The 61,431-nt window shown below is 31.0% G+C and overlaps 2 protein-coding genes across 2 annotated transcripts; one reads left to right on the top strand and one right to left on the bottom strand.

The window, feature by feature from the left end:
• Window positions 1–12,658: 12,658 nt before the first annotated feature.
• Window positions 12,659–13,933, bottom strand: LOC123711143 (centrosomal protein 20). Its single transcript, XM_045663571.1, has 2 exons — window positions 13,787–13,933; window positions 12,659–13,101 (listed from the first exon to the last, which is right to left on the bottom strand). The coding sequence occupies exons 1-2, from the start codon at window positions 13,880–13,882 to the stop codon at window positions 12,763–12,765; spliced, it is 435 nt and encodes a 144-aa protein (XP_045519527.1). The 5' UTR covers window positions 13,883–13,933; the 3' UTR covers window positions 12,659–12,762.
• A 3,881-nt stretch (window positions 13,934–17,814) lies between these two features.
• Window positions 17,815–60,502, top strand: LOC123710941 (acid sphingomyelinase-like phosphodiesterase 3a). Its single transcript, XM_045663282.1, has 10 exons — window positions 17,815–17,951; window positions 34,972–35,074; window positions 47,028–47,096; window positions 47,502–47,661; window positions 48,615–48,817; window positions 49,376–49,533; window positions 55,194–55,362; window positions 56,226–56,338; window positions 57,942–58,129; window positions 58,284–60,502. The coding sequence occupies exons 2-10, from the start codon at window positions 35,005–35,007 to the stop codon at window positions 58,504–58,506; spliced, it is 1,353 nt and encodes a 450-aa protein (XP_045519238.1). The 5' UTR covers window positions 17,815–17,951; window positions 34,972–35,004; the 3' UTR covers window positions 58,507–60,502.
• Window positions 60,503–61,431: the final 929 nt, after the last annotated feature.

Here is a 61,431-nt window from a genome sequence, read left to right as displayed (position 1 = left end):
TGTATGTATTAGTACAACAACATGATTACAAACATATGGGTAATAGCGCACTACCGCGTCTTGGCCGTCGGGTCGCGGCTAAAAATGCAGCTACAAATACAGCGTGCTTCAAAATGGACGTTAAGGAAATAACATTTGTTGTGTACCTCTTTTGTAAGAAGTGAAAAAACAAAAGGATATAATATTGGGTTCAAACTTTGCTTCGTGAAAGATTTCCAAAGCATTTATTTCATACATCTTTCACTGACCTTAAGCAATATTATGATAGGTTATTTAAAAATTTGCGCATAGGCAGATCTTCGTGTGAAGAACTGTTAAGAAATTTTTTAATCTCAGTGGCCGCAGCAGCCAGCGACCAACCCCACAGTTACGTCGCTTCATACTGTGGCAGCCAACGCCACGGCTCGATAGGGCGATTTTATAATAATGTATCAATCTCGCTGGCCGCTGGTGCGCTATTGCCCTATGTCATGAAGCATTATAAAGTAAGCGTATTGTCAATGGTCGCACTGAATTTCCTCGTAATCAATAGCCTTGGCGATTAAAAATAATGACTGGTTTTTCTTGCCTGTCCTTCTCACCCGCTCTACGCCTTGGATTTAGGTACTCAATGTTAATTAATACCTTCCATTTTAATTAAATAAATTTTGGTTGACTTATTTTAATGTGTCGTGTGTGTTGCGACACAGCAAACAAAGAATAAATTCAATGAATGTCAATAGTAAAACTCAAACACTGCGTAATTCCAACGAACTTCTAGTAAACGATCAACAGCTCACGCAATAAATTAGCCAATTTGTGGTCAGTGCGAGCGAATGTGTTCCGTCCGTCCACTCTAATTAATTATCCGCCACTCCCACTGTACTTAATCAAGCATCGGACTCGAACTTTTGATTGTATGCTTGTTTAATTAATGTTTGTATAACTTTGTTTATGAGTAGGCATATCAGTTAACTTGACATGGATATTAGTATTGTCTTTTGTTAGCATATCTTTTACACACTGAAAGAAAACCACCTTTTAACCGTATTGAAGCTATGTTTTATTATTATAAACTAATAATAATTATGTTATTTACATAATTTTAAATTTAAATATTTTTCCGACGTTTCGCGTGCTTTACAGCGTGCGTCGTTACGGTGACTGAAGACAAGAGGCGTTGAATGTCAAAAGTATCACAGCTATTGACATGGATATGTTTTATCAGGGAAATTATCTTGAAAGCTTAGGAAATAAATATTTACCCCATTCATAAGAACGAAGTCAAGAACTTGTTTAAACTATGTTAATCTAGTCATTCTATTAAATTGTGTTCTGGCTACAATACATTGTAAGGAAGGAAAACAAAAGACTGGTGGACATAATTTAGATCTTTTATAACACTTTTAGAATGTAAAAAACTCTAAACACAAAATACGTACGCTAATATCATGTTTAAGCATTTATCTCCAACGTTAATGATGAACAACTTAACATCTTTACAATTCAAACTATCTTCATATTTATTACATTTGCATTCATTGTGTATACAATTATACAATATGTGGTATATTTTAGACCTTATTTGTCACTTTAACTGTGTGTGTTTGTTGAGATATAATTATTGCTATAAATTGTTTTACTTACATTTAAAGTGAGGCCTTCCTGGCAGGCCGAAAATATGTTTTACAAAAACAGATTTTTTTAAATTAGGTAAGTTTTATGTACGATTTTTTTCACATCTATCTATCTATTTATATAATCTAAAAGTGTACTTTAAATATTTATTATACACAATATTAATTAATTTGGTCACGTCTAACTTAACAAATGTAAGAGATACTAGGATACCATAAAGGGAGGGAGTTAAATCTACGAACAGAATAAAAGGTACTTCACTCGATAGGTCTGGGCTGTTGTCTATCGAAACATATTATGCGTCGTGGAGGTTTATTTTAAATTGTGAATATTTTTAGCTAGGGCAGTTCCCTTTTGCATAAAAAAATATTGTGCTATTATATACATTAACAAAAATAATGACAGTCTATTAGGTAAGAACAAACCTATAACAAATAATGCGGATGTGTTTTCTACAATATTTTATAAAAGATTTCTTTAAAATATATACAACTGGCTGGTAAGGATTTTTCATGATGGATATGAGTATGAAAAACAAAAGACGAAATGATCCTACAAACAGGATGCTTTTATTGCTTTTATTGTCATGTTTGAGGCATTTCTGATTCAATCATAGACGCGACACAATCCGTCGTGCAGTTCCGTCTTTCATATTTTCTGCACAGTCTACCAACTCAGTCAGTTTTCACGGTTTCAAGTACAAAACAATGAAACACATTCAAAAGAAAAAAATGCGTAAGCATAGCTAATTATTGGTGTTCAGGGTTATTAAGTATGTCAACTAAATGGCGTGCATGTGAGTATAATTAATTGGACATCAGTAGCACGTGGGGTCGCCAATTTTCTTATTTATCGGCTCCAATTCTCGTCCATTAAGCGTTTGCCCCGGGTTATTAGGGCCAGTGACAAATTGATGCTATTTAATAATGTTTCATTGTACGCGATTTTGGACAACCAACTATATGAAGATGTATTATTTGGTTATTCAAGCAAAATTATAAAAAAATGTGTGCGTGTACTAATATACACACTTAAGAAGTGACACTTCTATATCACCTTATTCGGAAAAATTTCTAATTTATGCAACTTTACAGATATTGATGAAATAAAATTACATTAGATAAAGTTTAACAAAAGGCTTTAATTATCATAGACATGAATACAAATAATACAATTATTTAATTTTAATCTATTGCTACTAAGATTATTACAGAATTTCATTAATTGTAATAGAATGATTACTATCATTGTTATCGTTATTATATATTTTTGTTATTAATGGCTTCAAATCTCTTCGAATAAACCGTGATAAGGACATTAAAACGATGGGGCGTAACGGAAAAATATGACGCGTAACCGAAAAATGTGACGGTAATTTTTTTCCAACGCCGATAAAGAAGTTTGACTTTAATAATGAAGCGACCTTCGCGGAAAGATGATCCTTAATAAGATGAAGTATCAGTTTTAGAAGTTATTAATTCAATATAAAAATGTTATTTGGTCACCAATACTATTAGGTTTTTAACTAGATTATGAAATTTATGTCGTCTAAGATATTATCTTTGCATCAAAACAAAAGCAAAACTAAGTAGTTTCTTTACTAAGTGAAGGTTTTTTCTTCATAAACAAATATTTCATGCAGATATTGACTAAAAATAGAGAAGGCTTTCATTTGTTAAATGTTTTCAATATCGTTTTACACTACTGTGAAAACTACTCCAAGTGTACTTAATCTTCGTTTATACTAACATCTTCACAGAACATTTGCTATCATAACAAACCCATACAAAAATCCAAGATGAAGAGGCCCGCCCGCATTTAATTTAATAAATTGATCTTAAAGCCTTCTCGAAGCGCGATATAAGTTGGAAATGTTCCAAAGAAGCCTTGAAATGCTGAGATCAAACCGGGCGATTTATACTTTACATGTCCGTTTGGGATTTTACTTCAAATTACTTATGGAAACGGATTTTTTTAGTAATATTTTCTTTAATTTATTTGATAATGTCCAAGACTGGTTAAGTGCCCAGAACTAGATGCTAAGAATTGCGAGAAACAACATTAACAGGAAAAATAAGTTTTTTGGGATAAATGCTTGTAATTTAGTTACTACCAATAACGACCGTGACGTTTTTGAATGCAACTTCGATTTAGTAACTACACCACAGTACAAAAACTCGACACTGAATTCGGGACCGCAATTGCTATCGCTATTGGGAGTTACAGGGTGGCATCGCAGATTTGGTAAGATTTCAATGGTAGTCTCTATCTTGGTGGGGCAGCTGTCCATTTTACTATATGAAAATGTTATGATATACCTGTATTCCCAGTAAAATTTTGATAAATTTATGTTGAAAATAATTCCAATATATTAAGATTAGGATTTTTTTTGTGTTATACCTATGTTATTAATATTAAAAATCTCATAATTAGATCACAATGCAATTTAACGTTAAGATAGAAAACGTTATTTAACGGTCATAAATCTAATAACGAAAAAAATATCTAACAGAGCTGATTGGAAAAACATAACTCACGCACTCTATCGCAGCCCGTCTATTCTGCCATAATAGCAGCATATTTTATATTATATCTAGGCTTACATTCGCGCTGAAACGGCTGATGTTAAAATATTGAACGTGTTACTTTTCTGTTTTTTACTTTACTACAAATTATTGTAATGTGTTGTACAATAAAATAAAGCGCTAATCTAACAGCAATAGTTCAATATCTGAGTAGAATTGTATTTGTATATTGTATAGCAGTGAGAATGCATTAATTTTCTGAATAGAACTACAATTGTGAAAAAAATATGAAAGTAAACATAACCTATTAATATAAGTTACAATATTTGATTTGTAATTCTTTTAAATAACATATTTATTCAATTCAATTTATATATCACTGACAAAATTCATAATTATTTATAATCATTAAAGAAGCTTCTTATAACCTACTTAGTTGTAGTAACTTAATATTTGCATCAAAAATGTATTTATTTTAATGAGAATTGTTGCTGAATTGTCGTTCTTTAGCACTATTTCATTAGAATATTGATTAAAAGTTAAATTGTAAAAATTACTGTAAAAATATACCTGCTATTTTAATTTTTGTATTTTAAAAACGTTGAATATATTCATGACTCAGAGCGATCATTGCCCACAATGACGGTCCAGCCATTTATCTTGTAAAATCTGTCCATTGAATGGTCAAAGCCTTTTATGGCCGAGCCAGATTACAGCAGGTAATGGAAACGAAATATCACCTCCGAATGGAGTGCTTATTGTGTATTGTTATGTATTATTGGTAAGTTGAATCGTTTTTGAATAATATTCGAACAAGTAAGGTACGAAGAATTTTTCTTTTAAATCTACATGTCGTATACTTGGTATATTGTTAAGATTAATGTTAAGAATAATATATAGTATATTGTTAAGAATAATTCAAGGCAGCATTAAACACTAAACACATGCTACAAGCTACGCGTATGCTACGGACTAGCTACGCATATGCTACGGACTAGCCATGTGCTAGGTATACACTACGGACCAGCTACGCATTTGCTATGTATTGTTCGTTTTTGTCCCGAGAAACAGTTACATATCTATCTGTAGCATTTATTATTTTGGCAAGTACAAGGTTCACTATTCACGTATTCACCCAAGTATTTACGTGGGACACTATTGGAAGCAAATATTATTTTAGGGGAAGCCTAAATCTTGTAGATCGGTTTACACGCTATGATAAATATTTAACCATGGGGGTAATCTTTGATTGAATAAGTTATTAAATCATTTAGCTAGCTTATGAAAAGAGTTTTATTTCAAAGTAAATGTAACATAACGTGACAAAAATAAACGTAATTTAGTGATATCCATGTGAAACAATCGCGGTATTTTCAAATAAAATATAGTGAGTACAAATGTACAAAAATAATAGTAAGTATGGCTTAAACGGACATAATATTCAAATCTCAATTTTAAATTTTTATTTAATCCATATTCTTACCAACGTCTTCTAAAGTCTGATTTGTAATGTGAAAATTATTCTATTTCCGTTTCCGATTTGATTTCACTCAGCTTTAAGCTCAAATTGTTAGATCGTTAAAAAGTACTTAACGAAATTGAACTTATATTAAAGATCTATTAGGTGCGTTATAGGATTGCTTTTACTGCAGTTAATTCTTCTTAATATTATTTTTAATCATTTTAGATCACAAATATTAAGCTTAAACATAGTTTTAACCTAAATAAATGATTTTTTGTGTCTATTAACTCCGAATTAAACACATACTGCAATTATGATATGCCGATAGAATCGTTCGTCATATTATTAACTGACTAACTTGGAACTTCACTATATATCAACATTATCTTACTTTGATTTTTAGCAAGACAATAATAAATATTTTCTTAATATAGAAAAGCTTGTTTTAAGCATGGCACACTCTATAATATTTTAGTTTTCACACAAAAGCATTAGGACCGATTATTTTCTAAAATTCCTTCACCATTAGAAAGTTGCATCTTCACTCAGTGACATGGGCTATATTACATTTAAATAAATAGGGTAAAAATGCAATAATATAAACCGAGGTGTGACATAATTATAATTCGAAAAATCTGTCATCGCGTGCGCTGTGGAAACTAGTGATGATAGAAGAAAAATCAATATCTACAAAAATAATGTTTTAGCCATGGGCAATTTTATGTTGACCTATCCCGAAACCGAACTCCAAATCATGAGATTATTTTGCTGCCACAAAACAAAACTACGTCAAAGTTGTGTATGCAAGTTCTAAGACACTGAAGTTCTACAAATAAATCTCTTCTCTAATATTATAGTAGAAAGTTTTGAATTTTGAATTTTTGCTTGTATTTATAACAATTCATAATCAAGTAAAAAATCCTGGACTGATTAAAAAAATATTTTATTAACTACTTTATATCAATAATTGTTTAATACCGGTAGGGTTTTTTATGTCGGACAAATGTAAATGATGTTTTGAATGTTAAAAATCTATTAGAAATATATTCGTTGTAAAGTAAATCACATTAAATTATGAATGTAATTGTGTATCTAATAATCTGAAAGGAAGTAGTTAAAGACTAAGTAAAATCAAACTATTACGTTAACTAAAACTTAAAATAGTAGACTTTCCACTACGACGAGATCGGTATTCACGCTTCACTTACGTGGCATTGCTATTAATTAATAAGTTGATTTATTTTTGTATAAAAATACAATAGTCAGTCAATATGTTCATTACGAGTTACAGCAACGCTATAATGGATATACCACACCATTGATTTATTTACCTCCTATTGATACCCCAAACGTGATCACAAACCGTCACCGCCACTCATTTATTCCCACAATACACAACAATTTATTACAGTCACAAGCCTATTAATTTATTACATATACAGTATCAGCCAGAGGCTAAATATACTCGTTATTTCATATATAGGTTTGTCTAATGATTACATGTCAGGCTAATGTTATTGTTTTTACAGTATTACAGCGGACCCGATATATAGATTTTCTAGTATAGGAGCCAAGTACCTACTTTTACTGTTAAATTGAAGTCTGTATTTTATAGCATCAATCTAAATTCAAACTAAACTATTTTGTTTAATCAAAATAAACTTAGTTTAATTTAACTAAAATTGATCAAGATTATATTTTTCATAATTAATTGAATAATAAATTATTTATTTTACAATTAAAGAATTCTCAATGGATTTTGATATAATTTTCCCTAAATGTTAAAAATTTAAACTTGATATTGTTCATATTTATTGTGATGTCTGGAGAATTTAAAAGTAAAGCTTTTCATTAACGGTACGATGCCACAGGAACCAAATTTCGTAAATTTATTTTACAATGTTTTAGTTTAAGAATATTATATATTATTGTTTAGTTATTATATTTATAATCTAACGAAAGCTTAGACGCAAATTGTCGTAACTCAGTTACTCATCTGACTAGGTTTACTTAAGTACACAAAAATTTAGCCTGCTGACTTCCTTCCTAATATCAAGAGTATACTCATAGATTGCTAGATTATTTTTTAGCGATAGTTGTATAATTTCACTATGATTTATAAGCAGTACACTTACGTAAGTGTTACAAAGGTGGCGCACCAATACTAGTCAGTATTGGTGCGTGGTGGGTATAAGAAGGACACTTCTGGTTGGTTCTACCACTTGAACTGAGTTCTGAGCCAAACAACATCCGTTGTTATAACATCCTAAATTAGTGACGAAAAAGTTTCATGTCATTTCTTAAACTTGTCCCCACGAACGACGAGTCGTAAGAACGATTGTCAAATAATTACTTTAATCTATAGTTCATGTATAGGTTTATATACGAAGAAAGAATTTCATATATTATAGCCGTGTATATATTGATTTAATATTGGTTGCTTTTGTGTACATTACTACATTATCTTAAATTATCGTGATTTATGTGTCTTTTTACTCTTTAATGTATCTTTAATATTTTATTCCTGTTTAGTTTTGTTTTAATAACTGTGTATTACATGTATTTTGCACTACTTGCCTATCTTATTTAATACATTTATTTTTTTCTTTACTCACAGTGGTTGCCTGGAAGAGATCGCTCGTAAGCGATAAGGCCGCCAGTTGCCCTCCTTTTGATTTAATTATGTTAATTTTTATTTTTATTTTGTAGTGTAACGAAGTGTAAATAAATAAAAAAAAAATACTTTTAATAATAATATTGACTATAACTATCGACTAGTACAAACTATTTCACTAATACATAAAAACTAACACAGTTGCAGTTTTCTAACTAAAGCATTTTCGTCTTGTTTCGCCAAATTGTATTTACGCTGCATTAAATGAGACAAATTAGTAGTTTAATAGAAAAGGTTCAATTGTAGTTATGTAGTCTTTATAAATAAGAGGATTTTATCATATAACCATTGGAAGCTTAACAATAAATTATCATCTGTATATACTTTTTAAAACAAAATTGCTTAAGATGTCTCAACTTAAAATCAACGATAATTCTGAGTATAATTTTCTTGTTGCTATTTACGTGAAAGTGGAAAGGTCTCGAAGTGGGATCAAGGGTTACTTGATGTTCTATTTAGGTAAGTGCTCGAGAATCGAGTTTATTACCAAGCATGTATTATTGTTAAGACTCTTGTCTTATTGTTAATACGTTATTACACTTTCGCCATTAACTTACTCCTTGGGCAAGATGTTGCGATCTTAACCACTTAGTGTACGATCGGCTTTTGTTAACAGGTAAAGTGACAAAAATCAGTGGCGCTATTTTGAGTTAGATCTGTTCCTTGACTGTTGTTTAAATTCTTTTTATAGGTAAGTAAGTTAAAGGCTTCTATGCGACACACATGCCATCAACTTTTTACAGCGAGTGTTAATAGCATGTATAATTTTTCTGTTACTTTTTATAACCAAGGATCATATTTGAGACTTTCAGGTATACACTACTCGGGTCGGTACGATATGAACGCAATTCGATTCGATAGTTTTCGCGCTTTACCTTGCTTTTATTTTTGATACATACTATATGTTTTTGTTTTTATAAAAGTATTGTATTAATTTATGTCTGTAATAAATAAATTTTTGTTAATATTTAATTGTTAGCATTATAATTTTTTTTATTGCTTACATTATAAATAAACCAAGAGTACAAAAACCAGTTCCTACAAACTATACGTTTTTATACCGTATATATATAACATCTATTGTAAATTAATGGAGTACATCATAGGTTGACCAAACAATACCTTTTAATACCTCCTTGCAATTATCAAGTTTTATAGAGATTTGAGGGTAAACTATTAACTAGGCACAATATATGAGGATATCCGTTCTCCATATACATACTCGGAATGTCCAGTATAACGTTGTTTATCGCTGTTGTATGCATCAATGAATGTTCGTCACTGCTTCTTAGGCAGAGTTGAAAGAGTTTTACTTGAAGAACGAATATTGAACTTGTTCATGGATTGGTAGTATTCCACGGTTTGTAAACAATCTTAGGTCAATATTACTATATTAGGGTTCACTTTTGGGTCTCAAATAGTTCTTAAATTTAAGTGCTTCCGTAACTACTATGTTAGTACTGTATGAATGACTTATAGCTCGATATTTATAAGGAATACGTTAATTTCAAATCCGAAGGTCCAATTAGTTTATTACAAATATATTCAACTTTATGTTTCCAATTAAAATTACTAACAATAATTAAACAAAGGTATCTATATTAATCATCCCTATACCTGGACAGTTGCGATTCGCCCCACACAGTGTAGACTGAGCTGATTATGTGCTCTGAGTGCCGTAACGCGATATTGACGAGTATAGAGAGATTTTATTATTATCAATTTGGTCCTGCTAGCGCTGATTACCAATGCAGTTAGCATGGCACTGTTTAATGAAACCATCAAATTCAAAGTCTACAGAGAGAGGTTAAATAAATTAAGGTCATTTATGAGGTATAGCGAAATTGTTTCTAATAACTTCTCATGGCTTAGTTAAAGTTTGACAATCTTATATTCCAAACTTACTAAGATTCATAAGATTTGAGAAATTAACGCCACGAACCCCTAAAGCATACTGATGCTGTGAAAATTGTTATGAAAAACCAATAACGATTTGGTAATCCACTCACATGTTCAGATCACAGAAAACTAATTAAATAAAGATGGATGAGGAAAAATGCTTAAGCCGAAATTGCTCCGCGCTGTTTTCTTAAAGGAAGCCGCGTATTTCATTCTCACGACGGCATAAAGATGAACTTACACTTGCCAAGCTTATTAAACTGAAAATTCTTATACAGTGCTTTTTATTAAAATAAATAAATCAATGGCGCTACAACCTTCTTAGATCTGGCCTCAGCTTTCTGTACCTGTTTCATGATTATTGGTTAATCTAATAGGCAAGTAGGTGAGCCTTCTGTGCCGTCGAATTTATGGGTTTAAGGCAAGCCCGTTTTTACCGTTCGAGCGAATATTAATTCGCATATAGAAAGAAAGTCCATTGGTGCAGAACCGTGGTTTGAATCTACGAATTCAGGAATGAATGTCGCACGCTGAAGCCACTAGGCCAACACTGCTCTGATAGTGTTTTTTATTACAATTACAAAAAGGCTACATATATGTATGTGTAGGTAAAGAAATAAGACCGGCCAAAAAGAATAAAGGCACCTTGAGAACTATGCAACAATAAATCAGAGTTTAAATTTATGTAACAGAAAAAATTAAGAATGATTTCTTTCACACTTAATATATCTTTATTTATCGTATGTTTTTCATTATTAAACCATCATATAAATTTATTATCGTAGTTTCAGACGGGTATTTTAAAATTCACCGAAACACAACCATCAAAGAATGTCCTGTGAAGAATTAAATATAAATGATTAATAATGTAAAATGTAAAACTTCTTTAAAGACATATTTGCGCGCCATTGTATGGCAGAATATGCGAATTTACTATTGTACCATATTCTTGCTATAAATTATTATTATTATTATAAAGGAGGACACGTCATGGCTAAAGAAATCCTAAAACCTATCTCAGTACATCAGATATACAGAAAGTGTACCAGTATCTCAAGTAAGCCACGTACACACATAGAATGACAGATTTGGGAGGACGTAAACACGCGTTTGAATAATTACACCCACACAATACCAATTCGTATAGGGTGATATATGTAATGCGTAATGGATTACGAGTTTGACATATACGATGTACGTATACCTTATTTAGCGGCTATAAACAAGAGTTTTATATTTACATAACATGACGTTACGTGATAACTACAAGCCAGCTCTTTTATGTTGTAATCATCGAAGTACATGCATCTATATACGTTAATGTAATTTTAATAACGAAGTAACTTAGGAACTATCAAATAATGTAATACGTTTTACATCTAAGCCTAACCCTACATATACGATACGATATATTGCGATTTTAATACACGTATTTAATACATTTAGTGAACCTATTATTTATTACGCCAAAGACATAATCAAACATAGTTTCTTAGAAACAATCATACTGGCTTAGATATACCATAATATTTACATTACGATATGATTGGTTTTGGTATGAAAGGTTAAATTAAATGGCAATTTACGTAATATTTATGTTATATTGTGATGCAATGAAGTGGTATGTAGTTAAATTGAACAGAATTAAATGAAATCCGTATCGCTTTCGAGCGATCTCTTCCAGGCAACTACTGTGAGAAAAAGAAAAATGTATTAAATTAGATAAGATACTACTATTACTCTATTTATTATATTTAATTTATATAATATATAAGTACGTGATAATAGGTATATAATAGCACAATCTACGTCACATTGTAACTAAGTATTCTTTGTGTAAATAAAAATAATACAATTTAAAATAATATTGGTTTAGCGACTAAGAACCAAAGTTATAGGCAAGTACGGAAATCGACAGCTGTACTAACATGCCCGCTGTGTATTTACATTCTAAAGAGAATGTATACGATCACGGTACCAGATCATCCTCTTGTTACAATTATATATAAACTACATTACCTAATCAGTTATAATTTTATAACCTCTTTTATCAAGATATCATTGAAAATAAATATAATATTTACCGAAATACAATGCATTTTAATTCATATGCTCATATGAAAGTGACATAACCACACACGGACATGGAAGAACTAGAACTTGCAACCCAAGCAAGTTGCCGGTTTTAGGAATTAGTACGATCTTATCAGTATCAAAGATATTATCAGTTGATAAAATAAAAAAAAAATCTATGGCTCTACAAACTTATTGGGTCTGGATCTCAAATGTCTCTATCTGTTTCATGATCATTTGTTAATCTAATAGGCAAGTAGGTGATCAGCCTTCTGTGCCTGACGCACGCCGTCGACTTTTGGGTCTAAGGCAAGCCGGTTTCCTTACGATGTTTAACGAAAGAAAAGGATACTTGTCGTACAAATTGGGGTGAGAATAAGTAAAAGGTTCATATAGTAAACAGAGTTATAGTGTCAATAATTATAGTCACAGAAATATAGCCATATATTTTAATTCGCATTCAGGTATATCAAAAGAATAGAATTTTTTCGTAAACAATTGTAATAACGCAACTATTGCGTAACTTTTTTCATCCTATTGATTTTCCGTTTGATTCTCTCAGTATATGCCGCTATGATATTTGATAGTAAGGGTAACGTTGACGATTTCTCATCATCCTTGACCCCTACTTCCGCACATAACTCTCTTCGAGGACGCTTCACAGGCGACATTCCAGCCTCTGAACTCATAACAGATGCGGTATATAAGTATCCATTCCATTCGAGATATTCTCGAATCAATTCGTTGATAAGCAACACTTCATCTGATAGTTTTGGCGCGCCCGTGTTTTTATAATTGGGGTTGAGAGCTACTTGTCTATTCTGAAGGATTTCGGTTACTTTGGCTCTCATCTAAAATAAAGTTAATCAAGTTGATGATTTTTCTAAAATACATTTATATACACAAATGTTATTACTAAGCTCTAATTTTTATCTAAAATATCAATAAAAATAAATACTTCTGAGTCTGTTTCATTGCAGATGCACATATGTGCCAACTTTAGTTCGAAAAAATATTTTTTCACTGGAAAACGAACTTCGGACGTATCCTTATGCTGCGCCATAAAAGTGAGTGTTGTGTGTCCCATAGTAATGTGGAGGAAGGACAATACGCTTCCTCCGACCTAAAGGAAGGTCCTGGACCAATCCCAATATAAACGTAATGGATATTACATTTACTAATAATAATATAAAAAATATCGATTCATAATATAGTATCTATTATAAGTTTTGTAATATTTTTATATATTAGCTATATATATACTATTAGCATTGAAGGATTATTAGCGTTTCACTTTTTACTGCTTGTGCTGCACAACACAAAAGTTTCATTTCAATCATTGAACCATAGCATAATAGTATAAGAATTGTATATCATTGAGATGTTTTTTCTAATAATTACACAAATGTAGAATAAATTATCAAAAACGGTCCATTGTGTGTCTGTCTTGAACCATTATGGAAAATTGAAAAATAATTTTTTTCGAGCTTTTATGCTGTCCAACATGATTAATTATTTCATTTTATTCAAAGTTACCTCTGCTTGAAATTTATTCAGGTGACCGCCTTTTCTCAAAAGATTTTTTATCGCGTCCAAAAGCTCTTTTTCCGACACCGCTTTGTTTTCACTCATTTCGCCGAAATTCAATTTCACGAGATAAAAATTGATTTAATATATTGAGTTGTAACCCTTCAATTTGAATGGCATTGATGTATGTCATTTGTCAGTGGTTAAAAATATAGAATATAACAGCCAGTATTAATAACGAAATACTATTATGATATAGATGGAACCAAAATACATTTTTTTTAACTACTCGTACCTACTACGATTGGGATTTTGGGTTAAATTTTGGGCAGCAACTTCATTAATAAAGTTGGCATTTGATTTGTCCTATCATAGATGCTATTAAAATAGATTGCAAGCTACATATACTGACTAGTTACATAACCTATATAAAATAAATATACGACGATAAAATTATTTAAAATTTTAATAGGAGGATGTTTATAATGTCTGAGATATTATTGGACATTACGATCGAGCCTTAACTAAGACTAATAAGTTATTACAGTCTAAACCTCTTAGTACATTATTAATAAGAATATTTAACATTCAGAAATGAAATCACTCTGTTCTTGTATTCTTTTTTCACTTACCTGTTTAGCACTTAAGACTAACACACACTAATACTAATTCACTAATCCAAATGGTACGTTTCAATATTAAAAAAAACGTGTTTTCTTTAAATGTGTAAAATGTATGTTAACAAAAGACAATACTACGTTTTAATATTCTTACTAGGCCCGTTGTATCAAGAAGTTTGGATCTAATAATAATTTAAAGAAGTAGCTTTACGTTTTTACTGTAATATTTTATGATTATATCCATTATTTTATTGTATTAATGTATTAATAAAACTTTGATATAGTATAATACGTTATTAAACTCTCAATTGTAACATTTATATAAACAATAGAAAATGTATAATAGCTTTTATTTTAATTATCGGCCTCCAAAAGACTGTATGTGTCTTGATTATATTGAAAGTCGACCCCTATCAATATCACTTTACCTAAGCTGGGTCTAACGAATCAAGGAAGAATTGAATTTATGTTGCACACATTATTTGTGGCGTGCACCCGGTAACAAATGTCATGGGTATTAAAGCAAGACAATTTGATCTTTGAATCTTTTTACCGCGTACGATTTAAGATACAACCGAGAACGAGTTAGATTTTTTAGGCCAACGACTAACCCAAAATAGTTCAAATTATTTCATAAAAATTATATAATTGATATGAATAATATGAAATATAACTAGCTACAATTGTAGGACTAGAATGATATTCGCTAGAATAGGAATAACATTTTAGAAAGAAAAAAAGCCTACATTTTTTTTATTTTATTTATTACTTTAGGCATGTATAGCGATAAAGATAAGAATATAAGATAAAGTTTCACGTATAAGTTCTGATTAAGTTTTATTCAGAAATTAAGGGCTATGGTACACTTAACATCCTAGGACGTTGATTAATATATATAATGAATAAATTAGAACCGGAAATTAATCTACACAAATTTTTCATACTTTTTGTTTTTAGGTCTCTATTGATATTGTAAAAGTAGTTTATAATTAAGTCTCCTTTGAAAAGCTACTCAGTATGTACCTTTATATAAGTCAAGAAAATCTTTTAAAATGTCATAATTATGTAAAACGCTTTTAAGGTATCACGTATTAAGTATCGCGGTAATTACTCCAAGTACATAGCCTTTTTAACCTTTTAAGCCTTGCTCACATTTCCTATGACCTAGTTGACAAAAGTAGGCAACTAGTTTCTCTATAAACTCATGTTTTGCTTTCTTTGTTGGTACTTAATTATCTTAGGTATAGAATGCGACTATACTCTTCTATTGTATTACTTAATAACGCATAGTATAACTTTAATATAATGAAATATTGGAAATTACTTAAAAAGTAATAAAACTGATATTGTTCCTATATGGTTTACAAGAGAGGTGAGCAATACCCAGTAAAACCACCACGGGTAGTTCCTATAAGCAAGGCTCCAGGTCTTTGGTTAACACGTTCACCATAAAAATAAATGTTTACATATATTGGGAGTACTAGTTTTAATTAATGAATTGTGTTCAAAGTATATATTTTAAACACAAATTTAATTATATTCTCTTTCTTCTTCTTCTTCTATATTCTAGTTTTTGGTCCAAATTGTGGCTGTAGAGTTACGGAAATATTATATTTTTTATTACAATTTTATGTTAACATGAATTTCAGTTAGATCAATAAATTAGAATATTGATTATCCATATTAAAGGGGGCTGTATATAGTACATAAATTTCAAGAACTTTGAGATTCCGCCGCCGCCGCGCCTAAGGGATAAATTATTTCAATAAATAAATAATTTCTTGAAATTAGGTACAATTAAATGTTATATTTCTTTAAAGCTCACCAATCACAAAGTAAACACACTTTGTTATCACATATGTTAGATCTTACTTTATTTACCAATTTGGGACAGAGATTTATATCTAAAAATATAATCTAGAAAGTAAGAAATAGAATTAATACGCCCATAACTAAAATAAAAAAAATACATATTTCAAAAATGTATCTTGCCTTATTAATCATTGTATAAATCTCTCATTCGTTTCGTCATAATTCGAAAGGCATGAAAGCGTAATTATAACATTGTTTATACACCGATATTTTCTCAACAAAATAATTTTAAATTATAAGTTCGTATAAATCGTATATTTTAAAGACCTTTAAGATACGTCCAACAAATTGCAGGGCACAGCTCTTGACCGCTCTTAAGATCTGTTGTAGTCTTACATTTGTTTCCAATGACCATGCGCTGTAGATAATGGGTGCTGTTAATAATACACTCTGAAAAGTATTGCTTGCTTTAAAAAAGGAACGTTTTCAAAGATGGATTATTTTTAAATATGAAACAAATTTAAATCATAACGTTATCCTACAGATCTACGCATAACGGTGTAGTTGTACAGATAGTCTGTTGTTATAAACGTGGTTAGTAGTATCTGTTACCAATATTTTATATGTTAAAACATCGTAACCATGGTAACAAACATCGTATTATAGATAGTCTCTTGTTATAAATGTGGTTAGTAGTATCGGTTAGGTACACTCAATGAGTGTAGCAGGATGACCTCTAATAGGCAACTATGGCGAAACATCGTGAAGCGCATCACATCTGCCACTTTTATCACCACTACTACATAGCGATCACGACCGTTCTGTCAAGAGTGTACCGGATACAAAGAAGAAGTATCTGTTACCATTATTTTATATGTTAAAACATCGTAACCATGGTAACAAACATCGCATTAAATGAACGTTTTGTTATATACGTTCTAAAAATATTACATGCTTACTATAATCCTGTATATGTTTTTCTCAATACTAGACGGTCATTAGCTATGTATTACACCTGTAATACTGTAAGTTTTATGTCTTTCAAAAGCCGCCAAAGTACCTACATGGAAGTAGGTACTTTGGTGGCTTTTGAGATGAGAATATGGTCACTTTCTAAACAATTGGAGGTAGTATCTCCCAGGAAAGACCGCTAAAGGAAATGATTCCATAGTTCGCTTAAGAAAAATGACTGAAGACGTGAAAGACTTCCAGCCAACAAGGTGATTTGGATGAAATTTTATTATAAAATATTTTAATATATTATATTAAAAATAATTCTACAGGCAGTAAGTTTTTGGTGCCTTTTTAAATAATAAATTAAAATGCATATAGGTAACTAAACTAAAACTCTTCTCTAAAACTAGAAAAGCGCTAGGTGCTATTAGCCGATTTATTTTGCAGTCATAATCTATATAAAATTCAACTATTTCAATACTGCATCACCATTTACGAAAAATTTCTCTTCCAGATTCAATTTTTCAGCTGAAAGCCTTCAGTTGTGAAACTTCAGAATATGCGAAGCCGAGCTTTTCCGAAGAGTGCCGAGAATTTACTTTGGAATGACTTAAAATGGGATCGCTGCCTCAGTTTAACGTTGATAGTCGACGAGGGAGCATGTGATGGTCAGTGTCCGTCTCTCGATCGTGTGTGAAATGAAGTGTATAGTGATAAAACTCAAGACATAAGTGATCGTTTCAGATTTCTAGTGTATGTGACGCTTTAGTAAAAGAGTTAATTTACAGGTCAGTGATTTTGTGTATTCAAAAGTTGAGATTAACAATAACTTTTATAAATTTTATGGATTGAACGATGTTTTATAGGGAGTAACTTTAGCTAGTGCACATTATTTTAATGTGTTTCTTTTTGTGCTATGAGGTTCACATCTTTCAGTGAAAAGATATGATAATTGAAACTCCGTATGTAATTTATATACCCAAAATTTAACGTGTACAATTCTGGAAAATAAAATATTCATTATTCAATCATTAATATTTAGCCCTATTTTATAGAATTGAATAAATATTTCGTGAAAAAAAATACATAAGGCAAACGGGACACTCAAAACAATTTTGGCGAAAGCTTTAGCGCTCGCCAATTTGATTGAGAGAAAATTTGATTACACAGTGAATTATCTACATACTCATCGATTCATTATGTCTAATACAACAAATTTTACATGAATGCTTTCAAATTATAGCCGCATAGGAACGAAAAATATAATACCAACAATCGATTTATAATAATATAATAAAGATTTCGTGCTACTCGACACGCGATCAACAGTAAATAATAAACAGCGAGGTGGTTTACAGATGATTATCGTTTTAATTATAAAGTGTATTTTACGAATATTCATATTGCATAGTAGTATTTTGATTTCGATTTTTCGAGTTTGAAGTACTTGGCTGAAATACTAATTAAGGTGTACTTTGACTTGTGTATAAGATGTGGTATTGAATATTTGAGGAAAACGAGTATGATGGCAATACCAAATTTTCAAGCGAAGCTAAATTTCGAAAATATTTCGTATTATTTTTCTTTAATTTACTAAGTATAAATTTAAGATAGGTAACGTTAGTTTAAATCAAAATCAGTTGGCTTTATATCAACGCTCATACGAAATATATAATATAAATTTTGACAGGTATTTGAAGCCAGTTGTTCATGTTGTTTTGTTCTTTAAAAAGCTATAACTTGAAAATAAGAAGGGTTTTTATCTATTTTTTGTTGACATACACTTTCTGTTCAGTTGAAGACGCCTGGACTATTTGGCAAGTTCCTTTTTTATGTTTAAAGGGATCCGATAGGCCCTGAGTAAAATGTTTATTAAAGAGAGTAGTGTTTAAACTGTTTGGAAATTTAAAGATACATGTTTTCGGTAATGGCCGACCTAGTTGCAATCTGTCTTTTAAGAACATTAGATATATTCCATACAAATACACAATTACTAACAGCAATATAAATTTAACTTGAAGGTAAGTGCTGAAATCTTACAAAACAAAATGTGTAGGCTACACTTTATATGGACTATAGTTGAGTTACCTTATTCATAAGCTCTTCTTAAAATTTACAATTATAAGCAAACGACTTTGATAAGTTTGAAACAAATTTTTAAAGAAAATCATTTCAAATTGTTATTGAAATCATTTCAAAGTTGAAAAGTATATTTGCGAATATTATGTAAGTAATAGTAAGGGTCTTTAAGAAAGGATTATATAGAGGAAGGCTGTTAAAATTTAACTCAGTACGACGTAAGACTATACAATAGCTTACTCTATCTTCAGAAAGTCATATCAGGTCAAATATGTCGCATGACATTTCCAGTTTTCATGCATATAATGATGTCATATTTAAAGAAATGTAATGCTACGCTTTGCTACGTCGTAGCAAAATTGACCTGTTCGAATTTTGAATTTAATATCACATACATTTACGGCAAATAATTCGACGTTACTTTTAAAAACTTAGTTTACGTGGGTACTATACGTTTTATGTTGATAAGAAACGCTTTATTTTTTAATATGTTTTCAAAATTACAATCTAAGGAACCAAAACATAGCGCTAATTATTACTACAATGCTTTGACTAATACAGAATACTGATACAGAAGTCATACTTTGCACTACGTATTGATTCTAAATCTTATCCTAGAGCCGTTTAATAATCAGCTACAATTCGTAAAGGGCCAGTCACAACAAAAAATTAAATATTAATTTCAATTCTATACCAGTAATGAAAAAAAGTATTCATGCGTGAATTGAAAGCACTTTATACTCTTATAATAAAGGGCGATAGTTTAATTTTTTTTTATTAAAGTTAATTTACTATGTAAAAACTTTTAAATTTAATTTTTACCTTTTGACAATACAATATAAATTTAGGTATAATTGGTTATTACCATCTAGTACAATTGAATAGAATGATCACAATTCATTTTTCTTTTGACTAATTAAACGAAATGCGATTTCGTCTTTTGTTTTGCAACCTTAGTCACGGTATAAACTTATTTACGTTATACGAGTAAAGTTAAGTACATAGTATCACAGTTTTAATATAGAAAGTTTATATTTAGGGACCGGTTTAGTCCGGATATCAACAATTAAAGAAAAAACTATCATAATTTTATAACAGTCAGTTTGTTCTAAAACACTATTTAGAATATAAAAAAATCAATGATACGGAATGCGTTAGCGTGGGAAATGAATTCATTGGGGTACCAGATCTGATTTTCTCTTTAGTTGGCAGTGGTTTTTATTAATAAAAAAACGATTTTCAATTGTTTTCCCTACTTTATTTTCGACACAAAAAGCTCTTTATCAATTAATGTCATCAAATCAAGTTTATCACTTATTAAAGAATAACTTTAAATCATCGCAGTCACTCCAATCTCCCCTCGACCTCAATCAAATTAACTTTTTGCGATCGCAGCCACTTTGAAACACGTCCACAATCCTGCGAATTCGAAACTCGAGACTATTACGAAATACGGAATAGAAGGAATGTGTGGAATATTATTATTATTTTACAAAAGGTTTTAATTTTGAATCAGACATTTTTTAACAGTTTTTGATAAAGTAATTTATGAAGAGGTAATCGGTAGAACTTTGATATCCAGGACATAGCTCGCAACGCAGAATATTTCCTTTAGACAATAATAAATCCTATATTTGCAATGAAAGTGGTACATGAGATGGATTCTGGGCTAAGAATTTTCTGATTGCTTAGCAACAGTTTATAAGTCTTTACAACGTGTTCCATTAATTTTTTTACATTTAAAAACTTGATGAAGGAGTATCGAGATAAAATATTAGTGGGAACACCATAGAAACCGTGTCATAATAAGATCGACTAGCTATGTGGATCTAAATGTTCTATACGCCCTCGCGAGCCCTCTGGCATTGAAAGTGTCCACGGTAACATTTAATATCAGATGAGCCTCCTGTTCTCTATAAAAACGTGTGTGTATGGGTAAGCAAGGTGAAGTGACAACCTAATTTACCCTCATGTGATTTTTTGCTTGGTTAGTTAAATTAAATTGTAAATTCATTTATAAAATTCGTACGCTGAATGTTTTATACGTCTGTAATATTATCAAATGAAATCTACCGTTCCCATACAAAATTAAAAGTCAGTGACAAAAAACAACGTTATTTGGTCACATAATAATATCAAGTAATCCTAGCTAAAACTCCTGTTCCTAGCTAAAAATCGACAGCGTAAGGCATCAATGAAGCAGTGTTAGGCTTCACCGTGCGGCTTTTACCAGAAGTCGTAGGTCGTAGATGAATGCAAAACTAACGAACTTTCTACTGTCTATGTATGCATTTAATAGTTGCTCGTACGAGAAACAAAGGAGGGTTTTTAACCCAAAAAGAATTATCACGTACTTGCTGGCACGGCATATATAAACATCTGAGCCCCGGACCAAGTCGTTAAAGCACGGTTAGTGTGTGTGATGGCAATTACCTTACCAATAAAAATCTATCTAAAAAACAGATACTGACACCGGAAGCAGTGCACTATTGATTTATTTTAACAAATGAACTGAACGTTTTAATCCCGCTGACGTGTATTTTAAGTTTATTCAGTAGCTTCGTTTATAAAGCTATTCTCTACCATCGAACATCTGCAACAGTTTTTTAAGTCTTGAGTTAGCGAAACTTTCCTTTTACCCGGAAAGAGGAAAAACTCAGAACACTTTTAAATTAAACTTTGTGCAATGTTTAATTCAAACACCGTTAAACACTGGTTTTTGTTTACGTAATTTTGTTATTCTAATATATTTAAGGAACATTGTATAAGAACCAATGTCTTGGATTTTTTTATATAATATATAAACAATGCATTTCCTTTGCAATATATATTATAAATTAAAAACCCTTCATATAATTAATTCTGTATTGACAAGTGTTTATGACAAGAGTCATATGATATAAGTGATTACGACAAGAGTCTCACATAATAAAAACATACTTCCTTATAAGTTTGACGTTGAATATTCGTCAGATTTGCGTGTAATAATTCCGGGCTATGAACAGACTGACGAAGGATTTAACGTCACTGGCATGTGTCGCGTAATGTATTCATGCATTTGTTACGCCAGATAATTACTTGATTTAGGTATTGGTATGGACTTTATTGAATAAGTATATACTCTTAAGTGAATAAAGTGGAAAATCAATTCATAAAATTTGCACCTTATCTATTTAAGAGATATTTAAATAAATATGTCCTACGCCTGGTATAAGCAAGTGTTTTTTACTATTAATGTGACAAGTATGCGTAGCACACGAGACTGGAGCACGGGGTATGGGACAGTTATTGTTTCACTGATAATTTAATTGTATATAGTATGAATAGTATGATTTGTTAATTAAAAGACATTAAAATGATTTAATTATGTTCAATTTTTATTTTATTTTGTAGTGTAACGAAGTGTAAATAAATAAATAAAATAATCTTAATGAATAACACAATATCTGAATAAGAAAATCTATATCTATAGATGATTTTTTATATTCGGTCCAGTTATTTTTGATTTCATCCGTAACAAACATATATTTATTAATTTTTCTTTTTACCATTTCATTTCGTAGAACAGTCGTAATTTATTGCTCTTCTATTCCTAGTATTTTTATTTTGCTTACTGTTGTTTGCATCATCAGATTTTTTCATTAATAAGTATTTTTTAGTTATTTATTAAGTACAAAACATGCTCTGTGCTTGTGTAATAATTTTTGGTTTTTATTAATTTCTCAATGTAAAATTTAGTATACACTCATACGCTCATTGTCGCTCATAACAAAAATATGAACACAAAACTATAAACCTTTCCCCTTGATAATATTAGTGTTAAAAAATCTTCTACACTAGTCTTACGAAAATTCTTCACATAAAGAGATTTCCAAAAATATTACTAATAGTATAATAGCCAACTTACCCCATTACGCGAAGTAGAAACAGGCATAATGTTAGTTTTGCGGTCCTTTTCGTGATAACGACTCCATCGGAAGTTTTAATAGAATTCCTATAACAATGAGATGGAATAAGAATATTGTTCTAGTTTTGTTTTGCGATTAAGTAAAAGTAAGGTTAGTTTGGTATGCAACAGTGACAGTGGCTTAACAGAATAAGCGTGCTTCATTAATATACCTCTAAGTTTTAAACTTAGAGGTATATATATGAAGTAATAAAATAATGTAATTAAATGATTTTCTTCTTTATAGTCTTCATCACAGAAGGTCGTCTTGAAAAGCACTAACTGTTACGTCAAACAGAAGAGTCAAAGTCAAAAATCGCTTAATCATATAGGTAACACAATGTACATTGATGAACGTCAATAAAAAAGAAATATACATTAAATGCTTCTAATTTTACATTTACTGCCAGTTCTCAAATCAAGGGCGTAGATCGGAAGAGAAAAACTGGCAACAAACTCTCCGCCACTCTTTTTAATCGCCAAGTATTATGTTATATGTTCTGACGAGCCTGTTGCTTGTAGTATTCGACACGTTTCTGTTCTGCCATATTCTGGTCAGTTTGCTTTCCCAAGTACACAAATTCGTCCACTAATTCAAAAGTAATGACTTTTGTCTTTATCCTAGTAGTAGAAATATTGGACATTTAAATTTGTTTGCACTCTGGTAAACAGAACCGTCATTTTCCGTTCCGAGGAGGCAAATAACGTTGTTTCATCTGCATATCGGAAGTTGCTAATGTTGTTGCCTCCAATAGAAATGCCTCCACCCCCATATACTAATTATATTATATTTATAGACAAAAGAAGATATAGGAGAAATCCTTGATTTTCTTGTCTTTTAATTTTAGAAGAATTTCGCAGCTGATGCAACATACAAAATCACCATCCGGCAAAAATATTACTTTTAAAATCCCTAAGGTCTCAATATACAAAATATACTCCAGAGGTTGCCTGTACTATTAAAGATCAGAGTTCAACTTGAATTAATAACGCATAAGTGGACTGGCCTCGTTTTATAAACGTGTAACGATAATAATTATAGTAATGAAAGATAATAAAATCTATTTTTGTGACATATAATTCAATATTCGTAGAAAAAATATTTTATGAAAATTTTTGTTATTTATTACCAGTATACTCGCAAGTCGTATTATAAAAGCTTTTTTTTCATCTTAATATGAGTTTAAAAAATTAAACGGTTCCACCATTAACTCATAGTTAGTGAATAAATTATATTAGATCTGTTTAGATCATAAAACTAATATATATCAAAATACTGTGGTATACTATGAAGAGAAATTTGGTTTTGTGCTTCCATGAGGTTTGCATTTGACAAAGTATTTCAAAATCATATATTTGTAGTAAAATAAACTTATTTCTACTGATCTGATGAAGTTCTATGAGTAATATTTTAATATTATTAATTACTCATCGGTCACAACAATTGAAACATGCATATTATGTATATAGTAATGTATACTTTTTCAATTCTCATACCTACCAATATCCGACACTAATTTAGTTTGGGGACTTTCAACTTTACGCCTTCTTATAAGGTACAGTGGTGTCCAGACACTGCAAAGTACTTTACATATTTTCTTAGGTATACCACAAAGCTAATGTTATATTGTGGCCAACCAGGAATCAAACCGCGAGGCATATGTTTCATTCTATTGTAAATAAAAAATCTGCCCAAAACCATGATAATTCAACAAATAATAAAAATTAGACATGTATAATTTATTCTCACTTAATTCGTAATTAACTCAAAACGTAGTCGGTTAACATGTTTAATTACTTAATTTACAATTCAAATTAAATAAAGGTTCAAAGCTGGCTAATGGTCAAGCCAGTGTTGATGTTTTAAATATTATTCTATAGCCTGGTTAAGTGCGCATTTAACCGTGACAATGATCGAGCAAAGCCTGTGTTTTATGAACTGAGTTTCTATGATGGCTTGATCGTATGGTGACGAAGAAAATCGTTGGCCATCTTAGACCCAAAATTCGATGACTCGTGTCCGAAACAGTCTCCAAATACAATAAAATTCAAGTCAAACTCAAAAAAACTTTATTCATATAGGTAAACAAGTACATTTATGGACGTCAGAAAATAATTATTAGTTATAACTTTACATTTACTACCAGTTTCCAAGTCAAGGGCGTAGAGCGGGCAAGAAGAACTGGCAAGAAACTCTCCGCCACTCTTTTTAATCGCCACGTTTTGAGTCTTTGTTGAGCAAATCAATCCCAAAGATTTGGATCATTTAAATATTCGTCAAATTGATAAAAAGCTTTATTGAATAATTTACGTTTAACGAGAGTTTTGAATTTATTCAGTGATATTTATCCAATTTCGCTTGGGACTTTGTTGTAAAAACGAATACAATTTCCATATATGGAGTGGTTTATCTTCTGAAGTCTGGTTAGTCGTCTAAACTAGTTAGTCGCTTGAATTAGGTCTTTTTCGAGTATTATAATGGTGAAAGTCACCATTTGTTTTAAAATAGTTTATATTTTGTAGTACATACCACCAAATAGTGTCATAATATTAAATTTGCCAATCATAATGATTAATGCAGAAATCTGAACTGAATGTAAAATAATGTTTTTTTTTCAAATAACTAATTATTTCGATTAAGTAATACGTTAATGAAAACGGCATCGATTTTGACTATAGCAACAAAAGATGGAGCGTACCACTTGCGCATTTATAATGTGGAAGACAACCAGTCATTATTTATTTTCAACACATTTGTAAGATTTAATGTCGGGGCGGCCTCAATGTTATATTTCTCGCCTTTGGTATAAAAATATTTTTGCATTCGTTTGAGTGGTCCCCAAGTGTCATCGTGGTACTTCAGCTGGGTCAAGATTTCTTTAACTGGTGAAAACTGTAACACAGTTTTTAAGAACACTTTCTCGCTTGATGGAGAGCGGTATCTCAATGTTTTTATATATTTTTAATTAAACAAAAACAGTGTTGGATATTTGACTATGGAAATTTATTTATTGATAATACACATGGCGTAAAGAATAAAAGTAACTTCAGTCAAAAACGTTAACGACGACATCGTTTAGAACAACACCGGTTATATTGACCAAAATCAAAGGTCCCAGCGGGTAACATTATTAGGTACTTAATAACAATGTCATCGGCTGTTACGACTATTGCTTTTTAGTACTAAATATGAGTAGTGCCTTCCGTTATAAAAGATTTTGACTGTATTTAATTTTTTTTTTATTATTATATTAATTGTAAGGGTAAAACAAGGATGGACATCGATGCCAGCCATTCTGAACGTAAAGCGCGAGCTAGGAAAATATAAATTGTAGAAAATGTAGGAACAAACAAATTAACTTATATATTAATCATTTTATTTAATAAAAACATTTTTTTAAATAATTTAAATTATTAAAACATTGTTTGTTGCAAGAGTCCACACCCATAAAAACAAGAACGATTGAATAAACACCATATGATTAGCTCTAATCATAAGACATATTTAACAAATTCAAATCCCATATGCATTTTACACTTACTGCCAGATCTTATATTAAGAGCGTAGAATGGACGAGATGAACTCTCCGCTACACTTTTTAACTAATTTCAATCAACGGAAAATGAAATAATTTTAATATCATTGCAGGCAACCAGTATAAAAATATCGATCAAAGTGAATCCGAGATCGATTTGTTAATGGTATCTAGTCTATAATTGTATTACAAAGTTTCTCCAACGATTACTTTGAATGAAATTACACTAATGCATTTAGTCTCCCCAACTCTAAAAAGTATAAAACAGTTTGCAATTTCCTTATTTATGTCTGCACGCGATCCTCGCATCAACGTTTACATGTTTTTATAATTGCAATATACATTTTCATCTTTCTAATATTAAAATGTTACTATAGAGCGAATTTATCTGTGAAAAACATGGATACTTTTCAGTGTTTGTCTAGAGGTTACAACCCATCATCATGAATTGGTCACAGAGTACACCAATGGATGTGCCTTTCAGTGTGCATGTAACACTTGCTAGTGCGGTGAGGCAATGAATAACGAAACTAAAATCTTGGCGGGGAAACCACGTACCTTAAAAATCAAGTTGGCTACTTTTACTATTAAGAAGATTTTATAAAAAAAATACTATTTAATATGTAAAAATAATAACTAATGCAGAAGATCATACACAACTTCATAAGTACTTTTTCAAAAATAACTTGAATAGAAGACCATACAAAACTTTATTCTACTAAGAAAACTAATATTTAATATTGAAGTATAATAAATTCAAATCCCGTTAAACCTTAAAGCTCAAACCTACTTTTTATTCAATAATTATTGGATTAGACTAGGAATAACTAATGAAAGGGATGACCCCAGTGGTAAATGATAGTTGAAGTTAATTTAAAAAAGTTACCTATAATCCTTGAGATATCATCAGCTGTTATAACAGTGTCTGTCTTCAGCCAATCCATTCAATCGGTCGATTGTGTTTTCATGTTGTTCATTCAGGGTTATGTCTGATGTAACGGATAAATTTTGCCTACTATTGATCAAAATTTATAATTTGCTGTTATATTTCGTAAGCAAAATCACTTCGTATATAATGATACAACATTAAAAACCTATAACCGTAATTATGTTATAAATTGATAGAATTTGTATTGCATACTAGCCTAAATATAATTTAGCAGTGACAATTAAAAACAGTTTGAACATTTGAATGATAAACAGTTTAAAAGGTAGATATTTAATTTTTTGATTTATCGTGTTTAAAATCTAAATACATCATCATAATAATTGGACAAAGTCGTAGTAAGAACGTATTATAAAGTATTAAATTACAATAATAGTAAAAAGATGAATAACAATTATATATTTTAGACGAGTCTTTTAATTAACAGAAACATCGAGATATACTTACATTAGACTACAAAGTAATGTTACATTGATCACAGTACATTCAAACATCTGACGAGTCAGGCTTTCATCTTAAGCTCTCATATCGAACTGATATCTAACGACTGATTGACTATAGAGTTATAGTCAGGTACATGATAGTTTTGGATGGACCTGTAAATGCTAGGCTACGACTCTGCAGCACAATAAGTAATAAATGGAAAAAAAGCGATTTTAGATACAGTGTTGATGCAATTCTGATTATGATAAGTAATATGTATACCAAATACAAATTATATTAAGGTTTTAACAGCATAAAATATGCATTTATTACTCATAAAAATATATTTTTAGTGAGATGATTTAGGTTGCCCAAAGCTTATTTAAAAAAGCTTTAGCAAAGCTTTTGGTTGATTATTTGGATAATACAGGAATCAATTTCAATATTTAATATGCTATTCGATATCGAAAGTATTTAAATATAGTTTCTTAATACAAGTATATAATATATACAATTTTCTCGCAACTAATAGAAAATTATAAGTCGTAGCAAATATGAATATTTGCGATCTTAATATTATGAGACTTATACATCAAAGGCTTCTTTGCACCTTTGACACATTAGCTATTTTCTTGTGGCTTCCGTTAGTTAGTTAGTATTAATTTTACTCTTAATATATAACAAATATATACAGTTAATAAACAGTAAATATTTTTTTTACTCAGCGTTTTTTAAGTCATTTTATTTTATTTCATATTTTATGTGGAACCAGCTGCCCGCTGATGTATTTCCGAACCAATTCCACTTCGAGTCATTCAAGAAAAGAGCCTACCTTATTTTAGAAGGCCGGTAACGCACTCGCAAGCTCTCTGGCATTGAGAGTGTCCATGGGCGGTATCACTTAACATCATGATGAGCCTGCTCCCCTTCATCCCCATGAAGAAGAAAAAAAACATAGATGATAGTGCTAGAGCACACAAACACATATTTGACATACCCACGTGCATGAATTTAATATTTGTTCATTAAGTAAACTCATATTTACTTAAACATAGTCAACATATACTTGTTTACTTACAATTATAAATATAGACGAAAATTTTACACCGCCAGTTCTCAAATTGAGAGCGTATCTATTTATAACTACAATATCTTTGCAATGTATATTATAGCTAACTGATATCTTTAATGTGCTTCACGTCCTTAAATCAGTTACAAATCGAGCTATTGCCCATGTTAAGAAACAGTTCGTTACAATATATTTTAAGATAAAAAGGACTCTAAATTGACCTGGTTAGTGTGGCTGCTGTTTATCAATTCGACTTAGGGTCCTTTGAGAAAAGAACGTATCAGTTCTGAAAAGGCCGGCAACGCACTTTTGAGCCTTCGGCAATGAGGGTCCATGGTCCTCATATTAGATAAAAAAAATTAAAGGTAGAAGTTAGATTTCCTCCGAAGTTTTAATAATTTTTGATCACTTATTTTTTGCAATAAAAAATAAACAAATGAAGAAATGTAAAATGCATCTCCATTTATTGGGAACTTTTCAAACTAATGCAACATATATCAGTAGTTTTTAGATTTAATTCTGCAACATATAAATCCCACGATTAATTGATAGAAATCTATTTAAAACCTCAAAGACGGCATTTCATTAAAAAAATAAACTTTCAATATATGTAATCTCTTAAGAAGCTTGACCAATATCAAGTTCTTTCATGTCAGTCTCTACGATTTTATTCAGGAAATTGGATTCTTTTACGATCGCATATAAATCTCACTCTCTTCGCTAAGTGAATCTATTTGTTGGCTCTTTTCAATACTGGATTTTTAGATTGCTACGAATAAATTATTATTATGGCGATGCATGAAAATAGAAGTTATCTTACTTTTATTCCGATAGAAAAGCATTGATGAAGAACACAACATGTTCTAACGTAGAACCTGTGTGCTTAGCCTGGCTTATATTTAAAATATTTTTTGTTTGAAAGGGCTACAATTTTATATAATTATTAATTAAAAGTTGTATAAAGGATACTTATACTTTCTAAAGGAGTTTTGTATTAGTGTGAGATATATCGTTTTAAAAATATATATTTACTTGGAACCTACAATAATTCAATAGTAATACTAATGCAATCCGTGGGAGCTTAGTGGCTACGCGCGTAATTTTTAACCAGGTCCTGCATTTAAGTCCTGGTAATCTGCAAGTGGAAGTTTTTCTGTATTATAGGAATATCTCACGTGGAATAGAGAAACAGGAGGAGGGCGGTTCCTGATACAAAAAGGACGTATTACAACGGTTGATCGCTTATTGCCTACAAAAAAACAACACATATTCTGTCGGTCTCATCGGATGGTTACGTGACTCATAGAACTGCAAAATTAAGTAAATTATTTTTTAGTTTGTAAACTGTCATCTAATTACTTCGTAGCACCTACTTCGCGAGACACAGATACAGCTCAATATTACTATCTTATATAATAACGGTTGCTTAAAACCGAATGTGTTTATTTAAACTATATAATTTGCAATACGGAGTACCCTAATCAATAGAACATAGTTCTACGGTAAAGGTTAAACTTGCATCGGAACCCTGGTAATGTACCCTGGATTTTTACGTGCGCATTTGACATTGTATTTATAGAAGGGTTCATATGCACGAAGGTGATACCACCCGGAGTTACACATGAATGAGTGCAAAAGCGTGCCCGACTTTAAGGAATTGATAATATATTTTCGTGCTGGACCAAATGTCCGTTTTCTGGTTTTATATTGTGGTTTTACGCGGCAGACTATTGTTAATATTTTTTTTATATGATGTAACATATACTAAATCATTTATTTGAATAATAGGGTTATCCTACAATAATAATCTAATTACATATATTTTTAATTCCAGTTCCATTCATGTACCCCGCACTTATAATTAATTCGCTACCGATTCTGTTATAAGTTTCGAATTAAGCTGAACTAACAGAAAGCCGAAACCACGAGAAACTGTTTGAAATTTTTGGATAAAATTAAATTGCTTTGTAGAAAACTCCAACGCGGATATTGTACACGTTTGTGGCATACTTACGAAATACAAAGACGGCCCAATTCACAATTTTAATCTGATTTTCATTAAACTATTCTTCCGGTCGCTTATAGTAATAAAAATTATTGCTTTCTTTAAAGATTATTATAATATAAGAAGACCAGTGATAATTTAATTACACGAGTTAGTTAGATATGAGTACGGATGAATGAAATTAAACTGATTGGATTGGATTGGATCAATCAGTTTGACAAATAATTTAATTTAATTAAACTATCTCTGGTATCTGGTATTCTTAGACTATTATATCTTTAAAGAAATTTTATTTAAAAAAGCATCAAGACTTAACTTAACGGCTATGAAAACCGAATTAATTGAAGTGAAACTTCTTCATCGGCGTTGAAAAAAAAATTTAACCGTCACATTTTTCCGTTACGTGCCATCTTTTTCCCCATAAATATTTTACAATTAATGAAATTCTGTAATAATCTTAGTAGTAATAAGGTAAAATGAAATAATTGTATTATTTGTATTCATGTATATAATAATAAAATCCTTTTGTTAAACTTTATCTAATTTTATTTTATTTAACCAATTTCTGTGAAGTTTCATGTAGTAGATCATTTTTTGAAAAATAAGCTCATAAAGAAGTTTCACATCTTACGTGTGTACACTAGTAAAAAAATGTGTTAAATTTAAATAAATAAATTATATTTATTGTAAATATATTAAACATAATAACGTGTTTAACTACCACATTTACATAATAATTTTGAATTGTAGAATCGTGAAGATTTTATACATTTATACGTCAATATCTAAATATTTAATTTTGGAAGCATACTTTTTGTTCTTAAATTTGATATTGTCATTTTAATGATGTCGATGTATACAGTTATGAACAGTAAAAAAGTAAAATTGATAATTAAGTTCCAACATCACATAAACCTTTAACTTAAATATATACGACATATGTTTACTTTGTCAAGATTCTCCTTCTTACGACTTTTACTAATTCTCATATCATGCTCATTTTGTTAGTAGTATCATCAAATTAAAAATTAACTCCCACGTCCTCTGAACCGCCCGAACCTGATAAACTTATAAACGACTGTAATGTCATGTTTGACGTGTGTAAAGAAATAAAACTATTGTTATTTGATTCACAAAGTTGCCAATTTAACATTTAAAACAACAAATAGTACTTAATCAAAGAAAAAACAAAGTAATCAAACAAAATCAAAGTCTTCCCGCCTCTTCAAATACAGGAAGTATCTTCACATCATTCATCACATCTTCTTTAGAGAGGTGGAAAATATCAATATCCTCATAATTGGTGTCGTAGTTAGAAAAAAAGTTCGTATTTTAATTTAACGCAATTAAATTATTTATTATGTCGTATGTATGAATATATTAATATCTTAAAACTTATAACCTAAGAACTACTTCGTGGTATAAAGCACAAGCAAAATCTTATCATATTAGTCTATTAGATTGCGTTACTAAAGTCATTTTTCAATATTTTTACTTATTATTTATTTAAAAAAATAAGGCCTAAATTATTTAAAAACAGATTTCATTAAAGGTTTCAATTTTCGCTACGAGCTTATCACTTGGCATCTTGCAGTTTGCTGTTGCTACATTTTTTATACGTCCATTAGCTTATTAAATTTGCGTATTTATTTGTTTTACTATGTAATTTAAAAATTACTTTTTAACTAAAGTTTATTTGGTACTGATTGTATAAAATCACAATCAAAAAACATTTATTTAAATTGGGAACCAATTACAATGTACGTATAAAAGCGAAACTAAATGATAAATATGTAACGCCACTATTTCAAAACGTCAATAAAAGTACAAAACAGCCATTTTGCGGTTGGAATCGCTGCCAAGCCCATGAAAGGCTTTGTTTGGCGAAAAAGATTAAATGGCTGAAGTCTGAAACAAAAGCCTGACGTTTCGTAGCGGGGTTACGGTTCGGAAGTCACTTAACTTTAGCTCTGTGTCTAGGTAAAGGGTTGGCTTAATGTATACATATTCATATTTTATATCACACAATATAGTATTGCATTAATAAATTGAGGATTTACACTAATCGAAAATTGTGAAAAAATCTAATTTCATTGAAAAATAGACATTTAAAATATTTTAATAACAGCTACATTTATTTTATAGATAGTATTACCCACTGTATAGTGTTTGTTTAAAAATATAATTTGTAAGTGTGTAGCAAATAAACAATTGATTATATTTGTATATTTTCCAACACCTTTTTTATACAATGTGTAAGTAATTTGCGTGTTTATTGAGGCAATGTTTAGAATTAAGACATGACAATATTATCGCTTTTATAGTTTTGTAGTTAAATGCGCACATAGAAAGAAAGTCTTATTGGTGCATAGCCGGGGCTCGAACCTTCCATCTCAGGGATGAGAGTCGCACGCTGAAAAAACTAGGCCATCACTGCTCTATCAATTGTTTATAAACAAGGCAGATATATTATCCTCAGATTACACAAGTTTACAAATAAACGATATATACTTATTTTACAATTAATACCACCCCTATATCAACATAGTATCAAAATTATGTGTAATTTTGTTCCACACGCAACAACTTTAAAAAAATATAATTCTTCACATAAATTAAAAAAATTGTAAATATTTTATCAGACATACAAGTTGTCTCTAGGAACACAACTTTCGCATTATTATTATTAACACATTCTATACTTAATAGATACCTAATAACCTATAACTAATAAGCGTATTCATTATTATTAAAGATATACTACAAATACATTTCTTAGAGATTGGTTACATATATAAATAACGCAACAATAGTTCCTTGCTTCATACATTCCTGCACCCCTTGGAAAATTATTAACATCAGGTTATGTTTTTGCATACGGTTTTCTATTTAAGATATTATTATCCCAGTCTGCATCTACATAGCCACAATCACAATACCACAATATTGAATAATAGTATTTAGTTCCGTTCCGTTTAGTAGTAGTCATGATGGTTATTAAATTGACTTAAGCATCACCTCAGAAATAGTAATATCTGGATGAGCAAATATTAGGAAACCTATTAATTGCTGATAAGGCAAACTGGTTAGTGTCTTTGTTTTTTTTTAATTCACTGCATTTGTGTCAAATTTTTGCAATTATATTAGGTTTTATTAGAATAAAATATTGATTAGCTTATCAATATTTTAATCCTAAGTTATAATTCTATTTTTCTTATTGAAATAAAGTTAATATATAGTTAATATATATTTTAATTATTTAATAATTGTCATACATTTTAGATGAAACATTATATAATATATGCAGTAGATTAAGTACTATGTAGACTTAAACTAACCATTTTTTGTTAGGCAAATATTTACATTAATTATACAACCGCTCGATCGGATTACCGCGATAAATAGTTATTATTAACTTTGGAACTTTGAACACATAATTTTTTCATTCATCGTACAAAAATGGAATAATTTCATCTAAATGTATACTATCATGTTCAAAATTCATATATAAAGCAAAGATAATCTAAGATTAAAATGCCACTGGTGAGAACGTCTCTACATAGTCTCATCCAGGTTACAAGCATAAGGAACGTTTTCATGCAAGGTTTGGCATGAAAATGTTCCTTACCATTACACTCAACGATTCTTTAACACCTACTTACACTGCACAATACTGGCAGCTTTTGGAATAATCGCTGGAATTTCTTCAAAGTTCAATACTAAACTCAATTCAATAAACGAAACCAATTCACCTATTCAGTTATTATAACAATGTATCTTACGAAATTTCTTTTCTTTTTTCAGATTAATATTGAAAATGATTTAATCGCCTACAAAATGCAGTCCACAAGCCTAGTCCTGACCTTCACGTGTGTCCTTTTGCTGACCTGTACTCAAGCTAAAATAGGTAAATAATTATATTACATTACACTGTAACCACTTGTCTTTAGAAATAGTTTTATCTCTCACAGCTCTGCTCAGCTTCGTTTATTCAGAGTTAACGGTTACTTTAGCCTTTAAAAAAAACTGACAACCCGCCCCAGTTTCACAATAATCAGGCTCAAAAACTTTTTTCCGGATCTCAATTTTTATCTCTCATCATTAAGGCAGCGTGTTTTATATAGATTATGAGCAGGAGACTTAACTGATGTTTATTGATACCGCCGCTCATGGACACTCTCCATGCCAGAGGGCTTCAACGCGAGTGTGTTTTCGGCCTTTTAAGAATTTGATATTCTTGAAGGAACCTAAGACCAATTGGTTTGGAAATACTTCAGAGGGCAGCTGGTTCCACATAGAGGTGGTGCGCGGCAAATACGCTCAGTTATGTCAAACGACGGACGTCGAGATGATACGTTTGGAATGTCGTATTCAGCCTCGACGTCTGATAAAAACGTCCGGTCGTAAGAAACGTTTTCATCGGACCACCTTCTCCTACTATTTGCGATTCCAAGTACCATGTATTTTCATTTTGGGTTAATATATACTCACAAATAACGTTACTGTCTACTAAAATAATTTTCAATAAATAAAGTGAAAAATGGGAAAAGATCCAGAGAATCTTCCTCATTTACACATTACAAGGTTAGGTAGGTAGAAGAGTTTTTGTCGCTACCCTCATTTTCTTGCAAATTGAAACATCATTCGAACCGGCTTACCAAGCCGCACACTATGAGTAGTTTGCTTTAGATAGACCTAGCGGTCGTTCTCTACGATCTGAAACGCTCCAAAACCTGTTAGTTCCAATGTTTTGTTATCCATAACAACTGTGGGACCTTGCACCGTAAAAAGGAACTAGAATTGAACAAAAGGTGTAAGTTTAAGGTCAGTTGAAGACATTTCTATTCTTATAAGTGCTTCTCAGTGAACGGTATTTTCTCTTATTCTAAAGATTTCGTTTTGAAGAATACTTTATTACATTAATATTTTTATGTCTCTGAATAATTTTAATAAAAGATATTACGACACATTAAAAAATAGCTGATGAATTTTGTTCATTACTACAAGAGTTACACTAGATCGACATATGCCTCGAATTCTTAAACTAAAAAGGGTTTATAGTAGTATAAAATAAAAGATTATGGTGCTACAACCTTTTTAGGTATGGGCCTCAGATTTCTGTATCTGTTTCATGATCATTTGTTAATCTAATAGGCGGGTAGGTCTTCTGTGCCTGACATTCTAAGGTAAGCCGGTTTCCGCACGTTATTTTCCTTCGCCATTCGAATCTTAAATGCACACATAGAAATAAAGTCCATTGGTGCACAGCCGGGGATCGAACCTACGACCTCAGGGATGAGATATATATAGATAGATGGCCACTAGGCCAACTGCTCATTATAGCAGTATCACTTATAACTTTAACCTTAAATCTCTGCATTGGAAAATTTATTTATCGAATGAATCTGACGCATTACAGCAGATTATACTAAGGGATCCAGTAATTGTCTAAGGTAATCTTTAAAAGTAAGATCTACACAACATCCGTGAGTGAAAACCTGATTAGAGAGCCGACTATTGGTTTAGGACTGAGTTCTCTTAACCTACATTCTATTTACTTACTCTAATGAATTTTACATTACTTGCTTTGTATATATTTAGTGCACGAGGCGGTTAAGCTGAATTAGTTTTAATATTAATTTTATTAAAATTAGTTTAACCTTTATTTCAAATAATGATAAAATCAAAACTTTTTTAATTTATGTTAATAATTATAAAATTTTAAATTATTACAAGGTTAAATGTATGTGTATATATAAGATAATATATACTTTTTTAATGTAATTGTGAAGGAAACAATAAGTATTTTGCACAATTAAAATTATATCTACATTTTATATATATTTCCCCTCAAGCTAAGTTTACAATACATACTCAATTACTTGGCATAGAATGCAGCTATCAGAAATGTTTTTCTATGTAAAACATTTTAGTGACGTAGCATACGCGTCATATTTAATGAATGCAGTAATAGCGTCACGATCTTGACCGGGTGTTTCAATGAGAAGCATTCACAATATTCTAGAGCAAGTTTCAAGAAAACCTATTTTTAATGTTCTAGTTTAAGCCGTTAGCTGTTTTTAAACTATAAAGAGATTTATTATTATTTTTATAATGTACAAAATGTGATGAAGGTTATTGAAATCAGTTCTTTATTTTATTTGTTTTTGTAATTTCGTTATATACAGGGATATATTTACATAAAATTCAAACTCAAACTCAAAATAACTTTATTCATATATGTGACCAAGTACACTAATAAACGTCAACAGAAAAGATGTTCAGTTAATTCTAAATTTACATTAACTACCAGATCGCATCGATCGATCGATGCAAATCAATCCTAAGGATCAATCATTCAAATAATCGTCAAATTTCAAAAAGCTTTATTGCTTTATTGATTAATTTTTCTTTAACGAGAGTTGTGAATTTATCCAGTGATAATTACCTAATTTCGCTTGGGAGTTTGTTGTAAAAACGAAAACAATATCCATATAAGGAGTGGTTTATATCCTGGAGCCTAGTTGGTACTCTTAGATTTGTTTTGTTTGGAGTATTATACTCGTGAAAGTCACTATTTGTTTTTGTACATATAATATATCCAATATGAATTGTTATAGGAAACAATGATTATAATATGTCACTACACAAATTTCCTTTTTTGAGTAAATTACTGAATTCAATTGAAGAAAGGGTCAGCTTAGTTAAAATATATTTTACGGTACCGTCAATTTGAATAATTGTGAGCTTGCATCACACTGACAACAATGTCACATGTAATTTAATTATTATTTAAAATTGTGTGCGTATACTAAGTGTACACGGTACACATGTAAGAAGTAAAACTTCTTTATGACCTTATTTTTCGAAAAATGATTTACTATATGCAACTGTACAGAAATTGGTTAAATAAAGTTAAATTAGATAAAGTTTAACAAAAGGCTTTTATCATCATAGACATGAATACAAATAATACAATTATTTAATTTTGCCTTATTACTAAGATTATCACAGAATTTCATTAATTGTAATAGAATTATTACTATAATTGTTATTAAATATTTTTGTTATTAATGGCTTCAAATCTCTTGGAATCAACCGTGGTAGGGTTCAAACAAATTGGTTGACAGATCTTTTTCTTGTCTCGTGTTTCTTGGAACAAGTAAAAGATGGAGCGTAACGGAAAAATGTGAAGCGTAACCGAAAAATGTAACGGTAATTTTTTCTTCCAACGCCGATAAAGAAGTTACACTTCAATAAATTTATTATAAACAAATTATTACGTCAAGATTAAAATTTTAGGAGTACTACATATGTACCATCATAATTAATTTCAGAGACAAAATAATTTTGAGTCTCCCGAGTATTTTACATTAATAGCAAACCCGTGTTCTACACGGATAGCACGGAATGATAAATTATTCTGTACTATGAGACTTTTAAGCTGCGATCTTATAACAGCGATTAGCGGATAGTGATATGGTCAGTAACCATTTAATATAAGTTATAGGGAAATTATTGCCCTAATTTTAATTGAAGGAATAATGAGTGGTGAATTACTGGCCTTTTCTTTGATAAAATGTATCCAAATTTATGTTTAACTCTAGCAATTTTTAATAAATGTTTTATAGATACGATACATACGCTTACATAGCAAATCTTTAAACAAGATTTACTTAATTTAACATTCAAAGGCGCGGAGGGTGCAATTTCACATTATGTTATGTTGTTTTAAATAAATGATCTAAAATGGTATACAAAGTTAAATTTAAATCTCAAAAAAATTATTTTATTATTCATATGTCAAGTGATTACGTAGCTGAATAAAAGTAATATATAGACTGTATTCAGTGTCAGCCACTCAAATAATACTTTCCAAGTATTTATACCTTTGAAGCACATAACATCGTTATATTCGCCTCCGCTTTCGCTACCTCCATTTCTCTTTTAATGTTAGGCCCTCAGCCTTACGAGTTTCAAACAAGACCGGTAAACCCAAATTTGGGGTATATTAGAATTTACAAAATTAGTAGTTATAGTGTTTTAAAACTGGATAAACTTTAATAGAAGTTGTTTAAAGTTAATGTTTATTTGTCGAGTTTGTTTGAATTTCCGGGCATTATCCAACTTACAGTTGGCGATTAAATAGACTATTTAAAATTCAGAATACAATTCTACTATTGTGCTTAAATAAACACTAGAGAAAGGATATCATAAGTATGTTTTAAAGATTTTGTTTCTATATATCAAGGGAAGCATACAAGCACCCTTGTCCACTAAAACTTAGTGATTAAAAAGAATAACGGAGAAAAGAAAAGAGTTTCTTACCAGTTCTAAGCGGCCTATGATTTGGGAACTGGTAGTAAATGTAAATTTAGATATTTTTTTAAAAATATTGATGGTTGTGCGTGTACATAGTTACCAATATGATCAAATAGATTTCGAATATTTTTTTTATCATATAAATATTTTTATCAGAAATCTTCAGCCAGATAGATATGTTTACAGGTATTGTAATTATTGCTCTAATAAATAATAGGTAATAAGATTTATTACTAGAACATTGTTAGCATAGTCTTTAAGAGTTTGCTTTAAATTTTGATATCGTGAATTTAAATCCAGCCAAATTTGTAATTCTCTGTTCTTTAATAAAACTTGCTTGCACGGTGAAGGAAATTATTGTTAGGTACAAGAATTGACGTGGGTCAGGCGCTAAAGATTGATTACGCACAGAAGACAAATTACCAATAAAACATGTAGAAATATACCCAATGTAACACAAGTAATAAATATATATACCTATGGCGCTACAACCTGTTACAATTGGGCCTCAGATTTTTGTATCGGTTCAGTGATTATTTATAATCTTCAAGTAGGTGATCAACCTTGTGTGCCTGACACATACCGACGACTTTATGGGTCTAAGGCATCCGGGTATCGCTATATTTTAAAATTAAGTAAATACTAGTCATATAAAATAAATCAGTGTCATTGCACCATTGTAATTAAAGTATTTTTATGTCTAGACACAATAAAGTAAAAATATCTAAAGAGATTAATCGTAAAGAATCTAATTAGCCTGATTTGCCTATACGGAATATACATCATAACATCTATTTGAAATCGTTTTGCAGCACGTATGTTATAAACATTTTGTGCAAAACAATAGCAGAACTCGTATTAAGCGCGTATCGCGTTTGGCTTATGTCGCCAGTGGCAATGTTGTGTGTAAAAGTTGTGCGCGCACAGGGATGCATACTTATTTCGAACTTGTTTACTGAGAAGATTTTCTGCCGACAGTTGCTAATATGAATGGGCAGAAAAACGTTGTGCTGCAGCCTGTGTTATTATGTTGTTTGCTTAAAAAGAAAGAAACAAACAAACCACGATGTTGGGTGAGACCCTTTCCACAGTGACGCATTTAACTAACGAAAAAATATGGATTTAAAAATTTTAGTCGTATATTGTGCGAAGATTTTCTTGATCATTCCAAAAATTACTTGATATAGTGAGCGTACAGTTAAATGTGTTCGCTTTGGTAACGGAAGCAAGACTGAGTTCGCGAACGAGTGTGTGCGCCTTGACACCAGTCCACTAGTTGAACCGTGTGCCCGCACACCAGTTCACAGTTGTGTGCGAACTTTGCTGAAATATTTGCGCACAATTTGTTATTGTTCGCTTCAATGAGTCAACCAAAAGAAACATGAGTGCCGTACTCTGTGCAACGCTGTTCTCAGTTCAGCACACTGGTGAAATCTTACCTTAAAGGTACGACTTAGACTTGGGGAAAATATGTTCACATAAAATAGCGCAATTAGAATTGAAACGAGCAATTCGTCCTCCAACGCCTGCGCCATCAGAATTTCATATAATCCCCGAGGCTATTCTTACAGATCTTGATAATACATGCGGGTTGGATTATTTCCCCTACTGTGCTTGGCACATACGTCACTGGATAATTTAGGCGTGCTAATCACAGACCGTCTCCCTTTGTTGAACTTGATTGATGGTATGTACATTATCTTGGCTGTATTGTCAGAGGAGGAAATGCGATAATGGTTTTTATGTCAAATTTAAAGGCAAAACTATTTTGAATATTCGAATTTATAAAAGTTTTGCGCAGAGCCCTTTGACTAGGTTATATTCAATTTGAAGTTTTCTACTTGAATCTTATATTTTGCAAACAACTTTGCTTGATTTTTACTCTATATTTATATATTGGAAATTTATTTCAGCTGAAAATGATTATTTGAGATAATAATAAAAATAATTATTATTGTGTTAATTAAGATTATATTATAATATTTAAGGTAAATGATAATATTTTAATAATAAAAGTACTTTAAAAAACGAATTAAAAACAAAACTAACTTCCAATAACTATAATGAAGTTGATTAACCTAGGTTATATGTCTCCACACTATGTGTACTCATATATTAATCTACTGCATCAATTTTGATGAAACTTAAACAGTACCCTCAGATAAAAAGGATCATATCGATATGACTCTAAGTTTCCGATAAATTTCTGGACAAATATGCTTATGAATTTGGCATACATTAATTTGAGAAAAAAATTTAAAATTAGTGAAGAGTTTTTTAATTCTTTGAATTTTAATTAATTTATTAGAAATCTAGTGCTGTAAACATACTAAACACTAAACCAGTAAACTTTGGAATCCCACTTTGCATCGGATAACCACTTCCAATATTAACCTCAAAGTAATGCATGATACATGCATCACAATGGCCAATCACAAGCGTGCGACCAATACACCTGTGGTACAAACGTGCCGTGTCGGGAATGACTGATTTGATTTGAAACAAATTACTTTCGCAAATAGGCGATGAACAGTCGCTTTACCATAACCCCGTTGCTTAGTGCTTCCGCCGTGACGTAGAATTTATACATCATTGTAGTATGTTATGGGTATCTAACCTAAATCATACTTAACTAATTTTAATAAATAGTATAAATTTGCTCTGATTATTAGGAACTTATATCCTTAAGGCTTGCAAGGCCAGATAAAAATGTAACTTAAACATCAAGTTATACCAAAGGAAATGTAACATTCATATGGAAAAACGCGAAAATACATTAAGAATATCATTACTTTTCGTTGATGTACCTTAATGTACCTTCGGGCATAAAACATGAATATATATAGAACATAAGAAAAGGAATGTACATTTTCTTTACTGATCTTGAATCTTTTAAAACAATGTGGTGCATCAATCTTCCGTTCAGTTCTTTTGTAAAGGTGTGAAACATTAATATTCAGTCTGATTTATATCCGAGATTCCAACCACTTACCTTTGTTTAAGACGGCCAGCCATATTACATTCGAATTTATTAAAATGGAGTTTGTTCAAGTCGCAATCTGATTCTTATTTCTTGTAAAATATTACCGGTTTATGATATAAATGTATTTTTATAGAACGGGAAAACGGACAGGCACTATTGTGATTCTGTCGTATATGGACATTCGTAGATAGCTCGCGAGTGCGTTGCCTGTCTTTAAAGAGTTATATATCAGGTTCTGTATCCCCCTAATGGGTAATAAAGCAAACTTATTTATAATCCAATCCATAGTATTAATTATATTTATTTAAACAAATAGTTAGCCCGACACACATCAATATTTGGGTCAAAGTCATCTCAAAACGTGTTGTTCGTGTACGAGCAAGTGTTTATTCTTAGCGTTTGAATTTAAATTCACATTTAATCACGTAGCTGACAATGCTTAAACCATGTATATGGACCCGTTGTGCAACATTTTATCATAATTTATGTTTTTATCGACTTATGTGTAATTGCCTACTATATATTATGTTTAATGGGTGAGATGAGTTGAATATCATTACATTTTTTTTCAATTAGGCGGTAGTCGCTGCGTTGTGATGACAGATGGATTAAAATAAGTCTTACTTGAAATAGCCCAGTAGCGAGATAAAAAGAGGTGAAGCCCACCGGAAGTCTGGGAAGATGTAATAAAATTGATTGCGTTAAAGATGAGAGATATTCATTTTTCATTTATGTTTGTACTACAGTGACGTAGTTGTTTCTTAATAAGTAATTAAAACTAATAAATGAACGGAAAAGCACCTGACCGAGTTAACCACTTTACGGAAGTGGTTCTACAATTCTGAACATATTTTCTGACAATAAGCTAAGTATTTGTTGTAATTGTAGGTGTTCATGATCACAATAACAATATGAGATAAATAAGTGTAGGGTCACTGTAATTCCAGTCGAATAGAACATTCATAACGTCACCCCACAACCCGCAATCTTGTGGTTACTGCGAGAAATAATTGGATTCGCTTTGCAACTACAAATTCATAACCAGTGCAGTGGTTCAGATATAGATAAAACTTAATATACTTCCTCAAATTTTGTTTTGAATCGGGAAATATATACCGTTTAGTAAAATGGTAATGTGCATAACAACTCGTTTATATATGTCTAATCTATATGATAAAGCTGTACTGGTTTACGACCTGGGTTTATAAGGTCTCGGGTGAAGCACAGAGGGGCTGATTAGTACTATAAATTATAGCCTGATGTCCCAACTTGTTGTAACACATGAACATATTTTTTTTTTAAATAAGTTAGGTAAAATGCTAAGAGGTTTATGGCAAAAAAAGTATTTTCACTTTATTAGAGAATAATAATTGCAATTGATTATCCGAATAATTTTTGATGCTTTTTGCGATAACAGTGTTTGGCGTTGAATGATGAACTTTATAACATCCTAAACGACGCCAATATCGTCCAATTCATAAAGTGCAACAGGCTCAAGTGGCTGGACATGTGCTCCTAATGGCGAACGAGAGATCCCCAGGGTTGTTACTAAACTGGCAACCCGGTGGCAAGAGAAAACCCTCTAGATTGAGGGTGCGTTGGTGGGTGGGTTTGACAACTGTCAAGGACCTCGAAACAATAGGGGTTCGAAATTGGGCGCGAGAAACATTGGATAGATTGTGATGGCGAAGTGTATTTGAGGAGGCTAAGGCCCATAATGGTCTATATTACCATTGATGATGATGAAGAATTGCCATAGGACACATTGTTAAATGTAATATATTTAATTACTGGTTAGTTTAAAATGGGTCTTGATTCTTTGATTGATCTCAATTAAGACACAGATGGTAAAATAATAAAATATACAACAAACATCTATAATAGATCCCTATAGGTCCTGTCCCTCAGCAGGTCACTGATCGATACATTAATTATCCCTTGTCACCTTTGTTTATAACGCACGTGGGACAATTTAGAATTAAAAGTTCATAAATTAATGAGAACGAAAGTTGCAAAAATTGAATGTACAAATACGAAAAGAATTCATAAATATGTTTATTTAAAAGTCAAAAACTGTTGAGTAACAAAAAAGCGTAACATGGTTATCGTGTGTTTGAGTAATGTGAATATTATTCATTTTATTATGTTCCGTGAGAATTTTCCTGTTCTCCGTTCCCAGCTTACTGTTCATAAATCACAATTACTGTGTTTATTTTACTCGTATCTTCTGTAATAATTAATTCAATACAAGTCTATTTAAGTTTAAAGTAATATGGTTTTGGAAGATTTATGAAGTTATTTTATATTGGCTTAAATAGCATCATGGCATCTAGTGTCTGATTTATTATAATTTATTAATTAGATCGTAATGTTTGGTATATAAGGCATGCCATAGTTGTGGGCTCCTTACGATGTTTTCTTCACTGTGTATTTTTACGCAAAATATGCATTTGTCCAGCATTCAAATGTATGACACACTTGAAAAACGCATGTTTATGTATTATGCCTTTACTACGAAGTTATGAAGTTTTGCATAAATGAATCGCTATTGCTATCCAAAATTATGATTTCATTTTTTTAATTATAAATATATATTGGTAGAATTCTAATAACTATAAACGGAATTCCACATGTATCTTATTTAAAACAAATTTACCAATGTATTATGTTCCAAGTGAATTAACTTATAATTATATATTTGAGGAAAACTGTTTTATTGCTTTAAAAATCAAAGCATATATTAAAATTAACTTTGTAAAACGTGGGTCCTTTACAACACTTAAACAAGAACGTGATAATTAACAAATAAATACTTATTAACATATTTACTACAGTGTGTGTCTATTTTGCCATTACAATGATTTAAACTACATTTAACAACAAAACATGTGCAAATAAATTAAACATGTTCATTTTCTCTACTTCAGATATGTGTTATTTCTTTGGCTTCTGTCTGTCGGCTTCATTCGATTCTTTATATATAGTATCTTCGTCTTCTTATCCGGTACACTCTTGACAAAGCGGTCGGAATCTCTATGTAGTAGTGGTATTAAAAGGGGCAGATATGATGCGCTTTTCGACGTTTTGCCATCGTTGCCTATTAGAGGTTAGAGTCCTATTTGATCTCGCCGGCTTCCACTTTCCCCTGGACGACAAGGCGTTCTATGTGCGAAGAATGTAAGGATACGATATTGTACTGTTGAAAACAGACGCTGCTTAATACCGAGTCCTTGAAATATCGAGACGTTTGTACGAAACTCGTACATTTTGATATATATTAAGACTACGATCAGAAGCTTGTGAATGCTGACACATGAGCTTTAGGCTCAAAGCTAAGACTTGTAGGTAGGTATTATCTTTTTGCGTAAAGACGTAAATTAAAATTTATAGAATTATCATACTTACCACCGGTACAAATATACCACGAAATAAATATACGGACCCCAAGCGGAATGCTTGGACCTCCAGCATCACATTTCTAGAGCGTCTATTTTCTGCCTTTCCACATCTCGCAAGCTCCGCATTTCAGCCGCAAACATAATATATTGTATACTAATACTGATATAAAAAAGTAAAACTGTACGATTATTTGATAAACTTTTCATTCTATCAACATTCTGTATTTAACCAGAGTAGAGGTGGCGCTTCTAGCCGTTCGTTATTCTACGAATAACGCTACGAATACCTGCTACGTACTTATTTGTCACACTGCGGCGTTGCTACGTGGCCTTTGATTATTCTTGATTTTAAAGCTACATCGTACAAGATACATCGTACAAATAATATCTCATAACTCATAATTTACTAGACTACATATTTTATTCATATCATATTAATATATCAATCCGAAGGTCAAGTTTTAACACAGTTGTGTTTTATTAGATATTTAAAGCGGCAATTATATATTGTGGAATCATAATGTTAAAAATTGCAAACATCACGTCCAAAAAACAAGTTCAATGCTAAATTAATTACAGAAAATGCATAAATAGTAATATCCTTCAAGAGTAATAACAAAACAACAAAAAATCACATTAATTATACATCTGATTATAATAACATCCGTAATATTAATAATAATATATGTAATAACAATTGTATTTACAATTGTTAGCAAAGGAGTGGTTGTCATTATATTTTCAGCGTTTCTCTCGCAGTGAGTTAAAAAACGATTGATTAATGACGTAGCCGCGGACTAATGAGCATGAATGTTCGAAATATCTTTTGGGAATCGTTAAGCACACGCTGCCACTTTTTGTATCATCCCGGAAATGTTTGAATACGCTTTTCAGAATATTTAAATGCCTATTTCCGTGAATGATTTTCAAAAAAGGAAATTACACCCTTTTAATTGATGCATGCCGTATATTGCTGTAATTAAAACTTTGATGTATGAACATTATTTTGTTTGTATAATAAAATAAATAAATAAAAAACGTTATATTAATTTAAAATATATTTTTTAATATAACTTTAAATCTAATGCGTTTTCACAAATATGTTAAAGTGTTCATAAATGGTTTTATTATATTAAAATAACGTTTATCTGTTACAGGTTATTTCTGGCATATAACGGACTTTCATTATGACCCATTGTATACATCACAAGGTGATACAAGAAAACGTAAGTATATATAACTTTGATTTGAAATTCAAGAATTTGTAGTTACATAATTCGCATGTTTCAAATTCTAGGTAAAAACAAATACCAATGGCGCTTTTGATATTAACCCTTAGATATTTTTTTGTTAAAAGAAGGCATTGTGTATATGGTTCATTAATATTTATTAGGGAATCGATACCAGGCTTATGGAGACCGCAATTATGATGTCAAGTGCTAATTTTTTACTAATGAAAATATAATTTACTAGGCCTGACTTCGTAAAGAAGCTTTTTTTAAATAGTAATAGTAAAGTAGTCAATGTTTTTTAAATCAATTCAGTAGATTTCAAATTTTTTCGTTTCAACATACAATATTTCCTTACATTATAAAACCACCCACATAAAAAAAAATATTATTTAAATTTAGATTGCCGTCGAACCGATGAACGAGGCAGTTCAGGCCATCATCGAGCACTCGGACGATTCGGTGACTACTCATGCGACAGCTCATTAGATCTCATACAATCAGCTCTGCGGTATATGCGTACGAGGCATTCGGAAAATGTTGAATTCGTGCTATGGACTGGGTAAGTGTTGTATGTAGTATGGACTCAGTTTCCGCACTTAAAGGCCCATTTGGTCCGTTGTGCGTGCCGTGTAAGTGTTATAAAGCCAGGTCAAAAACCCCAAAGAAGGTAGTTTACAAATCAACGTGTATTTTTTTATACACAATTAATTGCATACCTTTTCGGCTTCTGGACTGATATGTATGATAGAATTGTTAAAAGAATCGAAATTGCCAAATTTGATCTTGTATTGAAACTTATATACTTATTATTAAACCGTAGTGAAACTCAGCTGTTGTGAATTTTTTGCAAAATATATTATGCAGTTATAGTTATTTTAACAGAAAACCAACAACTATTCAGTTGGTATATTTTTTTTAAAGAAAGTAACTTTTTGAACGATAGGGAATAATTACGAAAAACTTCAAGCTAAATTATAACGTGAACCGTCGAGGTGCTCGCCACACTACAGTCAACTGCACTTGAAGTGCTTAGTGCAATTAAAGTTCACACGTGTATAACTGAAATATTTCCCATAAATATATTTCGAAAATGTAATAAATTGCTTAACTCAAAGGTGCACCATAAGACGCAAAGTTGACGTTTACGAAAAGAAAAAATATTAAAAGAGTTTTTATTTTTGATCTCAAACATCACAGATGCTAAAAATGAGGACAATAAATACTGGTAGTATGTTATGAAAAGGGTATATACATTTGAAAGTGACATGAGAACTTAAGAAGGTGAAGCGCTATACTCAACAACTTCTTCACAATCGAGTAGCCCGCAACATCGCAGTACAACCTCCGAGGGGACTATTGAAACCAAAAAGTCGCATTATAAATGCAATTATTCCCTATATAATTAATCACGAACATAAAACATTTAACTAAATAAAATGAAACGTTATTTAAGAAAATAATCATTATAAATAAATAAATATAAATTTTATTGACTTAATTAATTAATTTCAGAGATATCATAGCCGCCGGATACAATACGAATGAGGATGATAGGTACCAGGCGATAAGAAATATGACGGAGCTCCTTCGAATGACATTTAGCTCGCATTTCGTTTTCCCCGTATTGGGGCATACGGATCCAGCCCCTTCAGAGAGGTTAACGAATTTATGGAGCCATTGGTTGCCCATGGAAGCTTTGCAAACCCTGAGAAATGGTATGACTTTATACCTTTTTTATTCAGGCGACTTTTATATTGAAGAATGCCCTTTTACTCGCCAATGGAGGTTGATTTAATAGAGGATTTTGCTTTAATATGCCGTAAACGTTATAGATAGAGTGCCAATTTCTTATCAAAGTGTGCACTAGGGGATTATTTCAAAAAAGTACCGATTTTTAGAATTTTTAACGTTGGTATTAACGGTAGTTTACGTTTTTGTAGTATGTTTAGTTTTACAAGGTTTTTGTAACTAAAAAAGTTAAAGCTGTAATTGAAGTAATACTCTACCGTAAAACTTAGCATTAAAGCCTTTTTGTATGGAATTTTGATAGAGTGTATTGCCTAGGAACTATGCTATATTTTCTGAAGGATTTATATTAACATGTTTGTATTATAATATTTGCAGATTAGTTGTAGTACTCGAGAGGTCATGTCGGTTACCATCTACATGTTAAAACGTTGAGTAATGTAAATCATGTAAAGTTTATTAGGTATAATTTTTACATTCATGACATTACTTTAAAGAGTTCTATTTAAATATAGTCATCTTTACAGGTGGTTACTACACAATAGAGCAAACACAAAGCAAACTTCGAATTGTAGCTCTAAATACAAACCTATTTACACTACGAGAAGAAAACACGCTACCTGCCCGTCGGCAGTGGGAGTGGCTCGAAAAAGTCCTCGATAAAGCTACTACAAATAAAGAGATGGTAAGCTTTTAAAATGTGGGAATAATTCTACTTTGTCCTACGTACGGAATTGTATCCTATTAATTATTTTAAATAGCATAATTTAACTTCAGTTAATATATATCTTAGGTGTATTTTATACTCTTCTTTAGATCAACCCAGATTGCTACCCAAACAGTGATTATTTACGTAAACATACACATAATAAATATGTATATTTGGTGAGAATCTAACAGCCCCCCTGTCTTGTATCTGCATATATTTATTTTCTAATATAAACGACTTTCAAAGTTAATAGCCCAACTTATTAATATTATAAGTTTATTCTTCGAAGCAATAAGATTTCGATTACTTTTTTAATGGCAACGATGAAAATGTTTTAGGTGCTTCTCAGCTAAATCACTGTCTATTTATGTTGTATCCTTATAGCTATCTATATCTTATCTTGGGCCTCTTTTATTTTTACCTTTTTTCTGCAATTCTGTAAAATAACTCGCTTTTGTTGTCATTTTAAATAATCATATTTATTTATTTTCCTTTACTTGTAATTTATTAGTATTCTGGTATATTCCATAAACTTAATAAATAAATATAATAATTGTCACAGATATTCAGTGATTCTATTACATTATTTATTAAATATATTTGTACAATAATCAATGTAATTTTATTTTGATAATTACACAGTTGATCATCGAGATCCGTAATTTTGTATGGCAATAGGTTACAAGGTCGATTAAATTTTGACACTTGTCAAAAGGTCTCAAATTTGAATTCCAAATTTGAAAGTTGATAGCGTTAACGGAAGTAAGTGTTTAACCATCTGCTTTGAGAGAACTATTGTATAACGACATATTTATAGCTCTCTAAGTTTGAATTTATTTATCAAACTCACGTGCAGATTGAATACCTATAATAATCACATAATTAAATTTAAAATACAATAAGCTGGATCGATCGGTATAAATATAGCTCGTCATTCGCCTGAATGTAACGAACATTTTGGTGATCCGTACAAAACAGTAGATATTATTACTACAAGTCACGTCTTATTGCATACGGTATGGACAACAAAATATATATTACTTTTTTAGACAACAAAAAAATAAATAAATCAATGGCGCTACAACCTACAATGACCTTCTGGAATTCTGTATCTGTTTCATGATAATTTGTTAATCTAATAGTGTAAAGTAGGTGATTATCCTTCTGTGCCAGACGTACGCTGTCGATTTTTTTAGTCTAATGGAAGCCGGCTTCCTCTCGATATTTTCCTTTACCGTTCGAACGAATGCTAAATGCACTCATAGAAAAAAAAATCATTGGTGGGAAAAAGCTACGACATCAGATTTGAGAGTCGCACGCTGAAGCCACTAGGCCAACACTGCTTATTAAACAACAAGTAGTAACAATATTCTTAAGATCCGTTAAATAGAAAACTAAAAAAAATCAAAAAGCTTGCTCTCTGTGTTTTAATTAAATCAAATTATTGGGTAAAATTGATTATTTTAATACAGATTTAAGTAAACAAAATTTAGGCGAATCTTTAGCAACATATCAAACTCAAAATCGAAATAACTTTATTCATATATATACACTTATGCACGTTATCAAGTTAGAAAAGATGTTATCAGTTATATAAGATAGCAATTTACATTTAAATGTCCTCTATAAATCATAATATTAATTGTATAGAATTTTCTCATCGTCTGCCCGACTAATGATACGATTGACGAAGGTACTGAACTGAGGGATGGCAATCAATACATTACTGGAACTCAGACTAACAAATTCCAATGTAGGTCTTTCGATAAAGCCCTATTAGGGCCCGGAACGTTTGCTTGCTTTGTATAATAAACAAAAATAGCAGAAATTATTTAGTGTATTAAAATGATTTTCTTAATCAGGGAATAACTTTTAGAATAAAATTATGTAAACCCAAAGAACATATAGACCAAAGGTTTACGCTTGGCCAGATTTTAAAATTCATAAGCGCTTCATATCAGTGGATGAAATGTATAAATTATTCAGTAAAATATGTATTCAATCGGAATTTTCGATAAATATACTCGATTTTCATATGCAAATCGATTCCAAGTTGATCTGTTGTGTGGAATAATACAATCGAATGTGGCAATTTATATCCATCTTTGTCAATGTCATGAATTATTTAAATAAGTGAATTGTAAAGAGTGGTGTTGGCCTAGTAGTTTCGATGTGCAACTCTCATCCCTGGTGTCGTTGATCCCCGCCTGTGTACATTTTTGAATTTTGTGTCTTAATGCCCATTTGCCACTCACTCGTACGGCGAAAGAATACATCGTGAGGAAACTGTCACTGGAGACCCAACAATAGGACGTGTGTGTCAGGCATAGAAGATTGTTTACCTACTTGTCTATTATATATAGAAATATACAAAAACACATTTTTTTTACTGAAAATGGATCCAGCTTTCTAAGTTTCACTAATTTTCGTGGGCCCATACATTCTTAGAGATAAATGATCACGGAACAGATTGAGAAATCTGATGCCCAGACCTAAAAGGTTGTACCGCAATTGGTATATATACATTTATTAAAGTATACTGTTGTGTTACGTATAAAGTTTGTAAAGGTCATGGTATGGTTCTATGTCTGTTTTATTTGTAATTTGGCTTCTGAACTTAATCAATCTTTAGCGCTTGACTCACATCAATTCTTGTACCTAACAATTATTTCCTTGACCGTAAAAACACTTTTATTTAAGAACAGAATAATAAATCTGTTTAGCCGGATTTGACCGACTTGCCGTAGACCCAAAAAGTCGACGGTGTGTATGAGGAACACAATATTGAACAGACAGTTTGAAATAATCACGGAACAAACTCATAAATCTGTCCAGACCTTATGTATGTATTTTTATAAAATTAAAAAAAAAGTTAACCCTTTCTTTAGGTATGTTTATTTTTTTTAGCATTGAATTCTCTATAATACTTTTGTTTGATATCTGTCTAATGGGTATAACTGTCACTCTAGAATGTCCCATACATTCCCACGAAAATTAGCGAAACTTAGAAGGCTGGATCCGTTCTGGGTGAAAAAAAACTTATGTTTTAGTTTGATTTAATGGAATATAATAATAAATAATATACATAATAATTATAATAAACCATTTATTTAGCAAGAAAGTAGTACATTTAGATTGATCAATCTCGTAATGATCGTATACAAATGGACGCAAAATTCTCATATTAAATATAATAATGTCATTATACTAATAAAAGTTTAATTTATTTTTTTTTGTCAAACTTAATATATAACAAAACATAGTTGTTTGAAATAGCTAATTTCAAAACTACTAGTGATAATTAAGCTCTTTTTGTACACATAATTTTGATATATTTATAGATACAGATTACAAGGCACTACGATAAATATTAGCTGTGGACGCGAGGCATATAGTATACAATCTACGCAGCGTTATACTATCTATATATTCATTGGGTTAAAAATAATAAAAGCAAATGAAAAATAATCTTAATCAGTTTTGATATTTTCGTAATTAAAGCCTCATCTAATCATGACGAATATGTTCACTCGAACGAATCCTAATAACGCGGTATTTACTTCATAATCAAATTACATAAAGTTATGTGAAGTGTACCTCAAGTTTTCGAACTCAACGAAATTATACTTAGTTAACAAGGACGTTATCGGATTAGGTGTAATTTACTACCTATACAGACCCTTAACAATCTTTTGTGTTAGTCGATAAGACTGGAGTAATTTTCGGGTAATAAGAAAAGTTATATTCATAATTTTCTCTTGGGGGTTGCGCGGTTGTTTACGTCCTTAAAAACGAGTTCTATGATATATAAAACAATAAAATCTTTCTAACACATGTACATAAATAACTGTTTATGCATTTATTTATTAGACGTATACTTAGGGAGTCTGTGCATTCATTCTGTTTTTCTGTGCACAATTAGGAATTGCTCGTACGATAAAGGAAAGCATAGTGAAGAAAATGCTTAACAACTTGCATAAATATCAATCTAACAGATGCAAGATTTGAATATAATTCATTAAATCTATTATTATGAGTACTGAATACTTTTTTACAAATACGTATTTTTTTTTAAATTGATAGAGTTGGGGAAAGTTTGCTGTCAGTGCTTCTAATCTATTCTACGCTCTTCATTTGACTGTATATTGTTTCACCTATATGATGATATTTTGATTGCATTAAATATAAATATGCATAGGCCATTACAAGAAGTAGACTGTTAATAGACTTAGTTTCGTGACGACTATAACAACGGAAGTAGATATTACGGTTACCGAGTCTAATAAATTATAGATTAGAAACTCGTTAATCTAACAGCCTTTGAAATTGGAGGAAAGAATCCATGTTAGCTCGGATTTTTCTTGATGTTTTATCGCCGGTCTTGTACTTGACTTAATGTTTTTAGTTAATTACCGTGCTCCAATTTATTAAAGAAAGAAAACTGAGATGCTTTGGTCTCCTTTCTATGTTCAGTTTACTTTGTAGGAGACATTTTTAACTTTTAAAACTGTTTTTTTATTACCATACTTCCGTGTTTTTTAGTATTTCTTTATTAAAATTTCTTTAAATATAGAAGTCTCTAAATTATTGATTAGAATATTGATTGATATAACATTCGTTTAAATAAATAAATATCTAAAATAATGACTGATAAAACACTTTCTTAAAAAATATATATGTTACTTTTACGATTAATTAAAAATCGATGTTTATTTTCTCTCCGGGACTATTTGCCTTTAAGTTTTTATCCCTGATGTAGTAATGTATCAGTTTGCCGAGCGTTGCAAAGCACTTAGACATACAATTAATACAATTTTATAAATGTAATTGTTAAGTAACAAAAACGAAATAAATTGATGAATAAATATGTTTTTGACATAGTTTAGAACTAGAATTCCTAAAAGAGTTAACAATTTGGGTACATGGAAATTTTATTGTATCCTCGATTTAAAACTTTTCCAATTAGTACAGTTACAATTATTATTAAAACATAGCAAGTCACGACTCGACGAGCAAAGGGTTTAGAAATTCAATTTATTTCAATTTTTTGCTGCCCCAAAGCTTGGGATTTGGAATTCATTTAAACAGAAATAACTCTGGATCGTGTCAGGAGGTCAAATTTCCTCGTGTTTACATAACTGTGTTGCCATGTTTGGTTGTGAAAGGCTACAAGATTATTTTATATTAATTTATGCGAAAAATAAATGTATGAAAATTTTAATAAAAGCTTTAGTAAATATGGTTATAAATGTCTTTTAAAGTTTTTTATTAGTATAAAAACATTGAAATTAATAAGTTGAGCTAGCTTTTGGCGTGAGACAGTGAGACATATTATCTGAATCTGTTTTGTTAAATTTCGAGTGATTAATTGAAAGAATTTATTGTAAATATAACTTTTTACAGAAACTTTAAATAGTACACACACTGAATTTAAAATATATTAATTACAATAAAATATGGATCTCAATGGCGGTATAACAACTGAAATTAAGCCGAATTAAAAATATTGTGAACATATAGAAAAAATCTTATCAGCAGTACAGTGCATAGTCAGCATATATGATTTTTTTTAATGTAGCGAACCACAGGGTTCAGAATAGTGTAAGTACTAATTTATATTTTTTCGTTTTACTCAGGTATACATAGTGGGCCACGCAGCACCTGGTTCGGATTCCCGATACAATACGTTATCCGTGGACGCGAACGGGAAGTACCTACGATTGGTTCGCCGCTACGCCCGTATCATTGCCGGTCAATTCTTTGGCCATTTGCATGCTGATACCTTCCGTGTTATATACGATAAAGGTAAATATTTAAAAAAATCGACGGCACTAAAACCCTTGATCTGTTATGACTCAGATTTGTGTTTCGTGGTCATTATTTTTTCTTGACAGTCAGGATTGACACGTTTTCGACTTTACAAATCATGAGTATTTTCGGTATGCGCAGATATAAACAATGTTCTACAGCTGGGGTTCAAACCTCAGGGATTCAAGACGCACTCTCAAGCCAATTCTGCTCAAAATACCCTACATTTTAAAATCAATTTTACTCTATTTTATTTTTTGTACCTAGACTACAAATATCAATTATTTAACAAGTATTAAGAGGACATCTCAAACACTGCAAGTTGCGTAAGGTTCTTTGTTGTTTGATATTAAGCTCTCATAAATTAAACGTAAACGTAGAACAAATAAATATTATGATATATTTTTTTAAGTTTCAAAACAAAAGTTATAGGTTTAATTTCATAGTAGGTTTTCGCAAGTATACTTTTAAATAAAATATTTCAGTTTAAGTTAAATTTTTTAAGTTATCATTGTTGAAATAGTAGTATAAGTAGTTTGCCTTATACCAATAATACCTTTTGCATTTTGAAAAAATCTATTAATTTATCAGACTTGTAATTTATTTATACATTTACATTAGTATTTAAATGTATATTAAATTATGAAAATAAGTTTAATTATGAAATACAGTATTAGTGTAGTTTAATTGATTATACATTGTGGTTCGGCTGTTTTGTTAATATTTCAATATGTTATATTTTTTTGTTAATTCGATATTGGAGCCTTTAGGTAACATACTTTAAACCTGTTCCATTTTTCAAGTTTTTTCATTTTTTTAAAGTCAATATTAAAAGGAACTTATAATACTTTTTCTTGCAGAAAACCCCGTATCTTGGGCGTTATTAGCGCCGTCCGTTAGCCCACATCGAGAGCGAGGAGGATCCTCTAACCCTGGTCTCAGGCTGTATAAGTTTGACACCGACACTGGAAAGGTAATCCTAAATTTGTATTTAAATTTCTTATTCTGACAATGACAAACACAGATCTTCATTTGTTTAGTTGATATTTTTTTTCTTTCTATGCGAAATGATTGTTGTTACAATTATGTTTGGAATCTGGAATAAACTCATACAAAGTCCATTGATGCACAGCCGGGGATCGAACCTAAGGACTCAGGGATGAGAGTAGCACGCTGAAACCACTAGGCCAACACTGCTGCTCGTGGTTAAGATACTTTTTCTTAACATACCACATATATTATTTTTCTAGTACAATCATATTTATTTTACTTTTTATACTATAATCTACATTCATAACTACTTATATTATGATACATAAGATAACAATATGGGAGGTTAATTTTAATTAAGAACATCGTCTAGAATCAAAACTTAACCTTTAACCAGTAAAGATTATGATTGCCTATCCCTATGTCCGTAAAGCAAAAGCCAACGTTAGCCACGAAAAACGTTTGTAATAAATATTCTTCTATCATTTAGTATTATTTTATCATAGTGTAAGAAACCTTTTCTGAGCAAGAATAAAGGAATCCTTATATTTTTTGTTTACATTGCCTTTATCTTTCGTATCCTTTATTGTATTTTTTTACGTTTTCTATCTCTAAGAATATCTTATCACAAAGACACTGAGGGTTAATCGATCCTAGTACTTGAAAGCTTTGTGCACAAGCCCACTACAAGAATACGTTAGCCGATCTTAGTTACGTGACTTGAGTGGAAACTGAATCTGGGGTTCTAAAATGGAATTGGAGTACCAACAGTGATGCACAATGGTTGGATTATTTAAAATTGATGGGAAGCGTCCGTCATATCATTCCGTTTCGGAACTGCTGTCATTCCAATTCCTGATGGTTTGAAAATCTATGATTGGCTAATGTTTTAGAGACGTCTAGGTAATGACACCAAATAAATAACTTTGTACGGCTGTCTGTGTTTGCTGCCAGTTATTGAAATTAAACAATCATATTTTTTTACTTCGATATACTAAATATTTAATTTAATTCTGATGTAGGTTTTTATCGTTTCTATACTATAAACCCAGTGTCATAAGAGCCATTATTTATACATATAATAATGAGTGACATAACTAAGCTCTAAATAATTGCATTTAATTCTGTGAAACTCGTGAATTAAGTTTGGTTGCGGTTTTGTATGGGTGTTTTCAAATGAAATACTTTAGTTAAAGCTGCGTAACAACTGGCTTCTATGGTTTAAAACATGAGCTTATAACTAATATAAAATTAAGTGTAGTGGGGTTGTGACGCTAACAAAAACTAATTTGGCACGACAAGGTAATAAATCTAAGTGATACTTCAATGCAAGTGAAATCAACCTTTTTGGACATCATCGGAAACAAGAATATTATAATACAATTTATGAGGCTGTTGTTGTGCGTGGGCATGTTTTTGCTGCCATGTGTGACGATGGCTAACGTTTGGTTTGCTAATCAAACTACTAAAATACATATATGTAAATTAACTAATGTAGGGTTACATAGCCCGTGTATTTTTTTTTATTCATTACCATAATCATATAAAATAATGCTATAAAGCAAAAATTCAATCTATTTCTACAGGTCTTGGACTACACACAAATCTATTTGGATCTAGAGACGGCTGATCGTGCAGATTCAGGAGCGGAGTGGGTAGCAGAATATAATCTCACACAGTATTATGGCCTTCGCGATGTATCTGCCGAGTCACTCCATAATTTAGCTGAAAAGCTGCGAATTGCTTCTCCACTTGAAACGTCATACTTTAATAAGTAAGTTGCATGTTAATAACGTAACAGTGATTTTTGATGATTCAAGATAAATTGCCTAGCACTGCTACTTGGTATTAAAAATGCAAATGGTATAATTTAGTTCCTTGAATTAATATTTAAAAACATTCTATATACTCGAAGTTTCCCTTTCCAGGTACATTCGAGCATACAGCGTTAAATATGACAGCGCACACAACTGCGATGGTGCGTGTGCGCATCAACACTTCTGCGCAATCACGTGCCTTGAGCATGTAGCATACAGACAGTGTGTGGAAGCTGCAGCTAGCGCACTCGCAGCTTCTGGGCGATCTGTTGCGCTCGCTCCGCTTGTGAATGTAGTCTTTACCCTTTTATTTATTGTAATAAGCATTTGTTAGGAATCAAAGTGACTGAACAATTTTAGTATTAGTGGTAAAATGCTCAGGCAGTTTGTGATATTCAAGTATTTGAGAGAGTGAAGGATTTTCTGCTACAATGTTATGCTGTCTATTTGTTAAGTTACTTTTAATTGATGTAATTGTGTTATCAAGTTTAACGGGTTACATTTATGTACTAAAACGGAATGGAAATTATTTATTTAACTGTTTAATAATATTACCAGTTTAAAAAAATATAATATTTAGAATTTTTAAATAAATAATATACCCAAAACGGATTACGGCAAATATACAAATATTAAACTTAAAGTTTAATTTAATAAGCACACGCATAGCAAATAATAATTATAATTTTTAAATCAACTCAGATGGATGTTTTAGAAAAGTACTAGATTCACGATTTCTTTGTAAACAAAAAAGCTTGTTTGTAAATATTTTTTACTAAATATAGTCTGCTAATGCAAAAGCATTTTATAAAAAACTATTCGGGATTTGCAGGTTGTCTATTATCCAATGTTATGAGGATTGAGTTTGTGTTTATCCAATGTCAATTTACTTCCGGTTTGATAGTTTAAGACCTTAGATTTAAACTATATCTTCGTAATCGTTGTAAATTAAGTATTTTATCTTAATGTAAATATTTTAATGTGCAATTCATACGCGTTATAATAGCAAATGCAAAAACAGGCATGTTTTATTTTACCCTCAAATTTATAAAAATAATAGGTATATAGAGAGTGTGAAAGTACGTGTAGGCCGCAGCCGCCCTTAGAAGACGATTCCGATTCGCTCCGCTTGTAAACACAGTCCTTATATGTAATGTCTTCTACATGTTTCTCCCGGTTAGGTTAAATGCTTGTAAAGCTTCATAATTTAGATATAAAGAGAGATGTAAGTCAAACTCTTAGCGACTATTTGACCTGTTTACTCTTTGGGGTGCAGGTGTGAGTTAAATAGATAAAAATAAGTTTGCGGTGTCCACGGAGACTTAAAATATAAAATCTTCTATAGCACATTATTTTTACATTATAATAACATCAGGTTATAATAGGATACAGTGCTCGGTACGTTGTAAAAATTGCTATCTTTTCGTAATAATTTTTGCACCTTTGTTAAATTTGTTGGAATCCATATTAAGCGTTGAAGTTGCATGCATTTAAAATTAATTAGACGTTTCATAATTTGATTTTTAATTTTGTAATTTTAAGAAATTTTTGTATATAAAGTATATTAAATTTCTAAACGTGGAACAACTAGTTGATAAGATATTATTGAAAGCTTTTAATTTCAGGCAATTTATTTTTCTCGATCGTGCGATAAAAATTCATTGGTTATGAACCAACTCGGTCATTAAAAACTTATTGAGGTACAGATACCGGCAAACTTCTTGAGCATTTAACAAGGGAGTGGGGGAAAGTTAACGCGTCATACACAGCGCGGGACACAAACGTCAACTAATTTCCAATCAGGCGTTTGACACGTCACTCCGACGTCCCGCCGCTGCGCACCACCGCACGCAAGTGATTCCTAAAAATCGCTTCTGCGCAGGCAAAAACATTTGTCCAAGATGTTTGCCGGTATCTATAATAATCATAACTTCTCTATCATAAAAATAATTAGCACACTACTTTATTTGTGTCTAAAGTTGGTTTCACACCGACACAATAAAAATTAAATATAATAAATTTATATTACGACACACTCATTAATAATACAGTAGAATTGTTCACATTCTAAATTTTAAACTTGTCTATGAAGGATTTGTTCGTTCGTTTTTGTTATCTCTCCATGTGTTATGTGTGCGATGATATGTTACAAACAAAAACTTATACACTTTCGTTAGAAAACTACTTGACGTAAGAGAACAAACAGCTTTCGATAGAAATCCATTTTTAGACAAAAATCTATGGTTAAACCTTTCGTTCGAGAAAAATAAGTACGAGCCCCACACTAAGACCAAAATGCTGATTATTTTTGCTGTAGCATATTATTTGTAATATTGTTCCCGTTGATGACATTAAATGTTTTTAGTTAATAAACGAATGTATTCTAAAGCGTGTTTTATTCATTAAATCTTTTAAATTTATTCTTTACTCAAAACGTAAGTTTTAGAAGTCCAAGTAACGGGGGCGATCTATTCAAGATCTAGATAAAAATACCAGTTATATTTTAGCTTTAAATTTCTTAACTTTAACTACATCGTGATCGGTTTTCTATGCCTGAAACTCACCGTCATGTTTTGGGCATAGAAAACCATGGATGCCATGGTTTTTTCACCATAGCTTCCTTCACCGTACAAGCGTGAATGAAATGCTCGGATTATAAATATTATCAAAGTCAAAGCAAAATATGACTTACTTTACTGAATGTCCCCAGGTAGGGCGGAGGGCATCCAGCGTAGAAAACCAGCCTGACCAGTCCTGCACAGCTCTCTTAATTTCACTTCACATTATTCCAGCTTCCTCTGCGTTTGAAATGAAGTTTGTTTTGCCTTGAGGATTCGTTGAGACCCGGCAATGGCAATGTAACTTGGATATCTCCGGAGCATATTGCCCGGCCCAACCACTTCCACTTTCGGCGTTTTATACACTTGTCTATTGGCACCCCATTGCAAAAGTCAAAATATCAGTTTTCATATTTACATTAATGAACTTATATAAAATAATGATTCTGACATTACGATCACTGATAAGATAGAAATCTCACTGTTATTTGAAATTGAAATTGAAAAAATTGTGAGATATATTTATTATTCATATGTTGGTTGGTTTAAGTAGCTCAGGAAAATGGCGAATGATTTTTATTAAACATAAATCATATTTTTCGTAACCACCACAATGTCTGTTTGTACTTCTTCTATCTATTATCAATATATTACGCTAAACTCACTGTTATCACAGATACAACTTTTTTATTCGAATTCTG

The sequence above is a fragment of the Pieris brassicae genome, chromosome 6 (assembly GCF_905147105.1).
Source record: "Pieris brassicae chromosome 6, ilPieBrab1.1, whole genome shotgun sequence".
NCBI lineage: Eukaryota > Metazoa > Arthropoda > Insecta > Lepidoptera > Pieridae > Pieris > Pieris brassicae.
The sequence above is the reverse complement of the archived record's forward strand: the minus strand, read 5'-3'. Positions and strand labels throughout refer to the sequence as shown.

Coding starts and splice junctions, on each gene's coding strand:
- LOC123711143 (XM_045663571.1), bottom strand. CDS start 13,882: ATGAGTGAAAACAAAGCGGTGTCGGAAAAAGAGCTTTTGGACGCGATA. Junction 13,102..13,786: donor TGAATAAATTTCAAGCAGAG/GTAACTTTGAAT, acceptor ACTTTATTTTAG/ATGAGAGCCAAAGTAACCGA.
- LOC123710941 (XM_045663282.1), top strand. CDS start 35,005: ATGCAGTCCACAAGCCTAGTCCTGACCTTCACGTGTGTCCTTTTGCTG. Junction 48,818..49,375: donor TTTGCAAACCCTGAGAAATG/GTATGACTTTAT, acceptor TCATCTTTACAG/GTGGTTACTACACAATAGAG. Junction 56,339..57,941: donor TTGACACCGACACTGGAAAG/GTAATCCTAAAT, acceptor CTATTTCTACAG/GTCTTGGACTACACACAAAT.